Source organism: Lactuca serriola, chromosome 8 (genome assembly GCF_051521515.1).
Source record: "Lactuca serriola cultivar US96UC23 chromosome 8, Lser_US96UC23_V15, whole genome shotgun sequence".
Taxonomy (NCBI): Eukaryota; Viridiplantae; Streptophyta; class Magnoliopsida; order Asterales; family Asteraceae; genus Lactuca; species Lactuca serriola.
The window spans coordinates 263,893,620-263,965,708 of NC_136415.1; the positions used below are offsets into that span (position 1 = coordinate 263,893,620).

General features: G+C 35.5%; 2 protein-coding genes across 2 annotated transcripts; one reads left to right on the top strand and one right to left on the bottom strand.

The window, feature by feature from the left end:
* The first annotated feature begins 22,854 nt into the window (after positions 1-22,854).
* On the top strand, positions 22,855-24,284 carry LOC145068073 (uncharacterized). The gene is made up of 2 exons (XM_079015063.1): positions 22,855-22,863; positions 23,169-24,284. Exons 1-2 carry the CDS (start codon positions 22,855-22,857, stop codon positions 24,282-24,284), a joined length of 1,125 nt encoding a protein of 374 aa, XP_078871189.1.
* A 1,146-nt stretch (positions 24,285-25,430) lies between these two features.
* On the bottom strand, positions 25,431-29,232 carry LOC145068074 (uncharacterized). The gene is made up of 3 exons (XM_079015064.1): positions 27,176-29,232; positions 26,035-27,082; positions 25,431-25,463 (listed from the first exon to the last, which is right to left on the bottom strand). The coding sequence occupies exons 1-3, from the start codon at positions 29,230-29,232 to the stop codon at positions 25,431-25,433; spliced, it is 3,138 nt and encodes a 1,045-aa protein (XP_078871190.1).
* Positions 29,233-72,089: the final 42,857 nt, after the last annotated feature.

Sequence of the window (72,089 nt, forward strand, 5' to 3'; positions counted from 1 at the left end):
TCTTGAGTTCCAGAATACAAGTTGCCTTTATGGAATTTAAGCAAAGCTTTGATGATCATTGTTTAATTCTTGAGTTCCACAATAGAAGTATTCAATTTAAGCAAAGCTTTGATGAGCATTGCTTCATTCTTGAGTTCCAAAAAGAGAAGTCTACGCAATTTAGCAAAGCTTAGAGGAGCATTGTTTCATTCTTGGTTGCCACATTGGAAGTCTATGCAATTTAGCAAAGCATTGATGAGCAATGTTTAATTCTTGAGTAGAACAATAGAAGTAGTCTTTGCAATTTAAGCAAAGCTTTGATGAGCATTGTTTCATTCTTGAGTTCCACATTAGAAGTCTATGTAATTTAGCAAAGCTCTGACGAGCATCGTTTCATTCTTAAGTTCCACATTAGAAGTTTATGCAATTTAGCAAAGCTTCATTGAGCATCGTTTAATTATTGAGTTCCACAATAGTATGTCTATGCAATTTAAGCAATGCTTTGATGAGCATTGTTTGATTCTTGAGTTCCACAATAGAAGTAGTCTTCGTAATTTAGCAAAGCTTTGATGAGCATTGTTAAAATTCTTGAGTTCCACAATTGAAGTCTATGCAATTTAAGCAAAGCTTTGATGAGCATTGTTTAATTCTTGAGTCCCACAATAAAAGTCTATGCAATTTAAGAAAACCTTTGATGAGCATTGTTTCATTCTAGAGTTCCACATTTGAAATGTATGCAATTTAGCAAAGCTTTGATGAACATTGTTTGATTCTAGAGTTCCACAATAGAAGTAGTCTTCGCAATTTAGCAAAGCTTTGATGAACATTTTTTAATTCTTGAGTTCCAGAATAGAAGTTGCCTTTATTGAATTTAAGCAAAGCTTTGATGAGCATTGTTTCATTCTTGAGTTCAATAATTGAAGTAGTCTTCGCAATTCAGCAAAGCCTTGATGAGCATTGTTTAATTCTTGAGTTCCACAATAGAAGTATTCAATTTAAGCAAAGCTTTGATGAGCATTGTTTCAATCTTGAGTTCCACAAGAGAAGTCTATGCAATTTAGCAAAGCTTAGAGGAGCATTGTTTCATTCTTGGTTGCCACATTGGAAGTCTACGCAATTTATCAAAGCATTGATGAGCATTGTTTAATTCTTGAGTTCAACAATAGAAGTAGTCTCTGCAATTTAAGCAAAGCTTTGATGAGCATTGTTTCATTCTTGAGTTCCACATTAGAAGTTATGTAATTTACCAAAGCTCTGATGAGCATTGTTTCATTCTTAAGTTCCACGATAAAAGTTTATGCAATTTAGCAAAGCTTCATTAAGAATCGTTTAATTATTGAGTTCCACAATAGTATGTCTATGCAATTTAAGCAATGCTTTGATGAGCATTGTTTAATTCTTGAGTTCAACAATGGAAGTAGTCTTTGCAATTTAAGCAAAGCTTTGATGAGCATTGTTTCATTCTTGAGTTCCACATTAGAAGTCTATGTAATTTAGCAAAGCTCTGACGAGCATTGTTTCATTCTTAAGTTCCACATTAGAAGTTTATGCAATTTAGCAAAGCTTCATTGAGCATCGTTTAATTATTGAGTTCCACAATAGTATGTCTATGCAATTTAAGCAATGCTATGATGAGCATTGTTTGATTCTTGAGTTCCACAATAGAAGTAGTCTTCGCAATTTAGCAAAGCTTTGATGAGCATTGTTAAAATTCTTGAGTACCACAATTGAAGTCTATGCAATTTAAGCAAAGCTTTGATGAGCATAGTTTCACTCTTGAGTTCCATAATACAAGTAGTCTTCACAATTTAGCAAAGCTTTGATGAGTATTGTTTAATTCTTGAGTTCCACAATAAAAGTCTATGCGATTTAAGAAAACCATTGATGAGCATTGTTTCATTCTAGAGTTCCACATTAGAAATGTATGCAATTTAGCAAAGCTTTGAAGAACATTGTTTAATTCTAGAGTTCCACAATAGAAGTAGTCTTCGCAATTTAGAAAAGCTTTGATGAGCATTGTTTAATTCTTGAGTTCCAGAATAGAAGTTGCCTTTATGGAATTTAAGCAAAGCTTTGATGAGCATTGTTTCATTCTTGAGTTCCATAATTGAAGTAGTCTTCGCAATTCAGCAAAGCTTTGATGAGCATTGTTTAATTCTTGAGTTCCACAATAGAAGTATTCAATTTAAGCAAAGCTTTGATGAGCATTGCTTCATTCTTGAGTTCCAAAAAGAGAAGTCTACGCAATTTAGCAAAGCTTAGAGGAGCATTGTTTCATTCTTGGTTGCCACATTGGAAGTCTATGCAATTTAGCAAAGCATTGATGAGCATTGTTTAATTCTTCAGTTCAACAATAGAAGTAGTCTTTGCAATTGAAGCAAAGCTTTGATGAGCATTGTTTCATTCTTGAGTTCCACATTAGAAGTCTATGTAATTTAGCAAAGCTCTGACGAGCAATGTTTCATTCTTAAGTTCCACATTAGAAGTTTATGCAATTTAGCAAAGCTTCATTGAGCATCGTTTAATTATTGAGTTCCACAATAGTATGTCTATGCAATTTAAGCAATGCTTTGATGAGCATTGTTTGATTCTTGAGTTCCACAATAGAAGTAGTCTTCGCAATTTAGCAAAGCTTTGATGAGCATTGTTAAAATTCTTGAGTACCACAATTGAAGTCTATGCAATTTAAGCAAAGCTTTGATGAGCATAGTTTCACTCTTGAGTTCCATAATAGAAGTAGTCTTCACAATTTAGCAAAGCTTTGATGAGCATTGTTTAATTCTTGAGTTCCACAATAAAAGTCTTTGCGATTTAAGAAAACCATTGATGAGCATTGTTTCATTCTAGAGTTCCACATTAGAAATGTATGCAATTTAGCAAAGCTTTGATGAACATTGTTTAATTCTAGAGTTCCACAATAGAAGTAGTCTTCGCAATTTAGAAAAGCTTTGATGAGCATTGTTTAATTCTTGAGTTCCAGAATACAAGTTGCCTTTATGGAATTTAAGCAAATCTTTGATGAGCATTGTTTCATTCTTGAGTTCCATAATTGAAGTAGTCTTCGCAATTCAGCAAAGCTTTGATGAGCATTGTTTAATTCTTGAGTTCCACAATAGAAGTATTCAATTTAAGCAAAGCTTTGATGAGCATTGCTTCATTCTTGAGTTCCAAAAAGAGAAGTCTACGCAATTTAGCAAAGCTTAGAGGAGCATTGTTTCATTCTTGGTTGCCACATTGGAAGTCTATGCAATTTAGCAAAGCATTGATGAGCATTGTTTAATTCTTGAGTTCAACAATAGAAGTAGTCTTTGCAATTTAAGCAAAGCTTTGATGAGCATTGTTTCATTCTTGAGTTCCACATTAGAAGTCTATGTAATTTAGCAAAGGTCTGAAGAGCATTGTTTCATTCTTAAGTTCCACATTAGATGTTTATGCAATTTAGCAAAGCTTCATTGAGCATCGTTTAATTATTGAGTTCCACAATAGTATGTCTATGCAATTTAAGCAATGCTTTGATGAGCATTTTTTGATTCTTGAGTTCCACAATAGAAGTAGTCTTCGCCATTTAGCAAAGCTTTGATGAGCATTGTTAAAATTCTTGAGTTCCACAATTGAAGTCTATGCAATTTAAGCAAAGCTTTGATGAGCATTGTTTAATTCTTGAGTCCCACAATAAAAGTCTATGCAATTTAAGAAAACCTTTGATGAGCATTGTTTCATTCTAGAGTTCCACATATAAAAGCTTTGATGAGCATTGTTTAATTCTAGAGTTCCACAACAGAAGTAGTCTTCGCAATTTAGCAAAGCTTTGGTGAACATTGTTTAATTCTTGAGTTCCAGAATAAAAGTTGCCTTTATGGAATTTAAGCAAAGCTTTGATGAGCATTGTTTCATTCTTGAGTTCCATAATTGAAGTAGTCTTCGCAATTCAGCAAAGCTTTGATGAGCATTGTTTAATTCTTGAGTTCCACAATAGAAGTATTCAGTTTAAGCAAAGCTTTGATGAGCATTGCTTCATTCTTGAGTTCCAAAAAGAGAAGTCTACGCAATTTAGCAAAGCTTAGAGGAGCATTTTTTCATTCTTGGTTGCCACATTGGAAGTCTATGCAATTTAGCAAAGCATTGATGAGCATTGTTTAATTCTTGAGTTCAACAATAGAAGTAGTCTTTGCAATTTAAGCAAAGCTTTGATGAGCATTGTTTCATTCTTGAGTTCGACATTAGAAGTCTATGTAATTTAGCAAAGCTCTGACGAGCATTGTTTCATTCTTAAGTTCCACATTAGAAGTTTATGCAATATACCAAAGCTTCATTAAGCATCGTTTAATTATTGAGTTCCACAATAGTATGTCTATGCAATTTAAGCAATGCTTTGATGAGCATTGTTTGATTCTTGAGTTCCACAATAGAAGTAGTCTTCGCAATTTAGCAAAGCTTTGATGAGCATTGTTAAAATTCTTGAGTTCCACAATTGAAGTCTATGCAATTTAAGCAAAGCTTTGATGAGCATAGTTTCACTCTTGAGTTCCATAATAGAAGTAGTCTTCACAATTTAGCAAAGCTTTGATGAGCATTGTTTAATTCTTGAGTTCCACAATAAAAGTCTATGCGATTTAAGAAAACCATTGATGAGCATTGTTTCATTCTAGAGTTCCACATTAGAAATGTATGCAATTTAGCAAAGCTTTGATGAACATTGTTTAATTCTAGAGTTCCACAATAGAAGTAGTCTTCGCAATTTAGAAAAGCTTTGATGAGCATTGTTTAATTCTTGAGTTCCCGAATAGAAGTTGCCTTTATGGAATTTAAGCAAAGCTTTGATGAGCATTGTTTCATTCTTGAGTTCCATAATTGAAGTAATCTTCGCAATTCAGCAAAGCTTTGATGAGCATTGTTTAATTCTTGAGTTCCACAATAGAAGTATTCAGTTTAAGCAAAGCTTTGATGAGCATTGCTTCATTCTTGAGTTCCAAAAAGAGAAGTCTACGCAATTTAGCAAAGCTTAGAGGAACATTTTTTCATTCTTGGTTGCCACATTGGAAGTCTATGCAATTTAGCAAAGCATTGATGAGCATTGTTTAATTCTTGAGTTCAACAATAGAAGTAGTCTTTGCAATTTAAGCAAAGCTTTGATGAGCATTGTTTCATTCTTGAGTTCCACATTAGAAGTCTATGTAATTTAGCAAAGCTCTGACGAGCATTGTTTCATTCTTAAGTTCCACATTAGAAGTTTATGCAATTTAGCAAAGCTTCATTAAGCATCGTTTAATGATTGAGTTCCACAATAGTATGTCTATGCAATTTAAGCAATGCTTTGATGAGCATTGTTTGATTCTTGAGATCCACAATAGAAGTAGTCTTCGCAATTTAGCAAAGCTTTGATGAGCATTGTTAAAATTCTTGAGTTCCACAATTGAAGTCTATGCAATTTAAGCAAAGCTTTGATGAGCATAGTTTCACTCTTGAGTTCCATAATAGAAGTAGTCTTCACAATTTAGCAAAGCTTTGATGAGCATTGTTTAATTCTTGAGTTCCGCAATAAAAGTCTTTGCGATTTAAGAAAACCATTGATGAGCATTGTTTCATTCTAGAGTTCCACATTAGAAATGTATGCAATTTAGCAAAGCTTTGATGAACATTGTTTAATTCTAGAGTTCCACAATAGAAGTAGTCTTCGCAATTTAGAAAAGCTTTGATGAGCATTGTTTAATTCTTGAGTTCCAGAATACAAGTTGCCTTTATGGAATTTAAGCAAAGCTTTGATGAGCATTGTTTCATTCTTGAGTTCCATAATTGAAGTAGTCTTCGCAATTCAGCAAAGCTTTGATGAGCATTGTTTAATTCTTGAGTTCCACAATAGAAGTATGCAATTTAAGCAAAGCTTTGATGAGCATTGCTTCATTCTTGAGTTCCAAAAAGAGAAGTCTACGCAATTTAGCAAAGCTTAGAGGAGCATTGTTTCATTCTTGGTTGCCACATTGGAAGTCTATGCAATTTAGCAAAGCATTGATGAGCATTGTTTAATTCTTGAGTTCAACAATAGAAGTAGTCTTTGCAATTTAAGCAAAGCTTTGATGAGCATTGTTTCATTCTTGAGTTCCACATTAGAAGTCTATGTAATTTAGCAAAGCTCTGAAGAGCATTGTTTCATTCTTAAGTTCCACATTAGAAGTTTATGCAATTTAGCAAAGCTTCATTGAGCATCGTTTAATTATTGAGTTCCACAATAGTATGTCTATGCAATTTAAGCAATGCTTTGATGAGCATTGTTTGATTCTTGAGTTCCACAATAGAAATAGTCTTCGCAATTTAGCAAAGCTTTGATGAGCATTGTTAAAATTCTTGAGTTCCACAATTGAAGTCTATGCAATTTAAGCAAAGCTTTGATGAGCATTGTTTAATTCTTGAGTCCCACAATAAAAGTCTATGCAATTTAAGAAAACCTTTGATGAGCATTGTTTCATTCTAGAGTTCCACATTAGAAATGTATGCAATTTAGCAAAGCTTTGATGAACATTGTTTAATTCTAGAGTTCCACAATAGAAGTAGTCTTCTCAATTTATAAAAGCTTTGATGAGCATTGTTTAATTCTAGAGTTCCACAACAGAAGTAGTCTTCGCAATTTAGCAAAGCTTTGGTGAACATTGTTTAATTCTTGAGTTCCAGAATAGAAGTTGCCTTTATGGAATTTAAGCAAAGCTTTGATGAGCATTGTTTCATTCTTGAGTTCCATAATTGAAGTAGTCTTCGCAATTCAGCAAAGCTTTGATGAGCATTGTTTAATTCTTGAGTTCCACAATAGAAGTATTCAATTTAAGCAAAGCTTTGATGAGCATTGCTTCATTCTTGAGTTCCAAAAAGAGAAGTCTACGCAATTTAGCAAAGCTTAGAGGAGCATTGTTTCATTCTTGGTTGCCACATTGGAAGTCTATGCAATTTAGCAAAGCATTGATGAGCATTGTTTAATTCTTGAGTTCAACAATAGAAGTAGTCTTTGCAATTGAAGCAAAGCTTTGATGAGCATTGTTTCATTCTTGAGTTCCACATTAGAAGTCTATGTAATTTAGCAAAGCTCTGACGAGCAATGTTTCATTCTTAAGTTCCACATTAGAAGTTTATGCAATTTAGCAAAGCTTCATTGAGCATCGTTTAATTATTGAGTTCCACAATAGTATGTCTATGCAATTTAAGCAATGCTTTGATGAGCATTGTTTGATTCTTGAGTTCCACAATAGAAATAGTCTTCGCAATTTAGCAAAGCTTTGATGAGCATTGTTAAAATTCTTGAGTTCCACAATTGAAGTCTATGCAATTTAAGCAAAGCTTTGATGAGCATTGTTTAATTCTTGAGTCCCACAATAAAAGTCTATGCAATTTAAGAAAACCTTTGATGAGCATTGTTTCATTCTAGAGTTCCACATTAGAAATGTATGCAATTTAGCAAAGCTTTGATGAACATTGTTTAATTCTAGAGTTCCACAATAGAAGTAGTCTTCTCAATTTATAAAAGCTTTGATGAGCATTGTTTAATTCTAGAGTTCCACAACAGAAGTAGTCTTCGCAATTTAGCAAAGCTTTGGTGAACATTGTTTAATTCTTGAGTTCCAGAATAGAAGTTGCCTTTATGGAATTTAAGCAAAGCTTTGATGAGCATTGTTTCATTCTTGAGTTCCATAATTGAAGTAGTCTTCGCAATTCAGCAAAGCTTTGATGAGCATTGTTTAATTCTTGAGTTCCACAATAGAAGTATTCAATTTAAGCAAAGCTTTGATGAGCATTGCTTCATTCTTGAGTTCCAAAAAGAGAAGTCTACGCAATTTAGCAAAGCTTAGAGGAGCATTGTTTCATTCTTGGTTGCCACATTGGAAGTCTATGCAATTTAGCAAAGCATTGATGAGCATTGTTTAATTCTTGAGTTCAACAATAGAAGTAGTCTTTGCAATTGAAGCAAAGCTTTGATGAGCATTGTTTCATTCTTGAGTTCCACATTAGAAGTCTATGTAATTTAGCAAAGCTCTGACGAGCAATGTTTCATTCTTAAGTTCCACATTAGAAGTTTATGCAATTTAGCAAAGCTTCATTGAGCATCGTTTAATTATTGAGTTCCACAATAGTATGTCTATGCAATTTAAGCAATGCTTTGATGAGCATTGTTTGATTCTTGAGTTCCACAATAGAAATAGTCTTCGCAATTTAGCAAAGCTTTGATGAGCATTGTTAAAATTCTTGAGTTCCACAATTGAAGTCTATGCAATTTAAGCAAAGCTTTGATGAGCATTGTTTAATTCTTGAGTCCCACAATAAAAGTCTATGCAATTTAAGAAAACCTTTGATGAGCATTGTTTCATTCTAGAGTTCCACATTAGAAATGTATGCAATTTAGCAAAGCTTTGATGAACATTGTTTAATTCTAGAGTTCCACAATAGAAGTAGTCTTCTCAATTTATAAAAGCTTTGATGAGCATTGTTTAATTCTAGAGTTCCACAACAGAAGTAGTCTTCGCAATTTAGCAAAGCTTTGGTGAACATTGTTTAATTCTTGAGTTCCAGAATAGAAGTTGCCTTTATGGAATTTAAGCAAAGCTTTGATGAGCATTGTTTCATTCTTGAGTTCCATAATTGAAGTAGTCTTCGCAATTCAGCAAAGCTTTGATGAGCATTGTTTAATTCTTGAGTTCCACAATAGAAGTATTCAATTTAAGCAAAGCTTTGATGAGCATTGCTTCATTCTTGAGTTCCAAAAAGAGAAGTCTACGCAATTTAGCAAAGCTTAGAGGAGCATTGTTTCATTCTTGGTTGCCACATTGGAAGTCTATGCAATTTAGCAAAGCATTGATGAGCATTGTTTAATTCTTGAGTTCAACAATAGAAGTAGTCTTTGCAATTGAAGCAAAGCTTTGATGAGCATTGTTTCATTCTTGAGTTCCACATTAGAAGTCTATGTAATTTAGCAAAGCTCTGACGAGCAATGTTTCATTCTTAAGTTCCACATTAGAAGTTTATGCAATTTAGCAAAGCTTCATTGAGCATCGTTTAATTATTGAGTTCCACAATAGTATGTCTATGCAATTTAAGCAATGCTTTGATGAGCATTGTTTGATTCTTGAGTTCCACAATAGAAGTAGTCTTCGCAATTTAGCAAAGCTTTGATGAGCATTGTTAAAATTCTTGAGTACCACAATTGAAGTCTATGCAATTTAAGCAAAGCTTTGATGAGCATAGTTTCACTCTTGAGTTCCATAATAGAAGTAGTCTTCACAATTTAGCAAAGCTTTGATGAGCATTGTTTAATTCTTGAGTTCCACAATAAAAGTCTTTGCGATTTAAGAAAACCATTGATGAGCATTGTTTCATTCTAGAGTTCCACATTAGAAATGTATGCAATTTAGCAAAGCTTTGATGAACATTGTTTAATTCTAGAGTTCCACAATAGAAGTAGTCTTCGCAATTTAGAAAAGCTTTGATGAGCATTGTTTAATTCTTGAGTTCCAGAATACAAGTTGCCTTTATGGAATTTAAGCAAAGCTTTGATGATCATTGTTTAATTCTTGAGTTCCACAATAGAAGTATTCAATTTAAGCAAAGCTTTGATGAGCATTGCTTCATTCTTGAGTTCCAAAAAGAGAAGTCTACGCAATTTAGCAAAGCTTAGAGGAGCATTGTTTCATTCTTGGTTGCCACATTGGAAGTCTATGCAATTTAGCAAAGCATTGATGAGCAATGTTTAATTCTTGAGTTGAACAATAGAAGTAGTCTTTGCAATTTAAGCAAAGCTTTGATGAGCATTGTTTCATTCTTGAGTTCCACATTAGAAGTCTATGTAATTTAGCAAAGCTCTGACGAGCATCGTTTCATTCTTAAGTTCCACATTAGAAGTTTATGCAATTTAGCAAAGCTTCATTGAGCATCGTTTAATTATTGAGTTCCACAATAGTATGTCTATGCAATTTAAGCAATGCTTTGATGAGCATTGTTTGATTCTTGAGTTCCACAATAGAAGTAGTCTTCGTAATTTAGCAAAGCTTTGATGAGCATTGTTAAAATTCTTGAGTTCCACAATTGAAGTCTATGCAATTTAAGCAAAGCTTTGATGAGCATTGTTTAATTCTTGAGTCCCACAATAAAAGTCTATGCAATTTAAGAAAACCTTTGATGAGCATTGTTTCATTCTAGAGTTCCACATTTGAAATGTATGCAATTTAGCAAAGCTTTGATGAACATTGTTTGATTCTAGAGTTCCACAATAGAAGTAGTCTTCGCAATTTAGCAAAGCTTTGATGAACATTTTTTAATTCTTGAGGTCCAGAATAGAAGTTGCCTTTATCGAATTTAAGCAAAGCTTTGATGAGCATTGTTTCATTCTTGAGTTCAATAATTGAAGTAGTCTTCGCAATTCAGCAAAGCCTTGATGAGCATTGTTTAATTCTTGAGTTCCACAATAGAAGTATTCAATTTAAGCAAAGCTTTGATGAGCATTGTTTCAATCTTGAGTTCCACAAGAGAAGTCTATGCAATTTAGCAAAGCTTAGAGGAGCATTGTTTCATTCTTGGTTGCCACATTGGAAGTCTACGCAATTTAGCAAAGCATTGATGAGCATTGTTTAATTCTTGAGTTCAACAATAGAAGTAGTCTCTGCAATTTAAGCAAAGCTTTGATGAGCATTGTTTCATTCTTGAGTTCCACATTAGAAGTTATGTAATTTACCAAAGCTCTGATGAGCATTGTTTCATTCTTAAGTTCCACGATAAAAGTTTATGCAATTTAGCAAAGCTTCATTAAGAATCGTTTAATTATTGAGTTCCACAATAGTATGTCTATGCAATTTAAGCAATGCTTTGATGAGCATTGTTTAATTCTTGAGTTCAACAATGGAAGTAGTCTTTGCAATTTAAGCAAAGCTTTGATGAGCATTGTTTCATTCTTGAGTTCCACATTAGAAGTCTATGTAATTTAGCAAAGCTCTGACGAGCATTGTTTCATTCTTAAGTTCCACATTAGAAGTTTATGCAATTTAGCAAAGCTTCATTGAGCATCGTTTAATTATTGAGTTCCACAATAGTATGTCTATGCAATTTAAGCAATGCTATGATGAGCATTGTTTGATTCTTGAGTTCCACAATAGAAGTAGTCTTCGCAATTTAGCAAAGCTTTGATGAGCATTGTTAAAATTCTTGAGTACCACAATTGAAGTCTATGCAATTTAAGCAAAGCTTTGATGAGCATAGTTTCACTCTTGAGTTCCATAATACAAGTAGTCTTCACAATTTAGCAAAGCTTTGATGAGTATTGTTTAATTCTTGAGTTCCACAATAAAAGTCTATGCGATTTAAGAAAACCATTGATGAGCATTGTTTCATTCTAGAGTTCCACATTAGAAATGTATGCAATTTAGCAAAGCTTTGAAGAACATTGTTTAATTCTAGAGTTCCACAATAGAAGTAGTCTTCGCAATTTAGAAAAGCTTTGATGAGCATTGTTTAATTCTTGAGTTCCAGAATAGAAGTTGCCTTTATGGAATTTAAGCAAAGATTTGATGAGCATTGTTTCATTCTTGAGTTCCATAATTGAAGTAGTCTTCGCAATTCAGCAAAGCTTTGATGAGCATTGTTTAATTCTTGAGTTCCACAATAGAAGTATTCAATTTAAGCAAAGCTTTGATGAGCATTGCTTCATTCTTGAGTTCCAAAAAGAGAAGTCTACGCAATTTAGCAAAGCTTAGAGGAGCATTGTTTCATTCTTGGTTGCCACATTGGAAGTCTATGCAATTTAGCAAAGCATTGATGAGCATTGTTTAATTCTTGAGTTCAACAATAGAAGTAGTCTTTGCAATTGAAGCAAAGCTTTGATGAGCATTGTTTCATTCTTGAGTTCCACATTAGAAGTCTATGTAATTTAGCAAAGCTCTGACGAGCAATGTTTCATTCTTAAGTTCCACATTAGAAGTTTATGCAATTTAGCAAAGCTTCATTGAGCATCGTTTAATTATTGAGTTCCACAATAGTATGTCTATGCAATTTAAGCAATGCTTTGATGAGCATTGTTTGATTCTTGAGTTCCACAATAGAAGTAGTCTTCGCAATTTAGCAAAGCTTTGATGAGCATTGTTAAAATTCTTGAGTACCACAATTGAAGTCTATGCAATTTAAGCAAAGCTTTGATGAGCATAGTTTCACTCTTGAGTTCCATAATACAAGTAGTCTTCACAATTTAGCAAAGCTTTGATGAGCATTGTTTAATTCTTGAGTTCCACAATAAAAGTCTTTGCGATTTAAGAAAACCATTGATGAGCATTGTTTCATTCTAGTGTTCCACATTAGAAATGTATGCAATTTAGCAAAGCTTTGATGAACATTGTTTAATTCTAGAGTTCCACAATAGAAGTAGTCTTCGCAATTTAGAAAAGCTTTGATGAGCATTGTTTAATTCTTGAGTTCCAGAATACAAGTTGCCTTTATGGAATTTAAGCAAAGCTTTGATGAGCATTGTCTAATTCTTGAGTTCCACAATAGAAGTATTCAATTTAAGCAAAGCTTTGATGAGCATTGCTTCATTCTTGAGTTCCAAAAAGAGAAGTCTACGCAATTTAGCAAAGCTTAGAGGAGCATTGTTTCATTCTTGGTTGCCACATTGGAAGTCTATGCAATTTAGCAAAGCATTGATGAGCAATGTTTAATTCTTGAGTTGAACAATAGAAGTAGTCTTTGCAATTTAAGCAAAGCTTTGATGAGCATTGTTTCATTCTTGAGTTCCACATTAGAAGTCTATGTAATTTAGCAAAGCTCTGACGAGCATCGTTTCATTCTTAAGTTCCACATTAGAAGTTTATGCAATTTAGCAAAGCTTCATTGAGCATCGTTTAATTATTGAGTTCCACAATAGTATGTCTATGCAATTTAAGCAATGCTTTGATGAGCATTGTTTGATTCTTGAGTTCCACAATAGAAGTAGTCTTCGTAATTTAGCAAAGCTTTGATGAGCATTGTTAAAATTCTTGAGTTCCACAATTGAAGTCTATGCAATTTAAGCAAAGCTTTGATGAGCATTGTTTAATTCTTGAGTCCCACAATAAAAGTCTATGCAATTTAAGAAAACCTTTGATGAGCATTGTTTCATTCTAGAGTTCCACATTTGAAATGTATGCAATTTAGCAAAGCTTTGATGAACATTGTTTGATTCTAGAGTTCCACAATAGAAGTAGTCTTCGCAATTTAGCAAAGCTTTGATGAACATTTTTTAATTCTTGAGTTCCAGAATAGAAGTTGCCTTTATCGAATTTAAGCAAAGCTTTGATGAGCATTGTTTCATTCTTGAGTTCAATAATTGAAGTAGTCTTCGCAATTCAGCAAAGCCTTGATGAGCATTGTTTAATTCTTGAGTTCCACAATAGAAGTATTCAATTTAAGCAAAGCTTTGATGAGCATTGTTTCAATCTTGAGTTCCACAAGAGAAGTCTATGCAATTTAGCAAAGCTTAGAGGAGCATTGTTTCATTCTTGGTTGCCACATTGGAAGTCTACGCAATTTAGCAAAGCATTGATGAGCATTGTTTAATTCTTGAGTTCAACAATAGAAGTAGTCTCTGCAATTTAAGCAAAGCTTTGATGAGCATTGTTTCATTCTTGAGTTCCACATTAGAAGTTATGTAATTTACCAAAGCTCTGATGAGCATTGTTTCATTCTTAAGTTCCACGATAAAAGTTTATGCAATTTAGCAAAGCTTCATTAAGAATCGTTTAATTATTGAGTTCCACAATAGTATGTCTATGCAATTTAAGCAATGCTTTGATGAGCATTGTTTAATTCTTGAGTTCAACAATGGAAGTAGTCTTTGCAATTTAAGCAAAGCTTTGATGAGCATTGTTTCATTCTTGAGTTCCACATTAGAAGTCTATGTAATTTAGCAAAGCTCTGACGAGCATTGTTTCATTCTTAAGTTCCACATTAGAAGTTTATGCAATTTAGCAAAGCTTCATTGAGCATCGTTTAATTATTGAGTTCCACAATAGTATGTCTATGCAATTTAAGCAATGCTATGATGAGCATTGTTTGATTCTTGAGTTCCACAATAGAAGTAGTCTTCGCAATTTAGCAAAGCTTTGATGAGCATTGTTAAAATTCTTGAGTACCACAATTGAAGATTATGCAATTTAAGCAAAGCTTTGATGAGCATAGTTTCACTCTTGAGTTCCATAATACAAGTAGTCTTCACAATTTAGCAAAGCTTTGATGAGTATTGTTTAATTCTTGAGTTCCACAATAAAAGTCTATGCGATTTAAGAAAACCATTGATGAGCATTGTTTCATTCTAGAGTTCCACATTAGAAATGTATGCAATTTAGCAAAGCTTTGAAGAACATTGTTTAATTCTAGAGTTCCACAATAGAAGTAGTCTTCGCAATTTAGAAAAGCTTTGATGAGCATTGTTTAATTCTTGAGTTCCAGAATAGAAGTTGCCTTTATGGAATTTAAGCAAAGCTTTGATGAGCATTGTTTCATTCTTGAGTTCCATAATTGAAGTAGTCTTCGCAATTCAGCAAAGCTTTGATGAGCATTGTTTAATTCTTGAGTTCCACAATAGAAGTATTCAATTTAAGCAAAGCTTTGATGAGCATTGCTTCATTCTTGAGTTCCAAAAAGAGAAGTCTACGCAATTTAGCAAAGCTTAGAGGAGCATTGTTTCATTCTTGGTTGCCACATTGGAAGTCTATGCAATTTAGCAAAGCATTGATGAGCAATATTTAATTCTTGAGTTGAACAATAGAAGTAGTCTTTGCAATTTAAGCAAAGCTTTGATGAGCATTGTTTCATTCTTGAGTTCCACATTAGAAGTCTATGTAATTTAGCAAAGCTCTGACGAGCATCGTTTCATTCTTAAGTTCCACATTAGAAGTTTATGCAATTTAGCAAAGCTTCATTGAGCATCGTTTAATTATTGAGTTCCACAATAGTATGTCTATGCAATTTAAGCAATGCTTTGATGAGCATTGTTTGATTCTTGAGTTCCACAATAGAAGTAGTCTTCGTAATTTAGCAAAGCTTTGATGAGCATTGTTAAAATTCTTGAGTTCCACAATTGAAGTCTATGCAATTTAAGCAAAGCTTTGATGAGCATTGTTTAATTCTTGAGTCCCACAATAAAAGTCTATGCAATTTAAGAAAACCTTTGATGAGCATTGTTTCATTCTAGAGTTCCACATTAGAAATGTATGCAATTTAGCAAAGCTTTGATGAACATTGTTTGATTCTAGAGTTCCACAATAGAAGTAGTCTTCGCAATTTAGCAAAGCTTTGATGAACATTTTTTAATTCTTGAGTTCCAGAATAGAAGTTGCCTTTATCGAATTTAAGCAAAGCTTTGATGAGCATTGTTTCATTCTTGAGTTCAATAACTGAAGTAGTCTTCGCAATTCAGCAAAGCCTTGATGAGCATTGTTTAATTCTTGAGTTCCACAATAGAAGTATTCAATTTAAGCAAAGCTTTGATGAGCATTGTTTCAATCTTGAGTTCCACAAGAGAAGTCTATGCAATTTAGCAAAGCTTAGAGGAGCATTGTTTCATTCTTGGTTGCCACATTGGAAGTCTACGCAATTTAGCAAAGCATTGATGAGCATTGTTTAATTCTTGAGTTCAACAATAGAAGTAGTCTCTGCAATTTAAGCAAAGCTTTGATGAGCATTGTTTCATTCTTGAGTTCCACATTAGAAGTTATGTAATTTACCAAAGCTCTGATGAGCATTGTTTCATTCTTAAGTTCCACGATAAAAGTTTATGCAATTTAGCAAAGCTTCATTAAGAATCGTTTAATTATTGAGTTCCACAATAGTATGTCTATGCAATTTAAGCAATGCTTTGATGAGCATTGTTTAATTCTTGAGTTCAACAATGGAAGTAGTCTTTGCAATTTAAGCAAAGCTTTGATGAGCATTGTTTCATTCTTGAGTTCCACATTAGAAGTCTATGTAATTTAGCAAAGCTCTGACGAGCAATGTTTCATTCTTAAGTTCCACATTAGAAGTTTATGCAATTTAGCAAAGCTTCATTGAGCATCGTTTAATTATTGAGTTCCACAATAGTATGTCTATGCAATTTAAGCAATGCTTTGATGAGCATTGTTTGATTCTTGAGTTCCACAATAGAAGTAGTCTTCGCAATTTAGCAAAGCTTTGATGAGCATTGTTAAAATTCTTGAGTACCACAATTGAAGTCTATGCAATTTAAGCAAAGCTTTGATGAGCATAGTTTCACTCTTGAGTTCCATAATAGAAGTAGTCTTCACAATTTAGCAAAGCTTTGATGAGCATTGTTTAATTATTGAGTTCCACAATAAAAGTCTTTGCGATTTAAGAAAACCATTGATGAGCATTGTTTCATTCTAGAGTTCCACATTAGAAATGTATGCAATTTAGCAAAGCTTTGATGAACATTGTTTAATTCTAGAGTTCCACAATAGAAGTAGTCTTCGCAATTTAGAAAAGCTTTGATGAGCATTGTTTAATTCTTGAGTACCAGAATACAAGTTGCCTTTATGGAATTTAAGCAAAGCTTTGATGAGCATTGTTTCATTCTTGAGTTCCATAATTGAAGTAGTCTTCGCAATTCAGCAAAGCTTTGATGAGCATTGTTTAATTCTTGAGTTCCACAATAGCAGTATTCAATTTAAGCAAAGCTTTGATGAGCATTGCTTCATTCTTGAGTTCCAAAAAGAGAAGTCTACGCAATTTAGCAAAGCTTAGAGGAGCATTGTTTCATTCTTGGTTGCCACATTAGAAGTCTATGCAATTTAGCAAAGCATTGATGAGCAATGTTTAATTCTTGAGTTGAACAATAGAAGTAGTCTTTGCAATTTAAGCAAAGCTTTGATGAGCATTGTTTCATTCTTGAGTTCCACATTAGAAGTCTATGTAATTTAGCAAAGCTCTGACGAGCATCGTTTCATTCTTAAGTTCCACATTAGAAGTTTATGCAATTTAGCAAAGCTTCATTGAGCATCGTTTAATTATTGAGTTCCACAATAGTATGTCTATGCAATTTAAGCAATGCTTTGATGAGCATTGTTTGATTCTTGAGTTCCACAATAGAAGTAGTCTTCGTAATTTAGCAAAGCTTTGATGAGCATTGTTAAAATTCTTGAGTTCCACAATTGAAGTCTATGCAATTTAAGCAAAGCTTTGATGAGCATTGTTTAATTCTTGAGTCCCACAATAAAAGTCTATGCAATTTAAGAAAACCTTTGATGAGCATTGTTTCATTCTAGAGTTCCACATTTGAAATGTATGCAATTTAGCAAAGCTTTGATGAACATTGTTTGATTCTAGAGTTCCACAATAGAAGTAGTCTTCGCAATTTAGCAAAGCTTTGATGAACATTTTTTAATTCTTGAGTTCCAGAATAGAAGTTGCCTTTATCGAATTTAAGCAAAGCTTTGATGAGCATTGTTTCATTCTTGAGTTCAATAACTGAAGTAGTCTTCGCAATTCAGCAAAGCCTTGATGAGCATTGTTTAATTCTTGAGTTCCACAATAGAAGTATTCAATTTAAGCAAAGCTTTGATGAGCATTGTTTCAATCTTGAGTTCCACAAGAGAAGTCTATGCAATTTAGCAAAGCTTAGAGGAGCATTGTTTCATTCTTGGTTGCCACATTGGAAGTCTACGCAATTTAGCAAAGCATTGATGAGCATTGTTTAATTCTTGAGTTCAACAATAGAAGTAGTCTCTGCAATTTAAGCAAAGCTTTGATGAGCATTGTTTCATTCTTGAGTTCCACATTAGAAGTTATGTAATTTACCAAAGCTCTGATGAGCATTGTTTCATTCTTAAGTTCCACAATAAAAGTTTATGCAATTTAGCAAAGCTTCATTAAGAATCGTTTAATTATTGAGTTCCACAATAGTATGTCTATGCAATTTAAGCAATGCTTTGATGAGCATTGTTTAATTCTTGAGTTCAACAATGGAAGTAGTCTTTGCAATTTAAGCAAAGCTTTGATGAGCATTGTTTCATTCTTGAGTTCCACATTAGAAGTCTATGTAATTTAGCAAAGCTCTGACGAGCATTGTTTCATTCTTAAGTTCCACATTAGAAGTTTATGCAATTTAGCAAAGCTTCATTGAGCATCGTTTAATGATTGAGTTCCACAATAGTATGTCTATGCAATTTAAGCAATGCTTTGATGAGCATTGTTTGATTCTTGAGATCCACAATAGAAGTAGTCTTCGCAATTTAGCAAAGCTTTGATGAGCATTGTTAAAATTCTTGAGTTCCACAATTGAAGTCTATGCAATTTAAGCAAAGCTTTGATGAGCATAGTTTCACTCTTGAGTTCCATAATAGAAGTAGTCTTCACAATTTAGCAAAGCTTTGATGAGCATTGTTTAATTCTTGAGTTCCACAATAAAAGTCTTTGCGATTTAAGAAAACCATTGATGAGCATTGTTTCATTCTAGAGTTCCACATTAGAAATGTATGCAATTTAGCAAAGCTTTGATGAACATTGTTTAACTCTAGAGTTCCACAATAGAAGTAGTCTTCGCAATTTAGAAAAGCTTTGATGAGCATTGTTTAATTCTTGAGTTCCAGAATACAAGTTGCCTTTATGGAATTTAAGCAAAGCTTTGATGAGCATTGTTTCATTCTTGAGTTCCATAATTGAAGTAGTCTTCGCAATTCAGCAAAGCTTTGATGAGCATTGTTTAATTCTTGAGTTCCACAATAGAAGTATTCAATTTAAGCAAAGCTTTGATGAGCATTGCTTCATTCTTGAGTTCCAAAAAGAGAAGTCTACGCAATTTAGCAAAGCTTAGAGGAGCATTGTTTCATTCTTGGTTGCCACATTGGAAGTCTATGCAATTTAGCAAAGCATTGATGAGCATTGTTTAATTCTTGAGTTCAACAATAGAAGTAGTCTTTGCAATTTAAGCAAAGCTTTGATGAGCATTGTTTCATTCTTGAGTTCCACATTAGAAGTCTATGTAATTTAGCAAAGCTCTGACGAGCAATGTTTCATTCTTAAGTTCCACATTAGAAGTTTATGCAATTTAGCAAAGCTTCATTGAGCATCGTTTAATTATTGAGTTCCACAATAGTATGTCTATGCAATTTAAGCAATGCTTTGATGAGCATTGTTTGATTCTTGAGTTCCACAATAGAAGTAGTCTTCGCAATTTAGCAAAGCTTTGATGAGCATTGTTAAAATTCTTGAGTACCACAATTGAAGTCTATGCAATTTAAGCAAAGCTTTGATGAGCATAGTTTCACTCTTGAGTTCCATAATAGAAGTAGTCTTCACAATTTAGCAAAGCTTTGATGAGCATTGTTTAATTCTTGAGTTCCACAATAAAAGTCTTTGCGATTTAAGAAAACCATTGATGAGCATTGTTTCATTCTAGAGTTCCACATTAGAAATGTATGCAATTTAGCAAAGCTTTGATGAACATTGTTTAATTCTAGAGTTCCACAATAGAAGTAGTCTTCGCAATTTAGAAAAGCTTTGATGAGCATTGTTTAATTCTTGAGTACCAGAATACAAGTTGCCTTTATGGAATTTAAGCAAAGCTTTGATGAGCATTGTTTCATTCTTGAGTTCCATAATTGAAGTAGTCTTCGCAATTCAGCAAAGCTTTGATGAGCATTGTTTAATTCTTGAGTTCCACAATAGCAGTATTCAATTTAAGCAAAGCTTTGATGAGCATTGCTTCATTCTTGAGTTCCAAAAAGAGAAGTCTACGCAATTTAGCAAAGCTTAGAGGAGCATTGTTTCATTCTTGGTTGCCACATTAGAAGTCTATGCAATTTAGCAAAGCATTGATGAGCAATGTTTAATTCTTGAGTTGAACAATAGAAGTAGTCTTTGCAATTTAAGCAAAGCTTTGATGAGCATTGTTTCATTCTTGAGTTCCACATTAGAAGTCTATGTAATTTAGCAAAGCTCTGACGAGCATCGTTTCATTCTTAAGTTCCACATTAGAAGTTTATGCAATTTAGCAAAGCTTCATTGAGCATCGTTTAATTATTGAGTTCCACAATAGTATGTCTATGCAATTTAAGCAATGCTTTGATGAGCATTGTTTGATTCTTGAGTTCCACAATAGAAGTAGTCTTCGTAATTTAGCAAAGCTTTGATGAGCATTGTTAAAATTCTTGAGTTCCACAATTGAAGTCTATGCAATTTAAGCAAAGCTTTGATGAGCATTGTTTAATTCTTGAGTCCCACAATAAAAGTCTATGCAATTTAAGAAAACCTTTGATGAGCATTGTTTCATTCTAGAGTTCCACATTTGAAATGTATGCAATTTAGCAAAGCTTTGATGAACATTGTTTGATTCTAGAGTTCCACAATAGAAGTAGTCTTCGCAATTTAGCAAAGCTTTGATGAACATTTTTTAATTCTTGAGTTCCAGAATAGAAGTTGCCTTTATCGAATTTAAGCAAAGCTTTGATGAGCATTGTTTCATTCTTGAGTTCAATAACTGAAGTAGTCTTCGCAATTCAGCAAAGCCTTGATGAGCATTGTTTAATTCTTGAGTTCCACAATAGAAGTATTCAATTTAAGCAAAGCTTTGATGAGCATTGTTTCAATCTTGAGTTCCACAAGAGAAGTCTATGCAATTTAGCAAAGCTTAGAGGAGCATTGTTTCATTCTTGGTTGCCACATTGGAAGTCTACGCAATTTAGCAAAGCATTGATGAGCATTGTTTAATTCTTGAGTTCAACAATAGAAGTAGTCTCTGCAATTTAAGCAAAGCTTTGATGAGCATTGTTTCATTCTTGAGTTCCACATTAGAAGTTATGTAATTTACCAAAGCTCTGATGAGCATTGTTTCATTCTTAAGTTCCACGATAAAAGTTTATGCAATTTAGCAAAGCTTCATTAAGAATCGTTTAATTATTGAGTTCCACAATAGTATGTCTATGCAATTTAAGCAATGCTTTGATGAGCATTGTTTAATTCTTGAGTTCAACAATGGAAGTAGTCTTTGCAATTTAAGCAAAGCTTTGATGAGCATTGTTTCATTCTTGAGTTCCACATTAGAAGTCTATGTAATTTAGCAAAGCTCTGACGAGCATTGTTTCATTCTTAAGTTCCACATTAGAAGTTTATGCAATTTAGCAAAGCTTCATTGAGCATCGTTTAATTATTGAGTTCCACAATAGTATGTCTATGCAATTTAAGCAATGCTATGATGAGCATTGTTTGATTCTTGAGTTCCACAATAGAAGTAGTCTTCGCAATTTAGCAAAGCTTTGATGAGCATTGTTAAAATTCTTGAGTACCACAATTGAAGTCTATGCAATTTAAGCAAAGCTTTGATGAGCATAGTTTCACTCTTGAGTTCCATAATACAAGTAGTCTTCACAATTTAGCAAAGCTTTGATGAGTATTGTTTAATTCTTGAGTTCCACAATAAAAGTCTATGCGATTTAAGAAAACCATTGATGAGCATTGTTTCATTCTAGAGTTCCACATTAGAAATGTATGCAATTTAGCAAAGCTTTGAAGAACATTGTTTAATTCTAGAGTTCCACAATAGAAGTAGTCTTCGCAATTTAGAAAAGCTTTGATGAGCATTGTTTAATTCTTGAGTTCCAGAATAGAAGTTGCCTTTATGGAATTTAAGCAAAGCTTTGATGAGCATTGTTTCATTCTTGAGTTCCATAATTGAAGTAGTCTTCGCAATTCAGCAAAGCTTTGATGAGCATTGTTTAATTCTTGAGTTCCACAATAGAAGTATTCAATTTAAGCAAAGCTTTGATGAGCATTGCTTCATTCTTGAGTTCCAAAAAGAGAAGTCTACGCAATTTAGCAAAGCTTACAGGAGCATTGTTTCATTCTTGGTTGCCACATTGGAAGTCTATGCAATTTAGCAAAGCATTGATGAGCAATGTTTAATTCTTGAGTTGAACAATAGAAGTAGTCTTTGCAATTTAAGCAAAGCTTTGATGAGCATTGTTTCATTCTTGAGTTCCACATTAGAAGTCTATGTAATTTAGCAAAGCTCTGACGAGCATCGTTTCATTCTTAAGTTCCACATTAGAAGTTTATGCAATTTAGCAAAGCTTCATTGAGCATCGTTTAATTATTGAGTTCCACAATAGTATGTCTATGCAATTTAAGCAATGCTTTGATGAGCATTGTTTGATTCTTGAGTTCCACAATAGAAGTAGTCTTCGTAATTTAGCAAAGCTTTGATGAGCATTGTTAAAATTCTTGAGTTCCACAATTGAAGTCTATGCAATTTAAGCAAAGCTTTGATGAGCATTGTTTAATTCTTGAGTCCCACAATAAAAGTCTATGCAATTTAAGAAAACCTTTGATGAGCATTGTTTCATTCTAGAGTTCCACATTAGAAATGTATGCAATTTAGCAAAGCTTTGATGAACATTGTTTGATTCTAGAGTTCCACAATAGAAGTAGTCTTCGCAATTTAGCAAAGCTTTGATGAACATTTTTTAATTCTTGAGTTCCAGAATAGAAGTTGCCTTTATCGAATTTAAGCAAAGCTTTGATGAGCATTGTTTCATTCTTGAGTTCAATAATTGAAGTAGTCTTCGCAATTCAGCAAAGCCTTGATGAGCATTGTTTAATTCTTGAGTTCCACAATAGAAGTATTCAATTTAAGCAAAGCTTTGATGAGCATTGTTTCAATCTTGAGTTCCACAAGAGAAGTCTATGCAATTTAGCAAAGCTTAGAGGAGCATTGTTTCATTCTTGGTTGCCACATTGGAAGTCTACGCAATTTAGCAAAGCATTGATGAGCATTGTTTAATTCTTGAGTTCAACAATAGAAGTAGTCTCTGCAATTTAAGCAAAGCTTTGATGAGCATTGTTTCATTCTTGAGTTCCACATTAGAAGTTATGTAATTTACCAAAGCTCTGATGAGCATTGTTTCATTCTTAAGTTCCACAATAAAAGTTTATGCAATTTAGCAAAGCTTCATTAAGAATCGTTTAATTATTGAGTTCCACAATAGTATGTCTATGCAATTTAAGCAATGCTTTGATGAGCATTGTTTAATTCTTGAGTTCAACAATGGAAGTAGTCTTTGCAATTTAAGCAAAGCTTTGATGAGCATTGTTTCATTCTTGAGTTCCACATTAGAAGTCTAAAAGGGTTGAACTACAACATTGCCAATGTTGTGGAGTTATATCCTTATGCTGATTTTGGAACTCTTTGTGGTTTGTGTTTGAAGTTGGAGGGGCAGGCCAAAGCACGTTATGGTGGGAGTTCAAGTTCAAGTCTCGAAAGTCCCAAGTCAAAGTCGTGGTCCAAGCCCGAGTCTAGCAATAGACAAAATTCTGTTTCTACTCCTTCTGGTTCTAGTAGTGTTCCCGTTGCTCCTAAACTTACTAGTGGTACCAAAGAAACTAGTTTGGCGAAAATTAGATGTTTCAAGTGTCAAGGTTTTGGTCATTACCAAAATGCTTGTCCAAACAAAAGGGTGGTGACTTTAAGGGAGGCCATTGAATGTCGTGAAGAGTTGGAGGAAGAAGAGAGGTTGGCGGGTATTTTTTATGATACACAACAAGAAGAGGAAGAAGAGGAGGAGGTAGAGTATGAAGCACCGGTGTATGATACAGTTTTGGTGCTTAGAACCCTTAAAACTCAAGGGGTTCAAACCGTGTCTGATATGGATCAACGAGACCAATTGTTTCACACCAAATGTTTGGTTAGAAACAAGTGGTGTAGTTTGATTATTGATGGTGGAAGTTGTACTAATGTTGCTTCTAATGAAATGGTGATCAAATTGGGTTTGTCTACTACAAACCACCCAAAACCATATGTTCTTCATTGGTTGGATGATGGAAGCAAAATAAAGGTGACAAAACAGGTTAGAGTTGGTCTAACTATGGGGTCTTATGAAGATGAAGTGTTGTGTGATGTTATTCCTATGGATGCATGTCATATTTTGTTGGGGCGTCCTTGGCAATTTGATAGGGACGTGTTACATAGAGGGAGGAGCAATGAATATGAGTTGAAACACAATAATAAAAAAATTGTGTTAAAACCCATGTCCCCAACGGCCATAAGGTCCATGAATTCTAAACAAGTAAAAAAACCTAATCTTTCTATGTTTGCTAGTGAAAGGGAGGTGGAGCAAGTTCTTGACAAAGGTGATGTTATCTACATGCTTGTGGCCAAAGAGCATGCAAAGGTGGAGAAGATGGTGCATGGAGAAAACGCTATTGCTGATTTGCTTTTGGAGTTTCAAGATGTGTTTCCAAGCGAATTACCACCGGGTTTGCCTCCAATCCGTGGTATCGAACACCAAATTGACCTTATTCCGGGTGCTCCTTTGCCCAATTGATGCGTGTATGGGCTTGATTTGGTGAGTAGGGTAGTGTTTAGGTAAATTAAAAGAGAATAGTAACCACAAATGATATATGAATGGAAAGAAATGGATAGATTAGTAACAACTCAAGACCTATTAAGTTGTATACCGGTGAAAACAATCCAAGACCTATTGGATTGAGTTCGTATCAAGTCAAGAACACGTCCTAACAAGATAATTTGTGAATTATAACAATAATTCAAAGTGAACAAAAGGGTTCTTTGATTAAAAATTCGTCTATTACTTTTTCCATGCATAATTTGGCTTTATATGAAGCCTTTATTACAAATTTGGTGGTTACAAGCCAACCAACCAATTATTCATTAAAACTAGTAAATAGAAATTAAGGTAACTCTTGAAAGAACACAAAAAAAACGTCCATGAGACTTGTGAATGAAAAAAAAACGGCTATGCTTCATTAAGGAGCCATAAGAAGCATTAAGGAGTCATCATAAGCATTAAAGTGTAACCCTAATCCACCAAAGAGTGTCAAAAACGGCTAGGAGGCTTTATGAAGCAAATAGTAACGTTTTTAGCACTTATGAAGCCTTAAAAATGTTGCCCTAGTCTTCATGCAACCCTAATTCAATTTGTGGGTTACCATGCACAACCCAACCATTGAGCCCAAACCACCTTCTAGCCCACTAGTAATCACTAATCCATCACATTTTGGGCTTTCATGATCCATGCATGGATCATCCCCTCCCCCTTTGAAAGGAATTGACCTCAATTCATCAAGTCCATCATCATCAAGATAAGGTGAAAGATCTCCCACATTAAAGGTAGCATGCACTCCATGGTCTCCTCCCAAATCTACCTTATAAGCATTATCATTGACACGTGACACCACTCTGTAAGGACCTTCAGCTCTTGGCATCAACTTGTTTTTCCTTTTGTTAGGAAAACGTTCTTTCCTCATATACACCCACACCAAGTCACCATCTTGAAAGACACGTGGTTTCCTATGCTTGTTGGACTTCTGTTTGTACAACTCATTCACGGCTTCAATCTTCTCACGAACTTGTTGGTGTAGTTTCATCATAGCCTTCAACTTGTCATTAGCATCCTTGTGAACCAATTCATCCTTTGGCAATGGAATCAAATCCAAAGGCATGTAAGGATTCACACCATACACCACCTCAAAAGGAGAGTGACCTGTAGCATAAGTAGGAGAACGATTATAGGCAAATTCAGCATGTGCAAGTTTGATGTCCCAATCTTTTTGAGTTTTGCTAACCAACCCTCTCAACAAAGCACCCAAAGTTCTATTAGTCACCTCCGTTTGCCCATCCGTTTGTGGATGATGGGATGTACTAAAAAGTAACTTAGTACCGACTTTCCTCCACAAAGTGTTCCAAAAGTAACTTAGAAACTTGGAATCCCTATCAGAAACAATTGTTTTAGGAATACCATGCAAACGAACCACCTCTTTAAAGTACAAATCAGCCACGTTAGAGGCATCATTTGTTTTATGACATGGCACAAAGTGAGCCATTTTTGAAAACCTATCCACCACCACCATAATGGAATCCTTCCCCCTATGAGTTCTAGGCAAAGCCATAATGAAATCCATGGACACATCTTCCCAAGGACGAATAGGAACCGGCAAAGGAGTGTAAACACCATGCTTGAAAGTTGTTTTTGCCATATGACATGTAACACACTTGCCCACTATGTTGGTTACATCCCCCAACATCTTCGGCCAAAAGAAATGTTCTTTAAGCACCTGCAAAGTTTTGGTAATGCCAAAATGACCAGCCAAACCACCGCCATGAGCTTCACGAATCAACAACTCCCGTATTGCATGTTTTGGGACACAAAGGCGATTGCCTTTGAATAGAAAGCCATCTTGAATCACAAATTCACCATTAGGACCACCTGCACATTTCAAAAACATATCTCCAAAGTCCATATCAGATTGATAATGGTCCTTTAGAGTTTCAAATCCCAAGAAACGAACATCCAAAGTCACCAACAACGAGTAACGCCTCGAGAGTGCATCAGCCACCACATTGCTTCTACCATCCTTGTATTTGCATGAGAAATGAAAGGATTGCAAGAACTCCACCCACTTTGCATGTCTTGTGCTCAACTTTTGTTGCCCATTGATGTACTTTAAGGATTCATGATCAGAATGCAAAATAAAATGATTTGCACGCAAATAATGACTCCAATGATCTAAAGCACGGACAATAGCATAAAACTCCTTATCATAAGTGCAATAATTCAAACGAGCACCACCCAACTTTTCAGAAAAATAAGCAATAGGACGTTTGGATTGGATCAAAACAGCCCCAATACCAACTCCACTTGCATCACACTCCACTTCAAATGGTTGAGAAAAATCAGGAAGAGCCAAAATAGGAGCATCACACAACAATGCCTTGAGTTTCTCAAATGCCTTTTGAGCTTCTTCTCCCCATGCAAAGACTCCTTTCTTCAAACAACCTGTTATGGGACTTGCAATGGTGCTAAAATCACGAACAAATCTTCTATAGAAAGAAGCAAGACCATGAAATGATCTAACTTCAGAAATATTAGTAGGAATAGGCCATGACTTGATTGCTTCAGTCTTGGATGGGTCCACGGACACGCCATTTCTTGACACCACAAAACCCAAAAATGCCACTTCTTCCACCAAAAACGAACATTTTTCTTGCTTCCCATAGAGTTTTTGAGCTCTAAGCGTCTCGAAAACCTGTTTTAAGTGCACCAAATGATCCTCCAAGCTCTTGCTATATACCAAGATATCATCAAGGTACACAACCACAAACCTGCCCAAAAAAGATTTTAGCACTTCATTCATTAGTCGCATGAAAGTGCTAGGTGCATTAGTTAGACCGAAAGGCATCACGGTCCATTCATACAAGCCATGTTTAGTTTTAAAGGCTGTTTTCCATTCATCCCCTTCACGCATACGAATTTGATGGTAACCACTTCTCAAATCAATTTTTGAGAACACAATAGAACCATGCAACTCGTCCAACAAATCATCAATTCTAGGAATAGGAAATCGGTATTTTATGGTGATGTTATTAACGGCCCTACTATCAACACACATCCTCCAAGAACCATCTTTTTTTGGAACCAACAAAACTGGAACAGCACAAGGACTTAGGCTTTCACGAACATAACCCATTTTCATGAGTTCATCAATTTGTTTTTGCAGCTCTTTTGTCACCTCCGGATTACATCTATAGGCGGCTTTATTGGGCAAAGGAGCACCCGGAATAAGGTCAATTTGGTGTTCGATACCACGGATTGGAGGCAAACCCGGTGGTAATTCGCTTGGAAACACATCTTGAAACTCCAAAAGCAAATCAGCAATAGCGTTTTCTCCATGCACCATCTTCTCCACCTTTGCATGCTCTTTGGCCACAAGCATGTAGATAACATCACCTTTGTCAAGAACTTGCTCCACCTCCCTTTCACTAGCAAACATAGAAAGATTAGGTTTTTTTACTTGTTTAGAATTCATGGACCTTATGGCCGTTGGGGACATGGGTTTTAACACAATTTTTTTATTATTGTGTTTCAACTCATATTCATTGCTCCTCCCTCTATGTAACACGTCCCTATCAAATTGCCAAGGACGCCCCAACAAAATATGACATGCATCCATAGGAATAACATCACACAACACTTCATCTTCATAAGACCCCATGGTTAGACCAACTCTAACCTGTTTTGTCACCTTTATTTTGCTTCCATCATCCAACCAATGAAGAACATATGGTTTTGGGTGGTTTGTAGTAGACAAACCCAATTTGATCACCATTTCATTAGAAGCAACATTAGTACAACTTCCACCATCAATAATCAAACTACACCACTTGTTTCTAACCAAACATTTGGTGTGAAACAATTGGTCTCGTTGATCCATATCAGCCACGGTTTGAACCCCTTGAGTTTTAAGGGTTCTAAGCACCAAAACTGTATCATACACCGGTGCTTCATACTCTACCTCCTCCTCTTCTTCCTCTTCTTGTTGTGTATCATAAAAAATACCCGCCAACCTCTCTTCTTCCTCCAACTCTTCACGACATTCAATGGCCTCCCTTAAAGTCACCACCCTTTTGTTTGGACAAGCATTTTGGTAATGACCAAAACCTTGACACTTGAAACATCTAATTTTCGCCAAACTAGTTTCTTTGGTACCACTAGTAAGTTTAGGAGCAACGGGAACACTACTAGAACCAGAAGGAGTAGAAACAGAATTTTGTCTATTGCTAGACTCGGGCTTGGACCACGACTTTGACTTGGGACTTTCGAGACTTGAACTTGAACTCCCACCATAACGTGCTTTGGCCTGCCCCTCCAACTTCAAACACAAACCACAAAGAGTTCCAAAATCAGCATAAGGATATAACTCCACAACATTGGCAATGTTGTAGTTCAACCCTTTTAGAAAACGAGTCATTTTTTGTTCTTCAATTTCTTCAATATCCCCCATCAAGGAAAACTTCTCAAATTCATCAATGTATTCTCCAACACTCATTTTTCCTTGCCTCAAATCAGCAATCTTCTTGTAAGTGGCAATTCTATGAGTAGAAGGAACATATCTCTTTCTTAGCTTTCGTTTTAGAGAAAGCCAAGAACAAATTTTTTCTTTGCCTTCACGGGTTCTCTTGGCCTTAAGCCCTTCAAACCACAATGAAGCACCACCACTTAGCTTGAGAATGGCATACTTGCAGCTTTTTTCATCATCCACTTCTTTGAACTCGAACATTCTTTCAATCTTCCTTTCCCACTCCAAGTAGCGTTCAGGATCAGTTCCACCAACAAATTCAGGCAATTCAGACACCTTGAATTCTTCCACAACCCTATGTTCACCACGGCGGGGTTGCCTTCGATTTCCACCTTCTTGGATGTTTCTTAATGCTTCACGAAGATTTTGTAGGAACTCCGGATCATCAAAATCCATTATGCGCTCTGATACCACTTATGATGCGTGTATGGGCTTGATTTGGTGAGTAGGGTAGTGTTTAGGTAAATTAAAAGAGAATAGTAACCACAAATGATATATGAATGGAAAGAAATGGATAGATTAGTAACAACTCAAGACCTATTAAGTTGTATACCGGTGAAAACAATCCAAGACCTATTGGATTGAGTTCGTATCAAGTCAAGAACACGTCCTAACAAGATAATTTGTGAATTATAACAATAATTCAAAGTGAACAAAAGGGTTCTTTGATTAAAAATTCGTCTATTACTTTTTCCATGCATAATTTGGCTTTATATGAAGCCTTTATTACAAATTTGGTGGTTACAAGCCAACCAACCAATTATTCATTAAAACTAGTAAATAGAAATTAAGGTAACTCTTGAAAGAACACAAAAAAAACGTCCATGAGACTTGTGAATGAAAAAAAAATGGCTATGCTTCATTAAGGAGCCATAAGAAGCATTAAGGAGTCATCATAAGCATTAAAGTGTAACCCTAATCCACCAAAGAGTGTCAAAAACGGCTAGGAGGCTTTATGAAGCAAATAGTAACGTTTTTAGCACTTATGAAGCCTTAAAAATGTTGCCCTAGTCTTCATGCAACCCTAATTCAATTTGTGGGTTACCATGCACAACCCAACCATTGAGCCCAAACCACCTTCTAGCCCACTAGTAATCACTAATCCATCACATTTTGGGCTTTCATGATCCATGCATGGATCACCAATAAAGCCGCCTATAGATGTAATCCGGAGGTGACAAAAGAGCTGCAAAAACAAATTGATGAACTCATGAAAATGGGTTATGTTCGTGAAAGCCTAAGTCCTTGTGCTGTTCCAGTTTTGTTGGTTCCAAAAAAAGATGGTTCTTGGAGGATGTGTGTTGATAGTAGGGTCGTTAATAACATCACCATAAAATACCGATTTCCTATTCCTAGAATTGATGATTTGTTGGACGAGTTGCATGGTTCTATTGTGTTCTCAAAAATTGATTTGAGAAGTGGTTACCATCAAATTCGTATGCGTGAAGGGGATGAATGGAAAACAGCCTTTAAAACTAAACATGGCTTGTATGAATGGACCGTGATGCCTTTCGGTCTAACTAATGCACCTAGCACTTTCATGCGACTAATGAATGAAGTGCTAAAATCTTTTTTGGGCAGGTTTGTGGTTGTGTACCTTGATGATATCTTGGTATATAGCAAGAGCTTGGAGGATCATTTGGTGCACTTAAAACAGGTTTTCGAGACGCTTAGAGCTCAAAAACTCTATGGGAAGCAAGAAAAATGTTCGTTTTTGGTGGAAGAAGTGGCATTTTTGGGTTTTGTGGTGTCAAGAAATGGCGTGGCCGTGGACCCATCCAAGACTGAAGCAATCAAGTCATGGCCTATTCCTACTAATATTTCTGAAGTTAGATCATTTCATGGTCTTGCTTCTTTCTATAGAAGATTTGTTCGTGATTTTAGCACCATTGCAAGTCCCATAACAGGTTGTTTGAAGAAAGGAGTCTTTGCATGGGGAGAAGAAGCTCAAAAGGCATTTGAGAAACTCAAGGCATTGTTGTGTGATGCTCCTATTTTGGCTCTTCCTGATTTTTCTCAACCATTTGAAGTGGAGTGTGATGCAAGTGGAGTTGGTATTGGGGCTGTTTTGATCCAATCCAAACGTCCTATTGCTTATTTTTCTGAAAAGTTGGGTGGTGCTCGTTTGAATTATTGCACTTATGATAAGGAGTTTTATGCTATTGTCCGTGCTTTAGATCATTGGAGTCATTATTTGCGTGCAAATCATTTTATTTTGCATTCTGATCATGAATCCTTAAAGTACATCAATGGGCAACAAAAGTTGAGCACAAGACATGCAAAGTGGGTGGAGTTCTTGCAATCCTTTCATTTCTCATGCAAATACAAGGATGGTAGAAGCAATGTGGTGGCTGATGCACTCTCGAGGCGTTACTCGTTGTTGGTGACTTTGGATGTTCGTTTCTTGGGATTTGAAACTCTAAAGGACCATTATCAATCTGATATGGACTTTGGAGATATGTTTTTGAAATGTGCAGGTGGTCCTAATGGTGAATTTGTGATTCAAGATGGCTTTCTATTCAAAGGCAATCGCCTTTGTGTCCCAAAACATGCAATACGGGAGTTGTTGATTCGTGAAGCTCATGGCGGTGGTTTGGCTGGTCATTTTGGCATTACCAAAACTTTGCAGGTGCTTAAAGAACATTTCTTTTGGCCGAAGATGTTGGGGGATGTAACCAACATAGTGGGCAAGTGTGTTACATGTCATATGGCAAAAACAACTTTCAAGCATGGTGTTTACACTCCTTTGCCGGTTCCTATTCGTCCTTGGGAAGATGTGTCCATGGATTTCATTATGGCTTTGCCTAGAACTCAAAGGGGGAAGGATTCCATTATGGTGGTGGTGGATAGGTTTTCAAAAATGGCTCACTTTGTGCCATGTCATAAAACAAATGATGCCTCTAACGTGGCTGATTTGTACTTTAAAGAGGTGGTTCGTTTGCATGGTATTCCTAAAACAATTGTTTCTGATAGGGATTCCAAGTTTCTAAGTTACTTTTGGAACACTTTGTGGAGGAAAGTCGGTACTAAGTTACTTTTTAGTACATCCCATCATCCACAAACGGATGGGCAAACGGAGGTGACTAATAGAACTTTGGGTGCTTTGTTGAGAGGGTTGGTTAGCAAAACTCAAAAAGATTGGGACATCAAACTTGCACATGCTGAATTTGCCTATAATCGTTCTCCTACTTATGCTACAGGTCACTCTCCTTTTGAGGTGGTGTATGGTGTGAATCCTTACATGCCTTTGGATTTGATTCCATTGCCAAAGGATGAATTGGTTCACAAGGATGCTAATGACAAGTTGAAGGCTATGATGAAACTACACCAACAAGTTCGTGAGAAGATTGAAGCCGTGAATGAGTTGTACAAACAGAAGTCCAACAAGCATAGGAAACCACGTGTCTTTCAAGATGGTGACTTGGTGTGGGTGTATATGAGGAAAGAACGTTTTCCTAACAAAAGGAAAAACAAGTTGATGCCAAGAGCTGAAGGTCCTTACAGAGTGGTGTCACGTGTCAATGATAATGCTTATAAGGTAGATTTGGGAGGAGACCATGGAGTGCATGCTACCTTTAATGTGGGAGATCTTTCACCTTATCTTGATGATGATGGACTTGATGAATTGAGGTCAATTCCTTTCAAAGGGGGAGGGGATGATCCATGCATGGATCATGAAAGCCCAAAATGTGATGGATTAGTGATTACTAGTGGGCTAGAAGGTGGTTTGGGCTCAATGGTTGGGTTGTGCATGGTAACCCACAAATTGAATTAGGGTTGCATGAAGACTAGGGCAACATTTTTAAGGCTTCATAAGTGCTAAAAACGTTACTATTTGCTTCATAAAGCCTCCTAGCCGTTTTTGACACTCTTTGGTGGATTAGGGTTACACTTTAATGCTTATGATGACTCCTTAATGCTTCTTATGGCTCCTTAATGAAGCATAGCCGTTTTTTTTTCATTCACAAGTCTCATGGACGTTTTTTTTGTGTTCTTTCAAGAGTTACCTTAATTTCTATTTACTAGTTTTAATGAATAATTGGTTGGTTGGCTTGTAACCACCAAATTTGTAATAAAGGCTTCATATAAAGCCAAATTATGCATGGAAAAAGTAATAGACGAATTTTTAATCAAAGAACCCTTTTGTTCACTTTGAATTATTGTTATAATTCACAAATTATCTTGTTAGGACGTGTTCTTGACTTGATACGAACTCAATCCAATAGGTCTTGGATTGTTTTCACCGGTATACAACTTAATAGGTCTTGAGTTGTTACTAATCTATCCATTTCTTTCCATTCATATATCATTTGTGGTTACTATTCTCTTTTAATTTACCTAAACACTACCCTACTCACCAAATCAAGCCCATACACGCATCAGCTTTGATGAGCATTGTTTCATTCTTGAGTTCCACAAGAGAACTCTATGCAATGTAGCAAAGCCTAGATGAGCATTGTTTCATTCTTGGTTGCCACATTGGAAGTCTATGCAATTTAGCAAAGCATTGATGAGCATTGTTTAATTCTTGAGTTCAACAATAGAAGTAGTCTTTGCAATTTAAGCAAAGCTTTGATGAGCATTGTTTCATTCTTGAGTTCCACATTAGAAGTCTATGTAATTTAGCAAAGCTCTGACGAGCATTGTTTCATTCTTAAGTTCCACATTAGAAGTTTATGCAATTTAGCAAAGCTTCATTGAGCATCGTTTAATTATTGAGTTCCACAATAGTATGTCTATGCAATTTAAGCAATGCTTTGATGAGCATTGTTTGATTCTTGAGTTCCACAATAGAAGTAGTCTTCACAATTTAGCAAAGCTTTGATGAGCATTGTTAAAATTCTTGAGTTCCACAATTGAAGCCTATGCAATTTAAGCAAAGCTTTGATGAGCATTGTTTAATTCTTGAGTCCCACAATAAAAGTCTATGCAATTTAAGAAAACCTTTGATGAGCATTGTTTCATTCTAGAGTTCCACATTAGAAATGTATGCAATTTAGCAAAGCTTTGATGAACATTGTTTAATTCTAGAGTTCCACAATAGAAGTAGTCTTCGCAATTTAGAAAAGCTTTGATGAACATTGTTTAATTCTAGAGTTCCACAACAGAAGTAGTCTTCGCAATTTAGCAAAGCTTTGATGAACATTGTTTAATTCTTGAGTTCCAGAATAGAAGTTGCCTTTATAGAATTTAAGCAAAGCTTTGATGAGCATTGTTTCATTCTTGAGTTCCATAATTGAAGTAGTCTTCGCAATTCAGCAAGGCCTTGATGAGCATTGTTTAATTCTTGAGTTCCACAATAGAAGTATTCAATTTAAGCAAAGCTTTGAAGAGCATTGTTTCATTCTTGAGTTCGACAAAGTCTATGCAATTTAGCAAAGCTTAGAGGAGCATTGTTTCATTCTTGGTTGCCACATTGGAAGTCTATGCAATTTAGCAAATCATTGATGAGCATTGTTTAATTCTTGAGTTCAACAATAGAAGTAGTCTTTGCAATTTAAGCAAAGCTTTGATGAGCATTGTTTCATTCTTGAGTTCCACATTAGAAGTCTATGTAATTTAGCAAAGCTTGACGAGCATTGTTTCATTCTTAAGTTCCACATTAAAAGTTTATGCAATTTAGCAAAGCTTCATTGACAATCGTTTAATTATTGAGTTCCACAATAGTATGTCTATGCTATTTAAGCAATGCTTTGATGAGCATTGTTTGATTCTTGAGTTCCACAATAGAAGTAGTCTTCGCAATTTAGCAAAGCTTTGATGAGCATTGTTAAAATTCATGAGTTCCACAATTGAAGTCTATGCAATTTAAGCAAAGCTTTGATGAGCATAGTTTCACTCTTGAGTTCCATAATAGAAGTAGTCTTCACAATTTAGCAAAGCTTTGATGAGCATTGTTTAATTCTTGAGTTCCACAATAAAAGTCTATGCGATTTAAGAAAACCATTGATGAGCATTGTTTCATTCTAGAGTTCCGCATTAGAAATGTATGTAATTTAGCAAAGCTTTGATGAACATTGTTTAATTCTAGAATTCCACAATAGAAGTAGTCTTCGCAATTTAGAAAAGATTTGATGAGCATTGTTTAATTGTTGAGTTCCAGAATAGAAGTTGCCTTTATGGAATTTAAGCAAAGCTTTGATGAGCATTGTTTCATTCTTGAGTTCCATAATTGAAGTAGTCTTCGCAATTCAGCAAAGCTTTGATGAGCATTGTTTAATTCTTGAGTTCCACAATAGAAGTATTCAATTTAAGCAAAGCTTTGATGAGCATTGCTTCATTCTTCAGTTCCAAAAAGAGAAGTCTACGCAATTTAGCAAAGCTTAGAGGAGCATTGTTTCATTCTTGGTTGCCACATTGGAAGTCTATGCAATTTAGTAAAGCATTGATGAGCATTGTTTAATTCTTGAGTTCAACAATAGAAGTAGTCTTTGCAATTTAAGCAAAGCTTTCATGAGCATTGTTTCATTTTTCAGTTCCATATTAGAAGTCTATGTAATTTAGCAAAGCTCTGACGAGCATTGTTTCGTTCTTAAGTTCCACATTAGAAGTTTATGCAATTTAGCAAACCTTCATTGAGCATTGTTTAATTATTGAGTTCCACAATAGTATGTCTATGCAATTTAAGCAATGCTTTGATGAGCATTGTTTGATTCTTGAGTTCCACAATAGAAGTAGTCTTCGCAATTTAGCAAAGCTTTGATGAGCATTGTTAAAATTCTTGAGTTCCACAATTGAAGTCTATGCAATTTAAGCAAAGCTTTGATGAGCATTGTTTAATTCTTTTTTTTTTTTTGAAAGAGCCAAAGCTCAGCAAACTTTAATTCTTGAGTCCCACAATAAAAGTCTATGCAATTTAAGAAAACCTGTGATGAGCATTGTTTCATTCTAGAGTTCCACATTAGAAATGTATGCAATTTAGCAAAGCTTTGATGAACATTGTTTAATTCTAGAGTTCCACAATAGAAGTAGTCTTCTCAATTTAGAAAAGCTTTGATGAGCATTGTTTAATACTAGAGTTCCACAACAGAAGTAGTCTTCGCAATTTATCAAAGCTTTGATGAACATTGTTTAATTCTTGAGTTCCAGAATAGAAGTTGCCTTTATGGAATTTAAGCAAAGCTTTGATGAGCATTGTTTCATTCTTGAGTTCCATAATTGAAGTAGTCTTCGCAATTCAGCAAAGCTTTGATGAGCATTTCTTAATTCTTGAGTTCCACAATAGAAGTATTCAATTTAAGCAAAGTTTTGACGAGCATAGTTTCATTCTTGAGTTCCACAAGAGAAGTCTATGCAATTTAGCAAAGCTTAGATGAGCATTGTTTCATTCTTGGTTGCCACATTGGAAGTCTATGCAATTTATCAAAGCATTGATGAGCATTGTTTAATTCTTGAGTTCAACAATAGAAGTAGTCTTTGCAATTTAAGCAAAGCTTTGATGAGCATTGTTTCATTCTTGAGTTCCATATTAGAAGTCTATGTAATTTAGCAAAGCTCTGACGAGCATTGTTTCATTCTTAAGCTCCACATTAGAAGTTTATGCAATTTAATAAAGCTTCATTGAGCATCGTTTAATTATTGAGTTCCACAATAGTATGTCTATGCAATTTAAGCAATGCTTTGATGAGCATTGTTTGATTCTTGAGTTCCACAATAGAAGTAGTCTTCGCAATTTAGCAAAGCTTTGATGAGCATTGTTAAAATTCTTGAGTTCCACAATTGAAGTCTATGCAATTTAAGCAAAGCTTTGATGAGCATTGTTTAATTCTTGAGTCCCACAATAAAAGTCAATGCAATTTAAGAAAACCTTTGATGAGCATTGTTTCATTCTAGTGTTCCACATTAGAAATGTATGCAATTTAGCAAAGCTTTGATGAACATTGTTTAATTCTAGAGTTCCACAATAGAAGTAGTCTTCGCAATTTAGCAAAGCTTTGATGAACATTGTTTAATTCTTGAGTTCCAGAATAGAAGTTGCCTTTATGGAATTTAAGCAAAGCTTTGATGAGCATTGTTTCATTCTTGAGTTCCATAATTGAAGTAGTCTTCGCAATTCAGCAAAGCCTTGATGAGCATTGTTTAATTCTTGAGTTCCACAATAGAAGTATTCAATTTAAGCAAAGCTTTGATGAGCATTGTTTCATTCTTGAGTTCCACAAGAGAAGTCTATGCAATTTAGCAAAGCTTATAGGAGCATTGTTTCATTCTTGGTTGCCACATTGGAAGTCTATGCAATTTAGCAAAGCATTGATGAGCATTGTTTAATTCTTGAGTTCAACAATAGAAGTAGTCTTTGCAATTTAAGCAAAGCTTTGATGAGCATTGTTTCATTCTAGAGTTCCACATTAGAAGTCTATGTAATTTAGCAAAGCTCTGACGAGCATTGTTTCATTCTTAAGTTCCACACTAAAAGTTTATGCAATTTAGCAATGCTTCATTGAGAATCGTTTAATTATTGAGTTCCACAATAGTATGTCTATGCAATTTAAGCAATGCTTTGATGAGCATTTTTTGATTATTGAGTTCCACAATAGAAGTAGTCTTCGCAATTTAGCAAAGCTTTGATGAGCATTGTTAAAATTCTTGAGTTCCACAATTTAAGGAAAGCTTTGATGAGCATAGTTTCACTCTTGAGTTCCATAATAGAAGTAGTCTTCACAATTTAGCAAAGCTTTGATGAGCATTGTTTAATTCTTGAGTTCCACAATAAAAGTCTATGCGATTTAAGAAAACCATTGATGAGCATTGTTTCATTCTAGAGTTCCACATTAGAAATGTATGCAATTTAGCAAAGCTTTGATGAACATTGTTTAATTCTAGAATTCCACAATAGAAGTAGTCTTCGCAATTTAGAAAAGCTTTGATGAGCATTGTTTAATTCTTGAGTTCCAGAATAGAAGTTGCCTTTATGGAATTTAAGCAAAGCTTTGATGAGCATTGTTTCATTTTTGAGTTCCATAATTGAAGTAGCCTTCGCAATTCAGCAAAGCTTTGATGAGCATTGTTTAATTCTTGAGTTCCACAATAGAAGTATTCAATTTAAGCAAAGCTTTGATGAGCATTGCTTCATTCTTGAGTTCCAAAAAGAGAAGTCTACGCAATTTAGCAAAGCTTAGAGGAGCATTGTTTCATTCTTTATTGCCACATTGGAAGTCTATGCAATTTAGCAAAGCATTGATGAGCATTGTTTAATTCTTGAGTTCAACAATAGAAGTAGTCTTTGCAATTTAAGCAAAGCTTTGATGAGCATTGTTTCATTCTTGAGTTCCACATTAGAAGTCTATGTAATTTAGCAAAGCTCTGACGAGCATTGTTTCATTCTTAAGTTCCACATTATAAGTTTATGCAATTTAACAAAGCTTCATTAAGCATCGTTTAATTATTGAGTTCCACAATAGTATGTCTATGCAATTTAAGCAATGCTTTGATGAGCATTGTTTGATTCTTGAGTTCCACAATTGAAGTAGTCTTCGCAATTTAGCAAAGCTTTGATGAGCATTGTTAAAATTCTTGAGTTCCACAATTGAAGTCTATGCAATTTAAGCAAAGCTTTGATGAGCATTGTTTAATTCTTGAGTCCCACAATAAAAGTCTATGCAATTTAAGAAAACCTTTGATGAGCATTGTTTCATTCTAGAGTTCCACATTAGAAATGTATGCAATTTAGCAAAGCTTTGATGAACATTGTTTAATTCTAAAGTTCCACAATAGAAGTAGTCTTCTCAATTTAGAAAAGCTTTGATGAGCATTGTTTAATTCTAGAGTTCCACAACAGAAGTAGTCTTCGCAATTTAGCAAAGCTTTGATGAACATTGTTTAATTCTTGAGTTCCAGAATAGAAGTTGCCTTTATGGAATTTAAGCAAAGCTTTGATGAGCATTGTTTCATTCTTGAGTTCCATAATTGAAGTAGTCTTCGCAAGTCAGCAAAGCTTTGATGAGCATTTCTTAATTCTTGAATTCCACAATAGAAGTATTCAATTTAAGCAAAGCTTTGATGAGCATTGTTAAAATTCTTGAGTTCCACAATTGAAGTCTATGCAATTTAAGCAAAGCTTTGATGAGCATTGTTTAATTCTCAAGTCCCACAATAAAAGTCTATGCAATTTAAGAAAACCTTTGATGAGCATTGTTTCATTCTAGAGTTCCACATTAGAAATGTATGCAATTTAGCAAAGCTTTGATGAACATTGTTTAATTCTAGAGTTGCACAATAGAAGTAGTCTTCTCAATTTAGAAAAGCTTTGATGAGCATTGTTTAATTCTAGAGTTCCACAACAGAAGTAGTCTTCGCAATTTAGCAAAGCTTTGATGAACATTGTTTAATTCTAGAGTTCCACAATAGAAGTAGTCTTCGCAATTTAGCAAAGCTTTGATGGACATTGTTTAATTCTTGAGTTCCAGAATAGAAGTTGCCTTTATGGAATTTAAGCAAAGCTTTGATGAGCATTGTTTCATTCTTGAGTTCCATAATTGAAGTAGTCTTCACAATTCAGCAAAGCCTTGATGAGCATTGTTTAATTCTTGAGTTCCACAATAGAAGTATTCAATTTAAGCAAAGCTTTGATGAGCATTGTTTCATTCTTGAGTTCCACAAGAGAAGTCTATGCAATTTAGCAAAGCTTATAGGAGCATTGTTTCATTCTTGGTTGCCACATTGGAAGTCTATGCAATTTAGCAAAGCATTGATGAGCATTGTTTAATTCTTGAGTTCAACAATAGAAGTAGTCTTTGCAATTTAAGCAAAGCTTTGATGAGCATTGTTTCATTCTAGAGTTCCACATTAGAAGTCTATGTAATTTAGCAAAGCTCTGACGAGCATTGTTTCATTCTTAAGTTCCACACTAAAAGTTTATGCAATTTAGCAATGCTTCATTGAGAATCGTTTAATTATTGAGTTCCACAATAGTATGTCTATGCAATTTAAGCAATGCTTTGATGAGCATTTTTTGATTATTGAGTTCCACAATAGAAGTAGTCTTCGCAATTTAGCAAAGCTTTGATGAGCATTGTTAAAATTCTTGAGTTCCACAATTTAAGGAAAGCTTTGATGAGCATAGTTTCACTCTTGAGTTCCATAATAGAAGTAGTCTTCACAATTTAGCAAAGCTTTGATGAGCATTGTTTAATTCTTGAGTTCCACAATAAAAGTCTATGCGATTTAAGAAAACCATTGATGAGCATTGTTTCATTCTAGAGTTCCACATTAGAAATGTATGCAATTTAGCAAAGCTTTGATGAACATTGTTTAATTCTAGAATTCCACAATAGAAGTAGTCTTCGCAATTTAGAAAAGCTTTGATGAGCATTGTTTAATTCTTGAGTTCCAGAATAGAAGTTGCCTTTATGGAATTTAAGCAAAGCTTTGATGAGCATTGTTTCATTTTTGAGTTCCATAATTGAAGTAGCCTTCGCAATTCAGCAAAGCTTTGATGAGCATTGTTTAATTCTTGAGTTCCACAATAGAAGTATTCAATTTAAGCAAAGCTTTGATGAGCATTGCTTCATTCTTGAGTTCCAAAAAGAGAAGTCTACGCAATTTAGCAAAGCTTAGAGGAGCATTGTTTCATTCTTTATTGCCACATTGGAAGTCTATGCAATTTAGCAAAGCATTGATGAGCATTGTTTAATTCTTGAGTTCAACAATAGAAGTAGTCTTTGCAATTTAAGCAAAGCTTTGATGAGCATTGTTTCATTCTTGAGTTCCACATTAGAAGTCTATGTAATTTAGCAAAGCTCTGACGAGCATTGTTTCATTCTTAAGTTCCACATTATAAGTTTATGCAATTTAACAAAGCTTCATTAAGCATCGTTTAATTATTGAGTTCCACAATAGTATGTCTATGCAATTTAAGCAATGCTTTGATGAGCATTGTTTGATTCTTGAGTTCCACAATTGAAGTAGTCTTCGCAATTTAGCAAAGCTTTGATGAGCATTGTTAAAATTCTTGAGTTCCACAATTGAAGTCTATGCAATTTAAGCAAAGCTTTGATGAGCATTGTTTAATTCTTGAGTCCCACAATAAAAGTCTATGCAATTTAAGAAAACCTTTGATGAGCATTGTTTCATTCTAGAGTTCCACATTAGAAATGTATGCAATTTAGCAAAGCTTTGATGAACATTGTTTAATTCTAAAGTTCCACAATAGAAGTAGTCTTCTCAATTTAGAAAAGCTTTGATGAGCATTGTTTAATTCTAGAGTTCCACAACAGAAGTAGTCTTCGCAATTTAGCAAAGCTTTGATGAACATTGTTTAATTCTTGAGTTCCAGAATAGAAGTTGCCTTTATGGAATTTAAGCAAAGCTTTGATGAGCATTGTTTCATTCTTGAGTTCCATAATTGAAGTAGTCTTCGCAAGTCAGCAAAGCTTTGATGAGCATTTCTTAATTCTTGAATTCCACAATAGAAGTATTCAATTTAAGCAAAGCTTTGATGAGCATTGTTAAAATTCTTGAGTTCCACAATTGAAGTCTATGCAATTTAAGCAAAGCTTTGATGAGCATTGTTTAATTCTCAAGTCCCACAATAAAAGTCTATGCAATTTAAGAAAACCTTTGATGAGCATTGTTTCATTCTAGAGTTCCACATTAGAAATGTATGCAATTTAGCAAAGCTTTGATGAACATTGTTTAATTCTAGAGTTGCACAATAGAAGTAGTCTTCTCAATTTAGAAAAGCTTTGATGAGCATTGTTTAATTCTAGAGTTCCACAACAGAAGTAGTCTTCGCAATTTAGCAAAGCTTTGATGAACATTGTTTAATTCTAGAGTTCCACAATAGAAGTAGTCTTCGCAATTTAGCAAAGCTTTGATGGACATTGTTTAATTCTTGAGTTCCAGAATAGAAGTTGCCTTTATGGAATTTAAGCAAAGCTTTGATGAGCATTGTTTCATTCTTGAGTTCCATAATTGAAGTAGTCTTCGCAATTCAGCAAAGCCTTGATGAGCATTGTTTAATTCTTGAGTTCCACAATAGAAGTATTCAATTTAAGCAAAGCTTTGATGAGCATTGTTTCATTCTTGAGTTCCACAAGAGAAGTCTATGCAATTTAGCAAAGCTTATAGGAGCATTGTTTCATTCTTGGTTGCCACATTGGAAGTCTATGCAATTTAGCAAAGCATTGATGAGCATTGTTTAATTCTTGAGTTCAACAATAGAAGTAGTCTTTGCAATTTAAGCAAAGCTTTGATGAGCATTGTTTCATTCTAGAGTTCCACATTAGAAGTCTATGTAATTTAGCAAAGCTTTGACGAGCATTGTTTCATTCTTAAGTTCCACACTAAAAGTTTATGCAATTTAGCAATGCTTCATTGAGAATCGTTTAATTATTGAGTTCCACAATAGTATGTCTATGCAATTTAAGCAATGCTTTGATGAGCATTGTTTGATTCTTGAGTTCCACAATAGAAGTAGTCTTCGCAATTTAGCAAAGCTTTGATGAGCATTGTTAAAATTCTTGAGTTCCACAATTTAAGCAAAGCTTTGATGAGCATAGTTTCACTCTTGAGTTCCATAATAGAAGTAGTCTTCACAATTTAGCAAAGCTTTGATGAGCATTGTTTAATTCTTGAGTTCCACAATAAAAGTCTATGCGATTTAAGAAAACCATTGATGAGCATTGTTTCATTCTAGAGTTCCGCATTAGAAATGTATGTAATTTAGCAAAGCTTTGATGAACATTGTTTAATTCTAGAATTCCACAATAGAAGTAGTCTTCGCAATTTAGAAAAGCTTTGATGAGCATTGTTTAATTGTTGAGTTCCAGAATAGAAGTTGCCTTTATGGAATTTAAGCAAAGCTTTGATGAGCATTGTTTCATTCTTGAGTTCCATAATTGAAGTAGTCTTCGCAATTCAGAAAAGCTTTGATGAGCATTGTTTAATTCTTGAGTTCCACAATAGAAGTATTCAATTTAACCAAAAGCTTTGATGAGCATTGCTTCATTCTTGAGTTCCAAAAAGAGAAGTCTACGCAATTTAGCAAAGCTTAGAGGAGCATTGTTTCATTCTTGGTTGCCACATTGGAAGTCTATGCAATTTAGCAAAGCATTGATGAGCATTGTTTAATTCTTGAGTTCAACAATAGAAGTAGTCTTTGCAATTTAAGCAAAGCTTTGATGAGCATTGTTTCATTCTTGAGTTCCACATTAGAAGTCTATGTAATTTAGCAAAGCTCTGACGAGCATTGTTTCGTTCTTAAGTTCCACATTAGAAGTTTATGCAATTTAGCAAAGCTTGATTGAGCATTGTTTAATTATTGTGTTCCACAATAGTATGTCTATGCAATTTAAGCAATGCTTTGATGAGCATTGTTTGATTCTTGAGTTCCACAATAGAAGTAGTCTTCGCAATTTAGCAAAGCTTTGATGAGCATTGTTAAAATTCTTGAGTTCCACAATTGAAGTCTATGCAATTTAAGCAAAGCTTTGATGAGCATTGTTTAATTCTTCAGTCCCACAATAAAAGTCTATGCAATTTAAGAAAACCTTTGATGAGCATTGTTTCATTCTAGAGTTCCACATTAGAAATGTATGCAATTTAGCAAAGCTTTGATGAACCTTGTTTAATTCTAAAGTTCCACAATAGAAGTAGTCTTCTCAATTTAGAAAAGCTTTGATGAGCATTGTTTAATTCTAGAGTTCCACAACAGAAGTAGTCTTCGCAATTTAGCAAAGCTTTGATGAACATTGTTTAATTCTTGAGTTCCAGAATAGAAGTTGCCTTTATGGAATTTAAGCAAAGCTTTGATGAGCATTGTTTCATTCTTGAGTTCCATAATTGAAGTAGTCTTCGCAATTCAACAAAGCTTTGATGAGCATTTCTTAATTCTTGAATTCCACAATAGAAGTATTCAATTTAAGCAAAGCTTTGATGAGCATTGTTAAAATTCTTGAGTTCCACAATTGAAGTCTATGCAATTTAAGCAAAGCTTTGATGAGCATTGTTTAATTCTCAAGTCCCACAATAAAAGTCTATGCAATTTAAGAAAACCTTTGATGAGCATTGTTTCATTCTAGAGTTCCACATTAGAAATGTATGCAATTTAGCAAAGCTTTGATGAACATTGTTTAATTCTAGAGTTGCACAATAGAAGTAGTCTTCTCAATTTAGAAAAGCTTTGATAAGCATTGTTTAATTGTAGAGTTCCACAACAGAAGTAGTCTTCGCAATTTAGCAAAGCTTTGATGAACATTGTTTAATTCTAGAGTTCCACAATAGAAGTAGTTTTCGCAATTTAGCAAAGCTTTGATGGACATTGTTTAATTCTTGAGTTCCAGAATAGAAGTTGCCTTTATGGAATTTAAGCAAAGCTTTGATGAGCATTGTTTCATTCTTGAGTTCCATAATTGAAGTAGTCTTCGCAATTCAGCAAAGCCTTGATGAGCATTGTTTAATTCTTGAGTTCCACAATAGAAGTATTCAATTTAAGCAAAGCTTTGATGAGCATTGTTTCATTCTTGAGTTCCACAAGAGAAGTCTATGCAATTTAGCAAAGCTTATAGGAGCATTGTTTCATTCTTGGTTGCCACATTGGAAGTCTATGCAATTTAGCAAAGCATTGATGAGCATTGTTTAATTCTTGAGTTCAACAATAGAAGTAGTCTTTGAAATTTAAGCAAAGCTTTGATGAGCATTGTTTCATTCTAGAGTTCCACATTAGAAGTCTATGTAATTTAGCGAAGCTCTGACGAGCATTGTTTCATTCTTAAGTTCCACACTAAAAGTTGATGCAATTTAGCAATGCTTCATTGATAATCGTTTAATTATTGAGTTCCACAATAGTATGTCTATGCAATTTAAGCAATGCTTTGATGAGCATTGTTTGATTCTTGAGTTCCACAATAGAAGTAGTCTTCGCAATTTAGCAAAGCTTTGATGAGCATTGTTAAAATTCTTGAGTTCCACAATTTAAGCAAAGCTTTGATGAGCATAGTTTCACTCTTGAGTTCCATAATAGAAGTAGTCTTCACAATTTAGCAAAGCTTTGATGAGCATTGTTTAATTCTTGAGTTCCACAATAAAAGTCTATGCGATTTAAGAAAACCATTGATGAGCATTGTTTCATTCTAGAGTTCCGCATTAGAAATGTATGTAATTTAGCAAAGCTTTGATGAACATTGTTTAATTCTAAAATTCCACAATAGAAGTAGTCTTCGCAATTTAGAAAAGCTTTGATGAGCATTGTTTAATTGTTGAGTTCCAGAATAGAAGTTGCCTTTATGGAATTTAAGCAAAGCTTTGATGAGCATTGTTTCATTCTTGAGTTCCATAATTGAAGTAGTCTTCGCAATTCAGCAACGCTTTGATGAGCATTGTTTAATTCTTGAGTTCCACAATAGAAGTATTCAATTTAAGCAAAGCTTTGATGAGCATTGCTTCATTCTTCAGTTCCAAAAAGAGAAGTCTACGCAATTTAGCAAAGCTTAGAGGAGCATTGTTTCATTCTTGGTTGCCACATTGGAAGTCTATGCAATTTAGCAAAGCATTGATGAGCATTGTTTAATTCTTGAGTTCAACAATAGAAGTAGTCTTTGCAATTTAAGCAAAGCTTTGATGAGCATTGTTTCATTCTTGAGTTCCACATTAGAAGTCTATGTAATTTAGCAAAGCTCTGACGAGCATTGTTTCGTTCTTAAGTTCCACATTAGAAGTTTATGCAATTTAGCAAAGCTTCATTGAGCATTGTTTAATTATTGAGTTCCACAATAGTATGTCTATGCAATTTAAGCAATGCTTTGATGAGCATTGTTTGATTCTTGAGTTCCACAATAGAAGTAGTCTTCGCAATTTAGCAAAGCTTTGATGAGCATTGTTAAAATTCTTGAGTTCCACAATTGAAGTCTATGCAATTTAAGCAAAGCTTTGATGAGCATTGTTTAATTCTTGAGTCCCACAATAAAAGTCTATGCAATTTAAGAAAACCTGTGATGAGCATTGTTTCATTCTAGAGTTCCACATTAGAAATGTATGCAATTTAGCAAAGCTTTGATGAACATTGTTTAATTCTAGAGTTCCACATTAGAAGTAGTCTTCTCAATTTAGAAAAGCTTTGATGAGCATTGTTTAATTCTAGAGTTCCACAACAGAAGTAGTCTTCGCAATTTAGCAAAGCTTTGATGAACATTGTTTAATTCTTGAGTTCCAGAATAGAAGTTGCCTTTATGGAATTTAAGCAAAGCTTTGATGAGCATTGTTTCATTCTTGAGTTCCATAATTGAAGTAGTCTTTGCAATTCAGCAAAGCTTTGATGAGCATTTCTTAATTCTTGAGTTCCACAAAAGAAGTATTCAATTTAAGCAAAGCTTTGATGAGCATTGTTTCATTCTTGAGTTCCACAAGAGAACTCTATGCAATTTAGGAAAGCCTAGATGAGCATTGTTTCATTCTTGGTTGCCACATTGGAAGTCTATGCAATTTAGCAAAGCATTGATGAGCATTGTTTAATTCTTGAGTTCAACAATAGAAGTAGTCTTTGCAATTTAAGCAAAGCTTTGATGAGCATTGTTTCATTCTTGAGTTCCACATTAGAAGTCTATGTAATTTGCAAAGCTCTGACGAGCATTGTTTCATTCTTAAGTTCCACATTAGAAGTTTATGCAATTTAGCAAAGCTTCATTGAGCATCGTTTAATTATTGAGTTCCACAATAGTATGTCTATGCAATTTAAGCAATGCTTTGATGAGCATTGTTTGATTCTTGAGTTCCACAATAGAAGTAGTCTTCACAATTTAGCAAAGCTTTGATGAGCATTGTTAAAATTCTTGAGTTCCACAATTGAAGCCTATGCAATTTAAGCAAAGCTTTGATGAGCATTGTTTAATTCTTGAGTCCCACAATAAAAGTCTATGTAATTTAAGAAAACCTTTGATGAGCATTGTTTCATTCTAGAGTTCCACATTAGAAATGTATGCAATTTAGCAAAGCTTTGATGAACATTGTTTAATTCTAGAGTTCCACAATAGAAGTAGTCTTCGCAATTTAGAAAAGCTTTGATGAACATTGTATAATTCTAGAGTTCCACAACAGAAGTAGTCTTCGCAATTTAGCAAAGCTTTGATGAACATTGTTTAATTCTTGAGTTCCAGAATAGAAGTTGCCTTTATAGAATTTAAGCAAAGCTTTGATGAGCATTGTTTCATTCTTGAGTTCCATAATTGAAGTAGTCTTCGCAATTCAGCAAAGCCTTGATGAGCATTGTTTAATTCTTGAGTTCCACAATAGAAGTATTCAATTTAAGCAAACTTTGAAGAGCATTGTTTCATTCTTGAGTTCGACAAGAGAAGTCTATGCAATTTAGCAAAGCTTAGAGGAGCATTGTTTCATTCTTGGTTGCCACATTGGAAGTCTATGCAATTTAGCAAATCATTGATGAGCATTGTTTAATTCTTGAGTTCAACAATAGAAGTAGTCTTTGCAATTTAAGCAAAGCTTTGATGAGCATTGTTTCATTCTTGAGTTCCACATTAGAAGTCTATGTAATTTAGCAAAGCTTGACGAGCATTGTTTCATTCTTAAGTTCCACATTAAAAGTTTATGCAATTTAGCAAAGCTTCATTGAGAATCGTTTAATTATTGAGTTCCACAATAGTATGTCTATGCTATTTAAGCAATGCTTTGATGAGCATTGTTTGATTCTTGAGTTCCACAATAGAAGTAGTCTTCGCAATTTAGCAAAGCTTTGATGAGTATTATTAAAATTCTTGAGTTCCACAATTGAAGTCTTTGCAATTTAAGCAAAGCTTTGATGAGCATAGTTTCACTCTTGAGTTCCATAATAGAAGTAGTCTTCACAATTTAGCAAAGCTTTGATGAGCATTGTTTAATTCTTGAGTTCCACAATAGAAGTATTCAATTTAAGCAAACTTTGAAGAGCATTGTTTCATTCTTGAGTTCGACAAGAGAAGTCTATGCAATTTAGCAAAGCTTAGAGGAGCATTGTTTCATTCTTGGTTGCCACATTGGAAGTCTATGCAATTTAGCAAATCATTGATGAGCATTGTTTAATTCTTGAGTTCAACAATAGAAGTAGTCTTTGCAATTTAAGCAAAGCTTTGATGAGCATTGTTTCATTCTTGAGTTCCACATTAGAAGTCTATGTAATTTAGCAAAGCTTGACGAGCATTGTTTCATTCTTAAGTTCCACATTAAAAGTTTATGCAATTTAGCAAAGCTTCATTGAGAATCGTTTAATTATTGAGTTCCACAATAGTATGTCTATGCTATTTAAGCAATGCTTTGATGAGCATTGTTTGATTCTTGAGTTCCACAATAGAAGTAGTCTTCGCCATTTAGCAAAGCTTTGATGAGCATTGTTAAAATTCATGAGTTCCACAATTGAAGTCTATGCAATTTAAGCAAAGCTTTGATGAGCATAGTTTCACTCTTGAGTTCCATAATTGAAGTAGTCTTCACAATTAGCAAAGCTTTGATGAGCATTGTTTAATTCTTGAGTTCCACAATAAAAGTCTATGCGATTTAAGAAAACCATTGATGAGCATTGTTTCATTCTAGAGTTCCACATTAGAAATGTACGCAATTTAGCAAAGCTTTGATGAACATTGTTTAATTCTAGAGTTCCACAATAGAAGTAGTCTTCGCAATTTAGAAAAGCTTTGATGAGCATTGTTTAATTCTTGAGTTCCAGAATAGAAGTTGCCTTTATGGAATTTAAGCAAAGCTTTGATGAGCATTGTTTCATTCTTGAGTTCCATAATTGAAGTATTCTTCGCAATTCAGCAAAGCTTTGATGAGCATTGTTTAATTCTTGAGTTCCACAATAGAAGTATTCAATTTAAGCAAAGCTTTGATGAGCATTGCTTCAATCTTGAGTTCCAAAAAGAGAAGTCTACGCAATTTAGCAAAGCCTAGAGGAGCATTGTTTCATTCTTGGTTGCCTCATTGGAAGTCTATGCAATTTAGCAAAGCATTGATGAGCATTGTTTAATTCTAGAGTTCAACAATAGAAGTAGTCTTTGCAATTTAAGCAAAGCTTTGATGAGCATTGTTTCATTCTTGAGTTCCACATTAGAAGTCTATGTAATTTAGCAAAGCTCTGACGAGCATTGTTTCATCCTTAAGTTCCACATTAGAAGTTTATGCAATTTAGCAAAGCTTCATTGAGCATCGTTTAATTATTGAGTTCCACAATAGTATGTCTATGCAATTTAAGCAATGCTTTGATGAGCATTGTTTGATTCTTGAGTTCCACAATAGAAGTTGTCTTCCCAATTTAGCAAAGCTTTGATAAGCATTGTTAAAATTCTTGAGTTCCACAATTGAAGTCTATGCAATTTAAGCAAAGCTTTGATGAGCATTGTTTAATTCTTGAGTCCCACAATAAAAGTCTATGCAATTTAAGAAAACCTTTGATGAGCATTGTTTCATTCTAGAGTTCCACATTAGAAATGTATGCAATTTAGCAAAGCTTTGATGAACATTGTTTAATTCTAGAGTTCCACAATAGAAGTAGTCTTCGCAATTTAGCAAAGCTTTGATGAACATTGTTTAATTCTTGAGTTCCAGAATAGAAGTTGCCTTTATGGAATTTAAGCACAGCTTTGATGAGCATTGTTTCATTCTTGAGTTCCATAATTGAAGTAGTCTTCGCAATTCAGCAAAGCCTTGATGAGCATTGTTTAATTCTTGAGTTCCACAATAGAAGTATTCAATTTAAGCAAAGCTTTGATGAGCATTGTTTCATTCTTGAGTTCCACAAGAGAAGTCTATGCAATTTAGCAAAGCTTAGAGGAGCATTGTTTCATTCTTGGTTGCCACATTGGAAGTCTATGCAATTTAGCAAAGCATTGATGAGCATTGTTTAATTCTTGAGTTCAACAATAGAAGTAGACTTTGCAATTTAAGCAAAGCTTTGATGAGCATTGTTTCATTCTTGAGTTCCACATTAGAAGTCTATGTAATTTAGCAAAGCTTTGACGAGCATTGTTTCATTCTTAAGTTCCACATTAAAAGTTTATGCAATTTAGCAAAGCGTCATTGAGAATCGTTTAATTATTGAGTTCCACAATAGTATGTCTATGCAATTTAAGCAATGCTTTGATGAGCATTGGTTGATTCTTGAGTTCCACAATAGAAGTAGTCTTCGCAATTTAGCAATGCTTTGATGAGCATTGTTAAAATTCTTGAGTTCCACAATAGAAGTAGTCTTCGCAATTTAGCAAAGCTTTGATGAGCATAGTTTCACTCTTGAGTTCCATAATAGAAGTAGTCTTCACAATTTATGAAAGCTTTGATGAGCATTGTTTAATTCTTGAGTTCCACAATAAAAGTCTATGCGATTTAAGAAAACCATTGATGAGCATTGTTTCATTCTAGAGTTCCACATTAGAAATGTATGTAATTTAGCAAAGCTTTGATGAACATTGTTTAATTCTAGAATTCCACAATAGAAGTAGTCTTCGCAATTTAGAAAAGCTTTGATGAGCATTGTTTAATTGTTGAGTTCCAAAATAGAAGTTGCCTTTATGGAATTTAAGCAAAGCTTTGATGAGCATTGTTTCATTCTTGAGTTCCATAATTGAAGTAGTCTTCGCAATTCAGCAAAGCTTTGATGAGCATTGTTTAATTCTTGAGTTCCACAATAGAAGTATTCAATTTAAGCAAAAGCTTTGATGAGCATTGCTTCATTCTTGAGTTCCAAAAAGAGAAGTCTACGCAATTTAGCAAAGCTTAGAGGAGCATTGTTTCATTCTTGGTTGCCACATTGGAAGTCTATGCAATTTAGCAAAGCATTGATGAGCATTGTTTAATTCTTGAGTTCAACAATAGCAGTAGTCTTTGCAATTTAAGCAAAGCTTTCACGAGCATTGTTTCATTCTTGAGTTCCACATTAGAAGTCTATGTAATTTAGCAAAGCTCTGACGAGCATTGTTTCGTTCTTAAGTTCCACATTAGAAGTTTATGCAATTTAGCAAAGCTTCATTGAGCATCGTTTAATTATTGAGTTCCACAATAGTATGTCTATGCAATTTAAGCAATGCTTTGATGAGCATTGTTTGATTCTTGAGTTCCACAATAGAAGTTGTCTTCCCAATTTAGCAAAGCTTTGATAAGCATTGTTAAAATTCTTGAGTTCCACAATTGAAGTCTATGCAATTTAAGCAAAGCTTTGATGAGCATTGTTTAATTCTTGAGTCCCACAATAAAAGTCTATGCAATTTAAGAAAACCTTTGATGAGCATTGTTTCATTCTAGAGTTCCACATTAGAAATGTATGCAATTTAGCAAAGCTTTGATGAACATTGTTTAATTCTAGAGTTCCACAATAGAAGTAGTCTTCGCAATTTAGCAAAGCTTTGATGAACATTGTTTAATTCTTGAGTTCCAGAATAGAAGTTGCCTTTATGGAATTTAAGCACAGCTTTGATGAGCATTGTTTCATTCTTGAGTTCCATAATTGAAGTAGTCTTCGCAATTCAGCAAAGCCTTGATGAGCATTGTTTAATTCTTGAGTTCCACAATAGAAGTATTCAATTTAAGCAAAGCTTTGATGAGCATTGTTTCATTCTTGAGTTCCACAAGAGAAGTCTATGCAATTTAGCAAAGCTTAGAGGAGCATTGTTTCATTCTTGGTTGCCACATTGGAAGTCTATGCAATTTAGCAAAGCATTGATGAGCATTGTTTAATTCTTGAGTTCAACAATAGAAGTAGACTTTGCAATTTAAGCAAAGCTTTGATGAGCATTGTTTCATTCTTGAGTTCCACATTAGAAGTCTATGTAATTTAGCAAAGCTTTGACGAGCATTGTTTCATTCTTAAGTTCCACATTAAAAGTTTATGCAATTTAGCAAAGCGTCATTGAGAATCGTTTAATTATTGAGTTCCACAATAGTATGTCTATGCAATTTAAGCAATGCTTTGATGAGCATTGGTTGATTCTTGAGTTCCACAATAGAAGTAGTCTTCGCAATTTAGCAATGCTTTGATGAGCATTGTTAAAATTCTTGAGTTCCACAATAGAAGTAGTCTTCGCAATTTAGCAAAGCTTTGATGAGCATAGTTTCACTCTTGAGTTCCATAATAGAAGTAGTCTTCACAATTTATGAAAGCTTTGATGAGCATTGTTTAATTCTTGAGTTCCACAATAAAAGTCTATGCGATTTAAGAAAACCATTGATGAGCATTGTTTCATTCTAGAGTTCCACATTAGAAATGTATGTAATTTAGCAAAGCTTTGATGAACATTGTTTAATTCTAGAATTCCACAATAGAAGTAGTCTTCGCAATTTAGAAAAGCTTTGATGAGCATTGTTTAATTGTTGAGTTCCAAAATAGAAGTTGCCTTTATGGAATTTAAGCAAAGCTTTGATGAGCATTGTTTCATTCTTGAGTTCCATAATTGAAGTAGTCTTCGCAATTCAGCAAAGCTTTGATGAGCATTGTTTAATTCTTGAGTTCCACAATAGAAGTATTCAATTTAAGCAAAAGCTTTGATGAGCATTGCTTCATTCTTGAGTTCCAAAAAGAGAAGTCTACGCAATTTAGCAAAGCTTAGAGGAGCATTGTTTCATTCTTGGTTGCCACATTGGAAGTCTATGCAATTTAGCAAAGCATTGATGAGCATTGTTTAATTCTTGAGTTCAACAATAGCAGTAGTCTTTGCAATTTAAGCAAAGCTTTCACGAGCATTGTTTCATTCTTGAGTTCCACATTAGAAGTCTATGTAATTTAGCAAAGCTCTGACGAGCATTGTTTCGTTCTTAAGTTCCACATTAGAAGTTTATGCAATTTAGCAAAGCTTCATTGAGCATCGTTTAATTATTGAGTTCCACAATAGTATGTCTATGCAATTTAAGCAATGCTTTGATGAGCATTGTTTGATTCTTGAGTTCCACAATAGAAGTTGTCTTCCCAATTTAGCAAAGCTTTGATAAGCATTGTTAAAATTCTTGAGTTCCACAATTGAAGTCTATGCAATTTAAGCAAAGCTTTGATGAGCATTGTTTAATTCTTGAGTCCCACAATAAAAGTCTATGCAATTTAAGAAAACCTTTGATGAGCATTGTTTCATTCTAGAGTTCCACATTAGAAATGTATGCAATTTAGCAAAGCTTTGATGAACATTGTTTAATTCTAGAGTTCCACAATAGAAGTAGTCTTCGCAATTTAGCAAAGCTTTGATGAACATTGTTTAATTCTTGAGTTCCAGAATAGAAGTTGCCTTTATGGAATTTAAGCACAGCTTTGATGAGCATTGTTTCATTCTTGAGTTCCATAATTGAAGTAGTCTTCGCAATTCAGCAAAGCCTTGATGAGCATTGTTTAATTCTTGAGTTCCACAATAGAAGTATTCAATTTAAGCAAAGCTTTGATGAGCATTGTTTCATTCTTGAGTTCCACAAGAGAAGTCTATGCAATTTAGCAAAGCTTAGAGGAGCATTGTTTCATTCTTGGTTGCCACATTGGAAGTCTATGCAATTTAGCAAAGCATTGATGAGCATTGTTTAATTCTTGAGTTCAACAATAGAAGTAGACTTTGCAATTTAAGCAAAGCTTTGATGAGCATTGTTTCATTCTTGAGTTCCACATTAGAAGTCTATGTAATTTAGCAAAGCTTTGACGAGCATTGTTTCATTCTTAAGTTCCACATTAAAAGTTTATGCAATTTAGCAAAGCGTCATTGAGAATCGTTTAATTATTGAGTTCCACAATAGTATGTCTATGCAATTTAAGCAATGCTTTGATGAGCATTGGTTGATTCTTGAGTTCCACAATAGAAGTAGTCTTCGCAATTTAGCAAAGCTTTGATGAGCATTGTTAAAATTCTTGAGTTCCACAATAGAAGTAGTCTTCGCAATTTAGCAAAGCTTTGATGAGCATAGTTTCACTCTTGAGTTCCATAATAGAAGTAGTCTTCACAATTTATGAAAGCTTTGATGAGCATTGTTTAATTCTTGAGTTCCACAATAAAAGTCTATGCGATTTAAGAAAACCATTGATGAGCATTGTTTCATTCTAGAGTTCCACATTAGAAATGTATGTAATTTAGCAAAGCTTTGATGAACATTGTTTAATTCTAGAATTCCACAATAGAAGTAGTCTTCGCAATTTAGAAAAGCTTTGATGAGCATTATTTAATTGTTGAGTTCCAAAATAGAAGTTGCCTTTATGGAATTTAAGCAAAGCTTTGATGAGCATTGTTTCATTCTTGAGTTCCATAATTGAAGTAGTCTTCGCAATTCAGCAAAGCTTTGATGAGCATTGTTTAATTCTTGAGTTCCACAATAGAAGTATTCAATTTAAGCAAAAGCTTTGATGAACATTGCTTCATTCTTGAGTTCCAAAAAGAGAAGTCTACGCAATTTAGCAAAGCTTAGAGGAGCATTGTTTCATTCTTGGTTGCCACATTGGAAGTCTATGCAATTTAGCAAAGCATTGATGAGCATTGTTTAATTCTTGAGTTCAACAATAGAAGTAGTTTTTGCAATTTAAGCAAAGCTTTCACGAGCATTGTTTCATTCTTGAGTTCCACATTAGAAGTCTATGTAATTTAGCAAAGCTCTGACGAGCATTGTTTCGTTCTTAAGTTCCACATTAGAAGTTTATGCAATTTAGCAAAGCTTGATTGAGCATTGTTTAATTATTGAGTTCCACAATAGTATGTCTATGCAATTTAAGCAATGCTTTGATGAGCATTGTTTGATTCTTGAGTTCCACAATAGAAGTAGTCTTCGCAATTTAACAAAGCTTTGATGAGCATTGTTAAAATTCTTGAGTTCCACAATTGAAGTCTATGCAATTTAAGCAAAGCTTTGATGAGCATTGTTTAATTCTTCAGTCCCACAATAAAAGTCTATGCAATTTAAGAAAACCTTTGATGAGCATTGTTTCATTCTAGAGTTCCACATTAGAAATGTATGCAATTTAGCAAAGCTTTGATGAACATTGTTTAATTCTAGAGTTCCACAATAGAAGTAGTCTTCTCAATTTAGAAAAGCTTTGATGAGCATTGTTTAATTCTAGAGTTCCACAACAGAAGTAGTCTTCGCAATTTAGCAAAGCTTTGATGAACATTGTTTAATTCTTGAGTTCCAGAATATAAGTTGCCTTTATGGAATTTAAGCAAAGCTTTGATGAGCATTGTTTCATTCTTGAGTTCCATAATTGAAGTAGTCTTCGCAATTCAGCAAAGCTTTGATGAGCATTTCTTAATTCTTGAGTTCCACAAAAGAAGTATTCAATTTAAGCAAAGCTTTGATGACCATTGTTTCATTCTTGAGTTCCACAAGAGAAGTCTATGCAATTTAGCAAAGCTTAGATGAGCATTGTTTCATTCTTGGTTGCCACGTTGGAAGTCTATGCAATTTAGCAAAGCATTGATGAGCATTGTTTAATTCTTGAGTTCAACAATAGAAGTAGTCTTTGCAATTTAAGCAAAGCTTTGATGAGCATTGTTTCATTCTTGTGACAACCTGAAATTTTCATTTGTACGAACCTCATCTATTCAATAGAAACTAGTTCAGTTTCAGTGATTTTCAAGCTTTTCCGAACAAGTTTGTGTACATTAGGGTTTATGTTTTAGATGATATCAGGAGAGTGGATACTCCTGGTTTTGTGAAACTTGGGCATTTCAAGTTTCATACTGTTACAGTCCAACATCAGGAATAAAAATATTTTCTGCCAAAATAATCCAGGACTATAAATAGTTTTCTGAATTAAATTAATTCATTATTCACAATTCCAAATAGAGAAAAGCCATATTCTCTCTGACGGATCTTCGGGTTTTCATCCCAGATTGTGAGTCTACTTTTCTATATGTGTTTCAATACTTGTTTAATGCTTGTTAACAACAATAACATGTTTAGATTACAAGATCCGGGAGTTTACCGCCCAAGATCGTTCTTGGGGAGTAAACTCCAAAATGGAACATTATGGCTTCCTAGTCCCGATACCTTGTTAGACAACTTGTTTAGGAGATAGGGTATGATCTTTATAGGCCAAAAAGCATCCAAGAAACACAAGTTCTAGGAGTTTACGGCCAAGGAACTCCCTTGGGCCGTAAACCCCTTTTCAAGGGCAATTAGTGCCCTAAACTCCCCCTTATGCTTAAAGACCTTAACCACTAGTGCTTGTGCTTGTTTAGAACATCAAAAGGGCATAAAAACCATAAGTTTCTAGGAGTTTACGGCCAAGGAACTCCCTTGGGCCGTAAACCCCTTTTTGTGGGACAAAAATCATTCCAAGCTACCCTTAAGCCTTTAGACAATTTACCTTGCACCTTTGGGACTAGAATGGAGAGTAGAACACATCTAAACCACTCCTTGAAAGGAGTTTACGGCCAAGGAACATGACTTGGGCCGTAAACTCCAAGTGAAGGCACCAAAGTGTGCCTCTTGTCCCCATTAGCCTTAGATAAATTCATGGATGCCATTCTTGATGTTTAAGTGCCTCAAATCAATTAAATTCCTAGAGTTTACGGCCGTAAACTCTAAGGTGAAGGACCTTAGGCCGTAAACTCCCATATGGAGTGTTTTAGAGCCTTAATCTACTTCATGTGTTATTCCAATAAAGCTAGGAGTGTTCTAGGATCAAGATAGCACCACAAAACACCCAAAACCACCCTTTTAGGAGTTCACGGCCATAAACCTATGAGTTTACGGCCGTAAACTCCAAGGTATGGGGTTTGTTGGGTGGTGAACTCCTATACAAGGCCATTTGATGTTTCAAACCCTTTTGCCTTGTCCCGTAGCAACTTAGATGCAACCAATTAAACCTTAAACACTCATAAAAGTGTTTAAATGATTTCTAAGTGTCTTAACTTATTTATTTAAATTATTATATGTCTAATTAGTTATATATATGTTTATTATATGATAACTAGGCTCGTGCGTGTAAACCAGTCTCCGTTTGTCACCTAGCACGGTAGCCGACCCTGCAAATCAAACGACTCACCACAAGTGAGTTCATACCCCTTGAATCAACCTTTGAAATGATTTTAAGTGTTTTAAATACTTTATGGGGGGGGAATACAAGTCAAATACTTATAGTTATTGCTTCAATCACATGTGATTGCATTTAATCACATGTGATTAATAACTAGGAAAACTGCGATTTTTACCACTGTTCAAACTGTTTTCAACTGCTTTACTATTGAAATGTTTTACAAACTGTTTTACTATCCAAACTTACTTATAGACTGTGATTCAATCAAATGCTTCTTATACTTAAACTGTTTTATCAACTTATGCTTTCAAAATGATTTATAGATCGACATCAAGTCAATCTTCTCTTGAAATTATATTTATGCTTCAAAGTGTTTTATGAAAACTTATTTATGCTTTATATATACAATTGCATGCCCATATATGTATAGATATATAAATAATGTTCAAAAGGCTTAGGAATGCCATCCGCCCTATTTCCTTTTCGCGCCTTGATATGTGGTCTGGTGGGATTTCGGGTGACCATCCGAAGGTCGTTTCCATATTACTTATATATCATATATACATGTATAGACATAAAGGTACTTCCATATTCATACTCATCAGTACATCATTAGCTGGTTACCATCGGGGTAATGCAGGATCATACATATACAGATATACTAGAAACAATACATATACAGATATACTAGAAACAATACATATACAGATATACTAGAAACAATACATATACAGATATACTAGAAACAATACATATACAGATATACTAGAAACAATACATATACAGATATACGAGAAACAATACATATACAGATATACGAGAAACAATACATATACATAAATACGTAATAATTGTGATCCACTGTATCGGGCATGCCTTAAATGTCATGGCCGAGTTGTAGCCAGAATTCTCTTGGAGGGAGAGCGTGAGTTTGCGTATAGATCTATACTGGATTGACTATCCTACACCTTGCTGCTAGCTACAGCCGGACCTGCAGGTCTGCGGGTGCCAAACGTCATTTCTTATTACGACCGTTCATTATGCCGTTGATTATCAGTCGATAGCATGGTGCAATTAATCACAATAAGCCTTAATATAAATCCGGTTTAAGGTAGTAGTATTTAGTACAGCAGTAGTCTTATTATACAAAGCTACAGTACTACAATGATTTACCCATTACATATTTTAGTGATAATCTCACTTAAGCATTAGTGTACAAACTATATTTTTAACAAATGATAGTCATACTTGGGTAATTACACACTTTTACAACAGAAAAGTTTACAAATACTTTCAAACATTTGCTCACATTTTTACAAACTTATACATTGAGACAGGTTCAAACATTTTACAAGAAACATTGACACTAAAATACTTATGAACTCACCAGCTTAATGCTGATCAACTCTTTCAAAATAACTTGTATTCTCAGGTCATCAGTAGACAGGTACCGAGGCCAGCTTTTGAGAAGATGGAGTGCATTCAAGACTCATCTCATATTATTTTGTGTTTCATTATTTTTGGTGTCTATAACTGTACAGAACACACTTGTAATAAAATATATATTTAATGCAATGGATGATGTTGTTTGCTTATTTACATTTACTGTGTTGTGATACTATACATGACGTCCTCCGCCCCAGAACGTTTCCGCCGTTCTTGGTTTTGGGGTGTGACAGATTGGTATCAGAGCATTGTTTATAGTGAATCAAGTATATCAACCCATAAAAGATATACTAATCTATAAACCCAAAAGGGACTAAAACACTCTGACCAAGAGTCTATACTTTAAATAATAAAATATTTAATTAAGTATACTAGTCTACATTCATACTAAAATCAGTGTCACAATGACAAGAACAAAAGTATTACGATTGTTGAATATCACAGGTGAGCTCGGGGATGTATGGTCAGTCCTGGGAATGGCATAGCTTGATCAACTATGCTGGTCCTAGGAGTGATTAGCATATGCCCTAGAATGGTTGTGATATATTAACAAGTCTAAAAACTTACCAACGATACCACAAGAAGATCAGTAGAACTTAGAACTTAAAATACTATAGGAGTATTTTGTGCTACTAGTTACACGTATACTATATTCTTATACCTCTCCTCTCGCGTAGATCTAAATGGCTGGATTCCCTCATGGCGACCCGTACTTTCCCAATGAAGGCAATGACGGGTGGATCGATGAAGAGCCCGAAGATGACCATCCAATCCCTTTGGATGATCACCTCGCAGAAGGCTTTTCGGATGGATCCGACTCCGAGCCTGAAGTCAACAACCTACCGATTGTAGGTCAAGCCCCGAACAACAACCCTCGACCAGCATTTCCAAGTCCTACTCCCATGTGGGCAAACAATCTGAATCGCTGGAGTGATGAGCAGGGTCAGCCCTTACCATATTTTGGGGACCGAACCTTTTACAATATCAGCGATGGTGGCTCTGCTGATAGAGCTCTGCCGGTAATCATCCGCAGAATAGCTCGTAATGTCGAGCAAGGTCGAGCAGCCATCGACCGGGTCATGGAAGTTGATGCCAACTCAGGTGTCAACACCGTCCGCATTCGCCGTCTTGAAGAAGACATGGAACGGACCCGGAGAGCCAACGAAACTTTGCAGCAACAGCTGGCTGCCTCTCGTGCTGAAGTCTTAGAACTTCGAGCTCGTCAAAGAGCTCAGGACCGACACCTTCAAGAGGTGTTTCGCCAAGTGTCCGACCTCAGGGATCGCCCGAGGAATTCCCATCGCCATTAGATGATGTCTAGTACATCTCTGTCTTTTGATTTAGGGATAGCCTTGAACTTATGTGCTTTAAGTAGCACTTGTCTGTAAAATATTCCTAACTTTCGGTACTCTAATTAGGAATCTAGGACTGTCAGTATTGTCCTTATGGTATGATGTAAGACCTACTGTTAGGTCGATTTTTCCTTGAACTTGTTACATCAGTAATACCCGTACTATTGAAATCTAATCTGTGGGAAAAATTTGTACACTTGTGTATTCCTACTAATATTTCTTATTGTGATTTCAAACACTCATTCAAACTGTTGGGCTATGGTTAGTTAGTCCATGGGTCACTCTCACTTTGCTTACAAATTTATTCTTATCATCCTTCTTGTTTTTATAAACTTATAGCTGAAGGATGCCTCCTCGCAAATCTCCCAGGAATAGGAATAATCCTGTACCTCCACCGCCTCCACCACCTGCAGTCATCGATACTGCAGCTCTGAATGCTGCCGTAGCTGCAGCAGTGGCTACTGCCATGGCTCAGTATCACTCATCGGATGCTAGCAGAGGTGGAACCCCTGTTGAATCTATCCCAGTTGAAATCCCTGTGCGCTCGAGGGAGTGCTCTTACAAGGATTTTACAAACTGCAAGCCGAAGCCTTTCTATGGCACCGGCGGAGTCATTGCTCTCTCGCAATGGTTCGAGAAGACTGAATCAGTCTTCGAAATCTGTTCGTGCCTTGCAGCATTCAAAGTAAAATATGCCGCGTGCACCTTCGAGGATAAAGCCCTAACGTGGTGGAACGGCCACGTCAAAGCCCTAACTCTCGTCGTGGCTAACGACATGGGCTGGGCAATGATGAAGGACCTCATGACTGAGGAGTACTGCCCTAGGGGCGAAGTCCAGAAGTTAGAGCATGAACTCTGGAATCTGACTATGAAGGGCACCAACGTGATCGCTTACACTGCCCGCTTTAGCGAACTGGTGGCCCTATGCCCCAATATGGTTCCCACTGAAGGGAAGAAGATTGAGCGGTATGTATGGGGGCTAGTACCTCCGTACCAGGGGAATGTCTTAGCATCCAACCCTGCTACTTTCGACAGTGCCAAGCGATTGGCACAAAGACTTATTGACCATGGAGTCAAGACCCCTGCAGCCACAACCACCCTAGCCGTCCCAGAACCCTCCAAACCCGCTGGCACCAAGCGGAAGTTCTGGGATGAGAAGAAGAAACAACGAGCTTCAAAGAAACAGCAAATCGTAGCAGTACATGCTGCGGTAGCCCCTACTGCTGTTACTGCTCCGGGGAAGCAGTATTCTGGAAGTTTGCCGAAGTGCAACAAATGCAACTTCCACCACAACGGCGCCTGCCGTGAGATGCAGTGTACTAACTGCCACAGGAAAGGACACACCGTCCGATTCTGTAGGTTCCCGGCGCAACCGATCTCCCAAGTTCCTGGCTCAGGCGCGAGCCCAACTTGCTATGGATGTGGCGAAGCAGGACACTTTAAAAGGGACTGCCCTAAAGCGAGAAATACTGGAGGAGCAGGGAGAGTACTAGCAATAGGCCACGGGGAAGCAGTTGCTGACCCGACAGTGGTGACCGGTACGTTCCTCCTTGATAACTCCTATGCATGCATTCTGTTCGATAGTGGAGCGGAGCGAAGCTTCGTAAACCACAAATTTGCTCGCATGCTTAAGCATCAACCACATGCACTTAATGAACAATTCACAGTAGAAATGGCCAACGGGAAGACTGAAAGTACTAATAGCATATACTTAGGTTGTCTTCTAACCTTAGATAACCATTCATTTCCAATCGACCTTATGCCGGTCTCAATAAAAAGTTTCGACGTTATTATCGGCATGGATTGGTTAAGTCCTCATCGCGCCGACATCATGTGCTACGAGAAAGCAGTCCGACTAAACCTCCCGTCTAACGAAACCCTTATAGTCTACGGCGACAAACCGGGTGCGAGTCTTCGCATTATTTCTAGTATTCAGGCACAGAAATATCTGCGCAAAGAATACCACGCATTCCTTGCTCACGTCGTCGACACGAACCTAGAAGCGAAAGAACTAAAGAACCTCCCAGTAGTGAGCGACTTCCCCGACATTTTCCCAGAGGAACTACCTGGGTTACCTCCGCAACGACAAGTCGAGTTCAGAATAGACTTAGTCCCAGGAGCTACCCCAGTAGCCAAGTCGCCCTACCGTTTAGCACCAGCCGAGATGCAAGAACTCTCTGGTCAACTTAACGAACTGCTCAGCAAGGGCTTTATAAGACCAAGTTTCTCACCTTGGGGAGCACCGGTCTTGTTCGTTAAGAAGAAAGACGGATCATTCCGTATGTGTATTGACTACAGAGAACTCAACAAGTTGACGATCAAGAATCGTTACCCTCTGCCACGCATAGATGATCTATTCGACCAACTGCAAGGGGCGAACTATTTTTCCAAGATTGATCTGAGATCCGGATATCACCAGTTACGAGTGCTCGAGGAGGATGTGCCGAAGACAGCCTTCCGAACTCGTTACGGACACTACGAGTTCGTGGTGATGCCGTTCGGATTGACCAGTGCGCCCGCAGTCTTCATGGATCTGATGAATAGAGTATGCCGACCTTACTTAGATCAGTTCGTCATCGTTTTCATTGACGACATTCTGATCTACTCCAGAAGTAAGAAAGAGCATGGTGATCATCTGCGACAAGTTCTAGAGACGTTACGAAAGGAGAAACTTTATGCGAAGTTCTCGAAATGTGAATTTTGGATCCGAAGAGTCGAGTTCTTAGGACACGTGGTAAGCGAGGAAGGAATCCACGTGGACCCATCCAAAATAAAAGCCATTGAGAACTGGTCAGCACCAAAGACGCCTACAGAAATTCGCCAATTCCTAGGTCTCGCTGGCTACTACCGCAGGTTTATTCAGAACTTCTCCCGAATAGCAAAGCCTCTTACGACCCTGACCCAGAAAGGCGTGGCCTTTGACTGGGAAGAGAAGCAAGAAAGAGCGTTCCAAACGCTCAAACGAGCCTTGTGCACCGCACCAATACTATCCCTTCCGGAAGGAATAGAAGACTTTGTAGTCTGTTGCGATGCATCCAATCAAGGACTCGGATGTGTTCTGATGCAGCGAGGTAAGGTCATCGCCTACGCCTCGAGACAGTTGAAGACACATGAGGTTAACTACACGACCCACGATCTTGAACTAGGAGCAGTAGTGTTTGCTCTGAAGATCTGGAGACATTACTTGTATGGAACGAAGAGCACTATCTTTACCGACCACAAGAGTTTACAACACATTTTCGATCAGAAGGAGCTCAACATGAGACAACGACGGTGGGTCGAGCTACTCAGTGATTACGAATGCGATATTCGTTATCATCCGGGTAAAGCCAACGTAGTAGCGGACGCCCTAAGTCGGAAAGAATATTCTGGTCGCAAAGTCAAGTCATTATCGATAACAATCCATTCACACCTGACTAAGCAAATTCAGGCGGCTCAACTCGAGGCCATGAAACCTGAAAATGTGTCGAGTGAATCCCTTAGGGGAATGGACAAGAACTTTGAAGCCAAGGGTGACGGAGCTTTATATTTCATGAACCGGATCTGGACACCGAAACACGGTGGTTTCCGAGACTTGGTCATGACCGAGGCTCACAACACTCGGTATTCCGTCCACCCAGGTTCAGATAAGATGTATCTGGATCTGAAAAAGCTATACTGGTGGCCTAATATGAAAGCAAAGATTGCTACCTTCGTGAGTAAATGCCTTACTTGCGCGAAGGTTAAGGTCGAGTACCAGAAGCCCTCTGGTTTACTGCAACAACCAGAGATCCCAGAATGGAAGTGGGAGCGGATCACTATGGATTTCATAACCAAGTTGCCCAAGACAACGGGTGGACTTGACACCATATGGGTCATCGTTGATAGATTGACCAAGTCTGCACACTTCCTGCCTATCAAAGAAACCGACAAGATGGAGAAACTTACGAGAACATACATTAGGGAAATTATACGGTTGCATGGTGTACCTATTTCCATTATCTCCGATAGAGATAGTAGGTTCACTTCAAGATTTTGGCAATCCCTACAACATTCCCTAGGAACGAGGCTGGATATGAGCACAGCCTACCATCCACAAACCGACGGACAGAGTGAGAGGACCATCCAAACATTGGAAGATATGTTGCGAGCCTGTGTGATTGATTTTGGGAAGGCATGGGATACTCATTTACCCCTTGTCGAATTTTCCTATAATAACAGTTATCACACCAGCATCAAGGCTGCTCCATTCGAAGCTCTCTACGGCCGCAAGTGCAGATCCCCTCTATGCTGGGCTGAGGTTGGTGATACCCAATTAGCAAGAGGGCAAGCTTCCGACAGTACTCTCACTGGTCCGGAAATCATTCGGGAAACGACAGAGAAAATCGTTCAAATCCGTGAACGATTGAAAGCCTCTAGAGACCGACAGAAGAGCTACGCCGATAAACGAAGAAAACCTTTGGAATTTCAGGTGGGAGACCGAGTCCTTCTCAAAGTCTCACCCTGGAAAGGCTTGATACGCTTCGGCAAGCGTGGGAAGCTTAATCCGAGGTACATAGGGCCTTTCGAGATTCTTGCCAGAGTCGGCCCCGTAGCTTACAAACTTGATCTACCCGACACACTGCGTAACGTACATTCTACATTCCACGTATCTAACTTGAAAAAGTGTCTGTCCGACGAGACTCTCGTAATCCCACTCGACGAGATCGAGATCAACGAGAGCCTCAACTTCGTGGAAGAACCTGTAGAGATCATGGACCGTGAGGTCAAGCAGACGAAACAAAGCCGTATCCCTATCGTGAAGGTTCGCTGGAACGCCAAGCGAGGACCGGAATTCACTTGGGAACGCGAGGATCAGATGAAGTTGAAATACCCTCATCTTTTCGCTTAATTGTTTGTAACTTTTATTTGCGTAAATTCTAATTTCGGGACGAAATTCCCTCTAACGGGGGGATGATGTGACAACCTGAAATTTTCATTTGTACGAACCTCATCTATTCAATAGAAACTAGTTCAGTTTCAGTGATTTTCAAGCTTTTCCGAACAAGTTTGTGTACATTAGGGTTTATGTTTTAGATGATATCAGGAGAGTGGATACTCCTGGTTTTGTGAAACTTGGGCATTTCAAGTTTCATACTGTTACAGTCCAACATCAGGAATAAAAATATTTTCTGCCAAAATATTCCAGGACTATAAATAGTTTTCTGAATTAAATTAATTCATTATTCACAATTCCAAATAGAGAAAAGCCATATTCTCTCTGACGGATCTTCGGGTTTTCATCCCAGATTGTGAGTCTACTTTTCTATATGTGTTTCAATACTTGTTTAATGCTTGTTAACAACAATAACATGTTTAGATTACAAGATCCGAGAGTTTACCGCCCAAGATCGTTCTTGGGGAGTAAACTCCAAAATGGAACATTATGGCTTCCTAGTCCCGATACCTTGTTAGACAACTTGTTTAGGAGATAGGGTATGATCTTTATAGGCCAAAAAGCATCCAAGAAACACAAGTTCTAGGAGTTTACGGCCAAGGAACTCCCTTGGGCCGTAAACCCCTTTTCAAGGGCAATTAGTGCCCTAAACTCCCCCTTATGCTTAAAGACCTTAACCACTAGTGCTTGTGCTTGTTTAGAACATCAAAAGGGCATAAAAACCATAAGTTTCTAGGAGTTTACGGCCAAGGAACTCCCTTGGGCCGTAAACCCCTTTTTGTGGGACAAAAATCATTCCAAGCTACCCTTAAGCCTTTAGACAATTTACCTTGCACCTTTGGGACTAGAATGGAGAGTAGAACACATCTAAACCACTCCTTGAAAGGAGTTTACGGCCAAGGAACATGACTTGGGCCGTAAACTCCAAGTGAAGGCACCAAAGTGTGCCTCTTGTCCCCATTAGCCTTAGATAAATTCATGGATGCCATTCTTGATGTTTAAGTGCCTCAAATCAATTAAATTCCTAGAGTTTACGGCCGTAAACTCTAAGGTGAAGGACCTTAGGCCGTAAACTCCCATATGGAGTGTTTTAGAGCCTTAATCTACTTCATGTGTTATTCCAATAAAGCTAGGAGTGTTCTAGGATCAAGATAGCACCACAAAACACCCAAAACCACCCTTTTAGGAGTTCACGGCCATAAACCTATGAGTTTACGGCCGTAAACTCCAAGGTATGGGGTTTGTTGGGTGGTGAACTCCTATACAAGGCCATTTGATGTTTCAAACCCTTTTGCCTTGTCCCGTAGCAACTTAGATGCAACCAATTAAACCTTAAACACTCATAAAAGTGTTTAAATGATTTCTAAGTGTCTTAACTTATTTATTTAAGTTATTATATGTCTAATTAGTTATATATATGTTTATTATATGATAACTAGGCTCGTGCGTGTAAACCAGTCTCCGTTTGTCACCTAGCACGGTAGCCGACCCTGCAAATCAAACGACTCACCACAAGTGAGTTCATACCCCTTGAATCAACCTTTGAAATGATTTTAAGTGTTTTAAATACTTTATGGGGGGGGGGGGAATACAAGTCAAATACTTATAGTTATTGCTTCAATCACATGTGATTGCATTTAATCACATGTGATTAATAACTAGGAAAACAGCGATTTTTACCACTGTTCAAACTGTTTTCAACTGCTTTACTATTGAAATGTTTTACAAACTGTTTTACTATCCAAACTTACTTATAGACTGTGATTCAATCAAATGCTTCTTATACTTAAACTGTTTTATCAACTTATGCTTTCAAAATGATTTATAGATCGACATCAAGTCAATCTTCTCTTGAAATTATATTTATGCTTCAAAATGTTTTATGAAAACTTATTTATGCTTTATATATACAATTGCATGCCCATATATGTATAGATATATAAATAATGTTCAAAAGGCTTAGGAATGCCATCCGCCCTATTTCCTTTTCGCGCCTTGAGATGTGGTCTGGTGGGATTTCGGGTGACCATCCGAAGGTCGTTTCCATATTACTTATATATCATATATACATGTATAGACATAAAGGAACTTCCATATTCATACTCATCAGTACATCATTAGCTGGTTACCATCGGGGTAACGCAGGATCATACATATACAAATATACTAGAAACAATACATATACAGATATACTAGAAACAATACATATACAGATATACTAGAAACAATACATATACAGATATACTAGAAACAATACATATACAGATATACTAGAAACAATACATATACAGATATACTAGAAACAATACATATACAGATATACGAGAAACAATACATATACAGATATACGAGAAACAATACATATACATAAATACGTAATAATTGTGATCCACTGTATCGGGCATGCCTTAAATGTCATGGCCGAGTTGTAGCCAGAATTCTCTTGGAGGGAGAGCGTGAGTTTGCGTATAGATCTATACTGGATTGACTATCCTACACCTTGCTGCTAGCTACAGCCGGACCTGCAGGTCTGCGGGTGCCAAACGTCATTTCTTATTACGACCGTTCATTATGTCGTTGATTATCAGTCGATAGCATGGTGCAATTAATCACAATAAGCCTTAATATAAATCCGGTTTAAGGTAGTAGTATTTAGTACAGCAGTAGTCTTATTATACAAAGCTACAGTACTACAATGATTTACCCATTACATATTTTAGTGATAATCTCACTTAAGCATTAGTGTACAAACTATATTTTTAACAAATGATAGTCATACTTGGGTAATTACACACTTTTACAACAGAAAAGTTTACAAATACTTTCAAACATTTGCTCACATTTTTACAAACTTATACATTGAGACAGGTTCAAACATTTTACAAGAAACATTGACACTAAAATACTTATGAACTCACCAGCTTAATGCTGATCAAATCTTTCAAAATAACTTGTATTCTCAGGTCATCAGTAGACAGGTACCGAGGCCAGCTTTTGAGAAGACGGAGTGCATTCAAGACTCATCTCATATTATTTTGTGTTTCATTATTTTTGGTGTCTATAACTGTACAGAACACACTTGTAATAAAATATATATATTTAATGCAATGGATGATGTTGTTTGCTTATTTACATTTACTGTGTTGTGATACTATACATGACGTCCTCCGCCCCAGAACGTTTCCGCCGTTCTTGGTTTTGGGGTGTGACAATTCTTGAGTTCCACATTAGAAGTCTATGTAATTTAGCAAAGCTCTGACGAGCATTGTTTCATTCTTAAGTTCCACATTAGAAGTTTATGCAATTTAGCAAAGCATCATTGAGAATCGTTTAATTATTGAGTTCCACAATAGTATGTCTATGCAATTTAAGCAATGCTTTGATGAGCATTGTTTGATTCTTGAGTTCCACAATAGAAGTAGTCTTCGCAATTTAGCAAAGCTTTGATGAGTATTGTTAAAATTCTTGAGTTCCACAATTGAAGTCTGTGCAATTTAAGCAAAGCTTTGATGAGCATAGTTTCACTCTTGAGTTCCATAATAGAAATAGTCTTCACAATTTAGAAAAGCTTTGATGAGCATTGTTTAATTCTTGAGTTCCACAATAAAAGTCTATGCAATTCAAGAAAACCTTTGATGAGCATTGTTTCATTCTAGAGTTCCACATTAGAAATTTATGAAATTTAGCAAAGCATTGATGAACATTGTTTAATTCTAGAGTTCCACAATAGAAGTAGTCTTCTCAATTTAAAAAAGCTTTGATGAGCATTGTTTAATTCTAGAGTTCCACAACAGAAGTAGTCTTCGCAATTTAGCAAAGCTTTGATGAATATTGTTTAATTCTTGAGTTCCAGAATAAAAGTTGCCTTTATGGAATTTAAGCAAAGCTTTGATGAGCATTGTTTCATTCTTGAGTTCCATAATTGAAGTAGTCTTCGCAATTCAGCAAAGCCTTGATGAGCATTGTTTAATTCTTGAGTTCCACAATAGAAGTATTCAATTTAAGCAAAGCTTTGATGAGCATTGTTTCATTCTTGAGTTCCACAAGAGAAGTCTATGCAATTTAGCAAAGCTTAGAGGAGCATTGTTTCATTCTTGGTTGCCACATTGGAAGTCTATGCAATTTAGCAAATCACGGATTAGCATTGTTTAATTCTTGAGTTCAACAATAGAAGTAGTCTTTGCAATTTAAGCAAAGCTTTGATGAGCATTGTTTCATTCTTGAGTTCCACATTAGAAGTCTTTGTAATTTTGCAAAGCTCTGACGAGCATTGTTTCATTCTTAAGTTCCACATTAAAAGTTTATGCAATTTAGCAAAGCTTCATTGAGAATCGTTTAATTATTGAGTTCCACAATAGTATGTCTATGCAATTTAAGCAATGCTTTGATGAGCATTGTTTGATTCTTGAGTTCCACAATAGAAGTAGTCTTCGCAATTTAGCAAAGCTTTGATGAGCATTGTTAAAACTCTTGAGTTCCACAATTGAAGTCTATGCAATTTAAGCAAAGCTTTGATGAGCATAGTTTCACTCTTGAGTTCCATAATAGAAGTAGTCTTCACAATTTAGCAAAGCTTTGATGAACATTGTTTAATTCTTGAGTTCCACAACAAAAGTCAATGCGATTTAAGAAAACCATTGATGAGCATTGTTTCATTCTAGAGTTCCACATTAGAAATGTACGCAATTTAGCAAAGCTTTGATGAACATTGTTTAATTCTAGAATTCCACAATAGAAGTAGTCTTCGCAATTTAGAAAAGCTTTGATGAGCATTGTTTAATTCTTGAGTTCCAGAATAGAAGTTGCCTTTATAGAATTTAAGCAAAGCTTTGATGAGCATTGTTTCATTCTTAAGTTCCATAATTGAAGTATTCTTCGCAATTCAGCAAAGCTTTGATGAGCATTGTTTAATTCTTGAGTTCCACAATAGAAGTATTCAATTTAAGCAAAGCTTTGATGAGCATTGCTTCATTCTTGAGTTCCAAAAAGAGAAGTCTACGCAATTTAGCAAAGCTTTGAGGAGCATTGTTTCATTCTTGGTTGCCACATTGGAAGTCTATGCAATTTAGCAAAGCATTGATGAGCATTGTTTAATTCTAGAGTTCAACAATAGAAGTAGTCTTTGCAATTTAAGCAAAGCTTTGATGAGCATTGTTTCATTCTTGAGTTCCACATTAGAAGTCTATGTAATTTAGCAAAGCTCTGACGAGCATTGTTTCATTCTTAAGTTCCACATTAGAAGTTTATGCAATTTAGCAAAGCTTCATTGAGCATCGTTTAATTATTGAGTTCCACAATAGTATGTCTATGCAATTTAAGCAATGCTTTGATGAGCATTGTTTGATTCTTGAGTTCCACAATAGAAGTAGTCTTCGCAATTTAGCAAAGCTTTGATGAGCATTGTTAAAATTATTGAGTTCCACAATTGAAGTCTATACAATTTAAGCAAAGCTTTGATGAGCATTGTTTAATTCTTGAGTCCCACAATAAAAGTCTATGCAATTTAAGAAAACCTTTGATGAGCATTGTTTCATTCTAGAGTTCCACATTAGAAATGTATGCAATTTAGCAAAGCTTTGATGAACATTGTTTAATTCTAGAGTTCCACAATAGAAGTAGTCTTCTCAATTTAGAAAAGCTTTGATGAGCATTGTTTAATTCTAGAGTTCCACAACAGAAGTAGTCTTCGCAATTTAGCAAAGCTTTGATGAACATTGTTTAATTCTTGAGTTCCAGAATAGAAGTTGCCTTTATGGAATTTAAGCAAAGCTTTGATGAGCATTGTTTCATTCTTGAGTTCCATAATTGAAGTAGTCTTCACAATTCAGCAAAGCTTTGATGAGCATTTCTTAATTCTTGAGTTCCACAATAGAAGTATTCAATTTAAGCAAAGCTTTGATGAGCATTGTTTCATTCTTGAGTTCCACAAGAGAAGTCTATGCAATTTAGCAAAGCTTAGAGGAGCATTGTTTCATTCTTGGTTGCCACATAGGAAGTCTATGCAATTTAGCAAAGCATTGACGAGCATTGTTTAATTCTTGAGTTCAACAAAAGAAGTAGTCTTTGCAATTTAAGCAAAGCTTTGATGAGCATTGTTTCATTCTTGAGTTCCACATTAGAAGTCTATGTAATTTAGCAAAGCTCTGACGAGCATTGTTTCATTCTTAAGTTCCACATTAGAAGTTTATGCAATTTAGCAAAGCATCATTGAGGATCGTTTAATTATTGAGTTCCACAATAGTATGTCTATGCAATTTAAGCAATGCTTTGATGAGCATTGTTTGATTCTTGAGTTCCACAATAGAAGTAGTCTTCGCAATTTAGCAAAGCTTTGATGAGTATTGTTAAAATTCTTGAGTTACACAATTGAAGTCTATGCAATTTAAGCAAAGCTTTGATGAGCATAGTTTCACTCTTGAGTTCCATAATAGAAGTAGTCTTCACAATTTAGCAAAGCTTTGATGAGCATTGTTTAATTCTTGAGTTCCACAATAAAAGTCTATGCAATTCAAGAAAACCTTTGATGAGCATTGTATCATTCTAGAGTTCCACATTAGAAATTTATGAAATTTAGCAAAGCATTGATGAACATTGTTTAATTCTAGAGTTCCACAATAGAAGTTGTCTTCTCAATTTAAAAAAGCTTTGATGAGCATTGTTTAATTCTAGAGTTCCACAACAGAAGTAGTCTTCGCAATTTAGCAAAGCTTTGATGAATATTGTTTAATTCTTGTGTTCCAGAATAGAAGTTGCCTTTATGGAATTTAAGCAAAGCATTGATGAGCATTGTTACATTCTTGAGTTCCATAATTGAAGTAGTCTTCGCAATTCAGCAAAGCCTTGATGAGCATTGTTTAATTCTTGAGTTTCACAATAGAAGTATTCAATTTAAGCAAAGCTTTGATGAGCATTGTTTCATTCTTGAGTTCCACAAGAGAAGTCTATGCAATTTAGCAAAGCTTAGAGGAGCATTGTTTCATTCTTGGTTGCGACATTGGAAGTCTATGCAATTTAGCAAAGCATTGATGAGCATTGTTTAATTCTTGAGTTCAACAATAGAAGTAGTCTTTGCAATTTAAGCAAAGCTTTGATGAGCATTGTTTCATTCTTGAGTTCCACATTAGAAGTCTATGTAATTTAGCAAAGCTCTGACGAGCATTGTTTCATTCTTAAGTTCCACATTAAAAGTTTATGCAATTTAGCAAAGCGTCATTGAGAATCGTTTAATTACTGAGTTCCACAATAGTATGTCTATGCAATTTAAGCAATGCTTTGATGAGCATTGTTTGATTCTTGAGTTCCACAATAGAAGTAGTCTTCGCAATTTAGCAAAGCTTTGATGAGCATTGTTAAAATTCTTGAGTTCCACAATTGAAGTCTATGCAATTTAAGCAAAGCTTTGATGAGCATAGTTTCACTCTTGAGTTCCATAATAGAAGTAGTCTTCACAATTTAGCAAAGCTTTGATGAGCATTGTTTAATTCTTGAGTTCCACAATAAAAGTCTATGCGATTTAAGAAAACCATTGATGAGCATTGTTTCATTCTAGAGTTCCACATTAGAAATGTATGCAATTTAGCAAAGCTTTGATGAACATTGTTTAATTCTAGAGTTCCACAATAGAAGTAGTCTTCGCAAT

What these genes read in the sequence shown, in the direction of transcription:
- LOC145068074 (XM_079015064.1), bottom strand. Translation starts at nt 29,232, where the DNA reads ATGGATTTTGATGATCCGGAGTTCCTACAAAATCTTCGTGAAGCATTA. An exon ending in TTTAAAACTAAACATGGCTT is followed by an intron (nt 27,083 to 27,175) that starts GTATGAATGGAC and finishes TTTTTTGGGCAG; the next exon opens with GTTTGTGGTTGTGTACCTTG. An exon ending in GCATTACCAAAACTTTGCAG is followed by an intron (nt 25,464 to 26,034) that starts GTGCTTAAAGAA and finishes CTTATGCTACAG; the next exon opens with GTCACTCTCCTTTTGAGGTG.